At 36.5% G+C, this 72,089-nt stretch overlaps 4 protein-coding genes and 1 pseudogene across 4 annotated transcripts; 1 reads left to right on the plus strand and 4 right to left on the minus strand.

Annotated features, from left to right (window-relative positions):
• Positions 1-5,163: 5,163 nt before the first annotated feature.
• LOC129641554 (olfactory receptor 6C3-like) lies at positions 5,164-6,108 on the minus strand. Its single transcript, XM_055566236.1, has one exon. It carries the CDS (start codon positions 6,106-6,108, stop codon positions 5,164-5,166), a length of 945 nt encoding a protein of 314 aa, XP_055422211.1.
• A 23,270-nt stretch (positions 6,109-29,378) lies between these two features.
• LOC129641555 (olfactory receptor 6C1-like) lies at positions 29,379-30,341 on the plus strand. Its single transcript, XM_055566237.1, has one exon. The coding sequence runs from the start codon at positions 29,403-29,405 to the stop codon at positions 30,339-30,341; it is 939 nt and encodes a 312-aa protein (XP_055422212.1). The 5' UTR covers positions 29,379-29,402.
• A 5,497-nt stretch (positions 30,342-35,838) lies between these two features.
• Positions 35,839-36,783, minus strand: LOC129641556 (olfactory receptor 6C3-like). The gene has a single exon (XM_055566238.1). The coding sequence runs from the start codon at positions 36,781-36,783 to the stop codon at positions 35,839-35,841; it is 945 nt and encodes a 314-aa protein (XP_055422213.1).
• Positions 36,784-44,651: 7,868 nt separating this feature from the next.
• LOC129646140 (olfactory receptor 6C1-like) lies at positions 44,652-45,754 on the minus strand (annotated as a pseudogene).
• Positions 45,755-50,985: 5,231 nt separating this feature from the next.
• Positions 50,986-51,921, minus strand: LOC129641557 (olfactory receptor 6C3-like). The gene has a single exon (XM_055566239.1). The coding sequence runs from the start codon at positions 51,919-51,921 to the stop codon at positions 50,986-50,988; it is 936 nt and encodes a 311-aa protein (XP_055422214.1).
• Between the last annotated feature and the right edge of the window lie 20,168 nt (positions 51,922-72,089).

Consider the following 72,089-nt stretch of genomic DNA (forward strand, 5'->3'; position numbering starts at 1 on the left):
TTTCTTGGGCTCCAAAATCATTGCAGATGGTGACTGCAGGCATGAAACTAAAAGACATTTGCAACGTGGAAGAAAAGCTATGACCAAACTAGACAGTATATTAAAAAGACATTACTTTGTCAACACAGATGCATCTAATTAAAGCTACAGTTTTGTTCAGTAGTCATGTATGGATGTGAGAGTTGGTCCATAAAGAATACTGAGCACCAAGAATTGATACTCTTGAACTGTGGTGTTGGAGAAGACTCTTGAGAGTCTCCTGGGCTGCAATGAGATCAAACCAGTCAATCCCAAAGAAAATCAATCCTGAATATTCATTGGAAGGGCTAATTCTGACACTGAAGCTCCAATACTTTGGCCACCTGATGCAAAGAACTGACTAACTGGAAAAGACCCTGATGCTGGGAAAGAGTGAAGGCAGGAGGAGAAGGTAACGACAGAGGATGAGATGGTTGGATGGCATCACTGACTCAATGCACATGAGTTTTAGCAAGCTCCAGGGGTTGCTGATAGATCGGGAAGCCTGGCATGTTGCAGTCCATGGGGTCACAGAGTTGAACTTGAGTGAATGACTGAACTGAACTACCAAACATAGTATATACATTTTTTGCCATTAAAATTCTCATCATTCTCTCATGCAGTGCCTTTCCTTCAGGCTCATCATTCCACTCAACCTTGGAACTAACCTCATTTCCCTCTTTGAAATGTTTTTTAATTCCATGTTTTCATGATATTTCTTAGAAAATTAAGGACAGACAGTAAAAGGCAGAGCAGCAGCACCTAAGAGAGACCTGTGTTTTGATTTAAAGAGGAAACACTCTTTCTAGAAATTCAGGAAATATTAGATCATGCTGAATAATATTTTTCAATTTTTTTAATTGTTGGATAATTGCTTTGCAATGTTGTGTTGGTTTCTGCCATAAGTTAACATGAGTCTGTTATAAGCATACATATGTCCCCTCCTTTTTGACTTCACTCCCACCTCCTATCCCAGCCCACATCTCTAGGTTGTCATAGAGGCTGGGATTAAGCTCACCGTGCTGTACCACAACTTCTCATTGGCTATCTGTTTTACATATTTTAATGAGTTTCAATGCTAGTCTCTCAATTTGCCCCACCCTCTCCCAACCCCCACTCCGCTATGTACACAGGTCTGTTCTCTACATCTGTGTCTCTAACTGTTGCCCTGAAAGTAGGTTCATCAGTACCATTTTTCTAGATTTCATATATATGTGTTAATATACAATATTTGTTTTTCTCTTTCTTATTTACTTCACTCTATAACAGGCTCTAGGTTTATCTACCTCATTATATTTGATTCCAGTTTGTTCTTTTATATGGATGCTTGGCTTGTTATGAACCAGTTTATAACCCAGCTTATGGTTGTCCATGTGTGCTCAGTCATGGCCAATTCTTTGCGACACTATGGACTATAGCCTGACAGCCTCCTCTGTCCATGTGCTTACCACAACTTCTTTATCCATTCACCTGTCAATGGACATCAAGGTTGTTCCCATGTCCTGGCTATTGTGAATAGTGCTGCAGTGAACACTGGGGTACCTGTGTCTTAGAATTGTGATTTTCTGAATATATGCCCAGTAGTGAGATTGCCGGGTCATATGGAATTTTATTCCTATTTTTTAAAGAAATCACCCTATTATTCTTCATAGTAGCCCTATAAATTCACATTCCCACCAACTGTGCAAGAGGATTCCCATTTCTTCACATCTTCTCCAGCATTTGTTTGATGATGGCCATCTTGACCGATGTGAGGTTTTACCTCATTGTAATTTTGACAAGTGAAGTTGAGTATTTTTTCATGTGTTTATTAGCCATCTTTATCTCTTTGGAAAAATAGCCATCTATTTAGGTCTTCTGCCTATTGTATTAATGACTTGTTCTTTTGTTATTGAACAACTTGAGTTGCTTGTATATTTTAGAGATTAATCCTTTGTCAGTTGCTTCATTTGCAAATATTTTCTCCCATTCTGAAGGTTGTCTTGTCATCTTGTTTATGATTTCCTTGCTGCGCAAAGGCTTTTAAGTTTAATTAGGTCCTACTTGTTTTTATTTCCAACATAAGGAGGTGGAGGTCTTTAATCAGTTTTGAGTTTATCTTTGTGAATGGTGTTAGGAAGTGTTCTAATTTTATTCTTTTACACATAGCTGTCCAGTTTTCCCTGCACCACTTATTGAAGAGGCTGTCTTTCCTCTGTTGCATATTCTTGCCTCCTTTGTCGGAGATAAAGTGCTCAAAAGTGCTTGGGTTTATCTCTGGGCTTTCTATTTTTTTACATTGATTCTTTTTTTTTATTTTATTTATTTAATTTTTTTTTCAAGCAAAATATTTATATGGGGAGGGAGGAGGGTTCAGGATGGGGAACACATGTATGCCTGTGGCAGATTCATGTTGATATATGGCAAAACCAATACAATATTGTAAAGTAAAAAAATAAAATTAAATTAAAAAATATATTTTTTTAACTTTACAATATTGTATTGGTTTTGCCATACATCAACATGAATCTGCCACGGATTCTTGCAATTCAATAATTGGTATGTCTCTCCATCTGTTTATGTCATCTTTGACTTCTTTCATCAATGTCTTATAGTTTTCTTTATACAGCTTTTTGTGCATTTATTCCTAGATATTTTATTGTTAATGTTGCCTTGGTGAATGGAGTTGATTCTTTATTTTCTCTTTCAGATTTTTGCTGCTAGTGTATTGGAATTCAATGGATTTCTGTGTATTGGTTTTGTATCCTGGAACCTTACTAAATTAGCCGATTAATCTAGTCATTTTCTAATAGTATTTTTAGGGTTTTCTTTGTAGAGTATCATGCTGTCTCCAATGAAACTTTTACTTCTTCTTTTCCAATCTGTATCTCTTTCCTTTCTTGTTCTTCTCTATTGCCAATTAAAATTAACTCCAATTTTACCTTTTCATCATGTCTGTGAAATAAGAACAGTCATATGAAACATTTCCAGAAGAAAAGATAAGGTAAAAATGTCTTCAAGAGAAAATCAATAACAGTTACCTCAAAAAGTTGTTTAAGAAAAACTTTGATGAACCTAGACAGTGTATTAAAAAGCAGAAACATTACTTTGCCAACAATGATCCATATAGTCAAAGCTATGGGTTTTCAGTAATCATGTAGGGATGTGAGAGTTGGACAATAAAAAAGGCTGAGCACACAAGAATTGATGCTTTTAGACTATGCTGCTAGAGAATATTCTGGAGAGTCCTTTGGACTGCGAGATCAAACCAGTCAGTCCTACAGGAAATCAACTCTAAATATTCATTGGAAGGACTGATGCTGAAGCTGAAGAGCCAATATTTTGGCCAGCTTATGTGAAGAGCACACTCACTGGAAAAGACCCTAATGCTGGGAAAAATTGAGGCCAGGATGGGAAGGGCGCAACAGAGGATGAGATGGTTGGATGGCATTACTAGATCATGAACATGAGTTTGAGCAAACTCAGGGACCTAGTGAAGGATAGGGGAGCCTCGTGTACTGCAGTCCATGAGAGAACAAAGAGTTGGATACGAATGAGTGGCTGAAAATGAAATAAAGTTGTTCACAAGATTCAATGAGCCAATATAAAGAAAATAATTAGAATAGGCCTGGAATATAGTAATTGTTGAAAAAATATTAACTCTACCCTTCTCTTTCTTCTTTCTCCTCATTATTATAAAAGTATTATAATAGTATAAAGAGTTCAAATATACTTCAGTTTCTAAACTTTAAAAATATTTAAGTAGATATTTATACTCTATTCCAACCCTCTAGTGAGTGCCATTGTTTGATTTCATGAAAATTTCCAAATAGAATAACAATTTCCTAATGATATCATTAAAGGAGTATGTCAAGGTTTTGATTTCATGAAAATTTCCAAATAGAATAACAATTTCCTAATGATATCATTAAAGGAGTATGTCAAAGTTGTATATTGCCACCCTGCTTATTTAACTTATATGCAGAGTACATCATGAGAAACGTCGGACTGGAGGAAACACAAGCTGGAATCAGGATTGCCGGGAGAAATATAAAAAACCTCAGATATGCAGATGACACCACCCTTATGGCAGAAAGTAAAGAGGAGCTAAAAAGCCTCTTGATGACAGTGAAAGTGGAGAGTGAAAAAGTTGGCTTAAAGCTCAACATTCAGAAAATGAAGATCATGGCATCCGGTCCCATCACTTCATGGGAAATAGATGGGGAAACAGTGGAAACACTGTCAGACTTTTTTGGGGGGGCTCCAAAATCACTGCAGATGGTGACTGCAGCCATGAAATTAAAAGAAAATTACTCCTTGGAAGCAAAGTTATGACAAACCTAGATAGCATATTCAAAAGCAGAGACATTACTTTGCCAAAAAAGGTCTGTCTAGTCAAGGCTATGGTTTTTCCTCTGGTCATGTATGGATGTGAGAGTTGGACTGTGAAGAAGGCTAAGCACCAAAGAATTGATGCTTTTGAACTGTGGTGTTGGAGAAGACTCTTGAGAGTCCCTTGAACTGCAAGGAGATCCAACCAGTCCATTCTGAAGATCAGCCCTGGGATTTCTTTGGAAGGAATGATGTTAAACTGAAACTCCAGTACTTTGGCCACCTCATGCGAAGAGTTGACTCATTGGAAAAGACTCTGATGCTGGGAGGGATTTGGGGCAGGAGAAGAAGGGGATGACAGAGGATGAGATAGCTGGATGGCATCACTGACTCGATGGACGTCAGTCTGAGTGAACTCTGGGAGTTGGTGATAGACAGGGAGGCCTGGCGTGCTGCGATTCATGGGGTCGCAAAGAGTCAGTAACGACTGAGCAACTCAACTGAACTGAACTGAATGACATCATTTCTATTACATGGTAAAATGAAAATTTAAGAAATCCACATCAATTCTGACATTCTTTTCATCAAAGTAAATGGCCTATAAAATTGTAACAACAACCTGTGTCCTTTACTTCATCCAAATATATTTGAATAGAAAATTTATAGAAAATTCTGAAGCAATATTCAACTTTATACAGTTAATTAGGCTCCGTGTGGGGAATTTTTTAACATTGGAACAGATGAAAAGGACTCATACAACTGTACTGAAAGAGTCTCGGCAGATTATGAGTAATAGAAAGCATTGACAAGAACTTTACTCTTTTAATGATGTAATCACTTGCATTTACTGGAGAAAAAGATAACCTTTTGGATGGTCTCCTTGAAGGCTTGTTTCACTTGCTGATTCCTCAGTGAATATATAAATGGATTCATCATAGGAGGAACAGAAGCATTCAGAATAGATGCTCCTTTGTTCAAGGATGCCTTTTCCTTTGCTGATGGGTTGGTATACATGAATATACAGCTTCCATAAGAGATGGAAATGACAATGATGTGAGAGGAGCATGTAGAAAATGCCTTTTTTCTCTGACTGGCAGAAGGCAGTCTCAGAATTGTCTTGATGATGAACATGTAAGATAGAATTATTAATGCCAAAGTAAAAAGCAGAATCTCTATTGCAGAGTAAAAACCAATCACTTCAAGGAGCCATGTGTCTGAGCAGGATAGTTTCAATAGGGGGAAATAGTCACAAGCAAAGTGATCAATGATATTAGAACCACAGTAATCTAACTGGAGAAAAAGAATAACAGGTGGGAAGATGTTTAAGAACCCTGCCAGCCAAGCACAAAAGACAAGCAATACACAGACTCTGTTGTTCATGATGGTTGTGTAATGCAGGGGTTTGCAGATAGCTACATAGCGATCATAGGACATGGCAGTTAGAAGATAAAATTCAGTGATACCCAAGAAAATGAAGAAAAACAGCTGAGTTGTACAATTGTTGTATGAAATTGCTTTGTCCCTGGTGATAATTGTGCCCAGAAATCTAGGAATACAGACAGTTGTAAAGGAGATTTCTAATATAGAGAAGTTCCTGAGGAAAAAATACATAGGTGTCTGTAGATGGGAGTCCACCAAGGTGAGAATGATGATGGTCAAATTTCCAGTGACACTTAATATATATGTGATGATTAAAAAGAGAAAAATCACAATCTGAAGTTCTGGGTCATCTGATAGCCCCAGAAGAATGAATTCTGTGGGTCTTGTGTGGTTTTTCATTGCTGATCCTTTCCCCCCATCAAACAGAAAATGGATGTGTTTCCTATAAGAAATAAAAGATCAAATACATTTGAGGATAGAATACAAAATTTTTAAAGTATCCTTCATGATGATAATGAATGAAATTTAAAATTCACCTACAGAACTCTCTCCAATTTCTATTCAACTTTTCATTCTAGTGAGGAATATTATCTGAAGTTCAAAATCATTATTTCTTCTTCAAAAATACATTATCATAGACTATGGATAAAATAAAACTCTTATGATAACACAAATAGGGTTATTTTTTCTAATAATTTTTAATTTGTTCAAGGTATTTTAAAAATATTTAGCTTCCTTTGTAAAAACAACAAAAATATTTAAATTGATTCCCCTCCTTTCCTCATTATTATATAAACCAGTATAGTTTGCAGATAACCTAAATAGAGTTTGAAAGCATACAGACTTTATGTATGCCTACTTTCACATTTTATATTTTGTATAACTGAGGCCCACTTTGTTTAGGTGAGTTTCACTAGTTTAAATGACTAGTGAACGTAGGAAACTGTAGGAAATTCCTTTTTTTTTAATTTTTTATTCATTTATTTATTTTTTCTAATTCATTTTATTTTTTTGACCATTTATCATTTCTTTATTATTATTAGAGATGTGAATACCAGACAATCTAACCTGCCTCCTGAGAAACCTATATGCAGGTCAAGAAGCAGCAGTTAGGACTGGTCCCAGAACAATGGACTGTTTCAAAATTGGGAAAGGAGTACTTCAAGGCTGTATATTATCACCTTGCATGTTTGTGTGTGTGTGCTAGTTGCTCAGTCGTGTCTGACTTTTTACAACCCCATGGACTGTACCCACAGTCCATGTGGATCACAACAAACTGTGGAAAATTCTTAAAGACATGGGAATACCAGACCACCTGACCTGCTTCCTGAGAAATCTGTATGCAGGTCAAGAAGCAACAATTAGAACTGTACTTGGAACAAAAGAATGGTTTTAAATCAGGGAAGGAGTAGCACAAGGCTGCCTATTGTCACCCTGCTTATTTAACTTATATGCAGAGTACATCATGCAAAATGCTGAGCTGGATGAAACAAAAGCTGGAATCAAGATTGTGGGTAGAAATACCAATAACCTCAGATATGCAGATGACACCACCCTTATGGCAGAAAGCGAAGAAGAACTAAAGAGCTTCTTGACGAAAGTGAAAGAGGAGGAGAGTGAAAAAGTTGGCTGAAAACACACCATTCAGAAAACTAAGATCATGGCAACCAATCCCTTCACTCCATGGCAAATAGATGGGGAAACAGTGGAAACAGTGACAGACTTTATTTGGGCGGGGGTGGGGGGGGGCTCTAAAATCACTGCAGATGGTGACTGTAGTCATGAAATTAAAAGACGCTTGCTTCTTGGAAGAAAAGCTATGACCAACCTCGAGAGCATTTTAAAAAGCAGAGACATTATTTTGCCAACAAAAGTCCATCTAGTCAAAGCTTTGTTTTTTCTAGTAATCATGTGTGGTTGTGAGAGTTGGACTATAAAGAAAGCCGAGTGCCGAAAAATTAATGCTTTTGAACTGTGGTGTTGAAGAATACTCCTGAGAGCCCCTTGGGCTACAAGAAGATCAAACCAGTCAATCCTAAATGAAATCAGTTCTGAATATTCATTGGAAGAGCTGACTCACTGGGAAAAAAAAAAAAAAAAAAGCCCTGATGCTGGGAAAGATTGAGGGCTGAGGTGAAGGGGACAAAAGAAGATGAGACACCTTCATGACATCATAGATTTGGTGGACTTGAGCTTGAGCAAACTCCAGGAAATAGTGAGGGACAGGGAAGACTGGCATGCTGCAGTTCATGGGGTTGGAAAGAGTCAGACACAACTAAGCACCGAGCAACAATAACACAGCATAGTAATATCTCACTTTAGAATATAGGTAGATACCCATGGGAGTATTTTGGTGGCACTCTCTCCTAATTTACTTTCATAAAGGTTTGGTTGATGCAATGCCTTATTTTTTTCCTTCTCTGATAAAAATCCAAAGCACAAGAAAGTGTAACTTCTGTTACCAAATTAAATAATTGCTCATACTCAGTTTAGTTCATACAATGCACACTTATTTTCTTTTGTTTTACAAGTTTGCATTAGCAAATGAATAAGTAGATGGACAAAACCTTTACTGGGAAGCAGATATTCCTTTAAATAAGGAATGTCATTTTTATAGTTTTATTTCTATAAATGAAAACCATTTAACTTAGGATAAACTAATGAACAACTCACTATGCTGCTTCTTTAGGACTCCATGAATAGCATTCTTGTTAGTAAACCACCATTTACTCTTCAATAAAAAAAATTTCCTAAATTCACAAACCCATGTGCAAATACTACTCTAAAACACATGAATGAGATGTAATAATATGCATTAATCTGAATAATAACAAATTGTACTTGCTTCCTGGTTTTTCTTGATGATTTAGTCTCAAATTTTATGGTCTGATCACTTCAATAATTATATAATTTCAGAGTTGGTGAGCTGAGTTAGCAATTTATTTGGTTTCAATTGTACTCTCAAAACAAAAATGGTGACTTAACTGTGTCATTGCTCTCAAGGATTATATTCTCACGGTGGTTTGACTGGTAATATTTGACCCACAGTATCCTTCATTCCTGATATTGCAAAATTGGGGCACATTTCATTATACTGTGACTCATAATCGATTCTTGTCTCTTATCCAAGCTCTGTGTACAAACTCAGTTGCACTTGGGTGGACTAGTTAAATATTTCTTACACCTTTTCACATAATAAAAGCACTACTTATTAAAACATTTTCTTTATATTAATGCACAGACTTTAAATGACTATTTTGTAATTCTCTGATTATTTATCCATGCAATTTAAATAATATTTTCCTTAGGCTTCAGACACTGTTATATTTTCCTATAAATGCTGCTTTGAGAAAAAGAGATTTAGAAATTTCTTCTCCATGTATGTCATACACAGGGAATTGGATTTACCTTGTCTTTCCTGTTTTCTCAGGGTAATTTGTTAAGTAAACAGAGGGCTGATGAGGCATTATTAAAAGACACAGGTGAATCAGTTTTGTGAGGATTAATAAGAAAGTGCTTACGTTTCCCTAATAGCTCAGTGGTAAAGCATCCACTTGCCAATGCTAGAGATGCGGCTGTGATCCCTGAAGTGGGAAGATTCCTCAAGCCATGGAGCAACTAAGACAGTTTGTCACAAAATCTGAGCCTATGCTCTAGAGCTCAGGAACTGCAATTACCGAGTCAACATGCTGCAACTATTGAAGCCCTTACCACCTACAGCCTGTGCTCCACATGAAGAGAAGCCACCGCAATGAGAAGCTCATACACCATAAGTAGAGAGTAGCCCCCAACTGTCTCAACTAGAGAAAGCCAGTGCAGCCAAAAATAAATAAGTAAAATTATTTTAAAAAAGAAAGTGTCAAAAACCAAAATGATTGAGCTAAATGAGGTAACTTCATAAAAAACATATCATATTGAGTGTGCAAAAATTTGATTTAGATTTAGAAACTGACAAACTCAACAAATCAGCCCCTCAACTTCACCTCTGAGAGGCAGTTGTTAAACATTTACTATTCTCTGATTCAGAACATCTGTCTGTCATGTGGTGGATACTCAATAAATATTTATGAATGAATAAATATTTGAAATAATTTTGGTGTATAATCAATCTCCAGTACTCAATAAAATCTTAAAAACTGTTAAATAATTTAAGAAACAAAATATGAAAAGAATCACTATTCGATAAAAAAATGTTAGTTGCTCAGTCGTGTCTGACTCTTTGAAACCCCATGGACTCTAACCCACCAGGCTCCTCTGTCCATGGAATTCTCCAGGCAAGAATCCTGGAGTGGGTTGCCAGTCCCTTCAGATACAAAGGCAAAGTCTCTTACTGGGGCAGATTTCAAGAACCTGTGCACAATTGGGTCCCATGATGTGGTCCAGACTGGCTCCAGCACACCACTGCTGGGAGTGAACCAGTTCATCTACAAAGTGGACAAAGATCCCTACTTTCATGGGGTGAGGGATGGGAGAGAATGTAGACAATATGCATGAATGTAATAATAGTAAGTGTTTTGAAAAGGAAGAGAAAACTGAAATGCCTTGAAAGTGGGGAGCTAGTATAATTTAAACAGTGTCAGTGGGGTAGATTTTATTGAGGTGATACTTGGTCAGAGATCTGAAGGAGGGATGGGTGCTAACTATGTGATTATCTGAGAGAGTGAGACTTTCCAGTTTAAGAAACATTTATGGTAAATACTATAAGGTCCTAGAAGGAAAATCATGTTAATTGCAAAAAATGATTTGGGTTATTTTGTTTTCTCATTTCTGATATTTTTCAATTTTCGTTGAACTAGTTTCCTGGATAGAATCTCCAGCAGAGTATTGAATAAAGCAGTTATAGTGGTCCTTCACATCTTATAACTGATTTTACCAAGAATACAGCTACTATGTAAAACATTAAAAATGATATGTATTGTAAACTTTAAATTATGAATATTTTCAAGTATACACTAGGATAGAGAACTGGAGAAATAGTTTCAAGTACAGATCAAGCAGATTCAATAAATATGAAGGCTATTTTATATTGCTTTATTTGTTTTTTGAAAAGCTTTGAAAGAGTTTGTTGTATTTTAAACTAGAACTTATATAGCAAACTTTTCTTACCTGTATATTTTCAGTATGAATTCCTAATATGTGTATCTTAATCCTGATGCAGTTTCCAAGCTAGCTAAATTAGCAAAATGTCTTTGGTATCATTTATCACCTTGCACACACTTGCACATGTTCATGCTCACTTGCTCAGTTGTGTCTGATTCTTTGTGGCCCCACGGACTCTAGCCCACCAGGCTCCTCTGCTAATGGGATGTCCCAGGCAAAAACACAGGAGAAGGTTGCTATTTCCTCCTCTAGGAGATCTTCTTGACCCAGGGACTGAACCCATATCTCCTGAGTCTTCTGCCTTGGCAGGAGGATTCTTTGCCACTGAGCCACTGGGAACATACTCCTAGATACCCAATTGTCTCAAAACATCATTTTTCGTTGACTTGTTCAAATTGGAGCCAGACAAGGAGCATGTAGCATATCTAGTTGTGATGATCTAGTCAGGTTACTTATGCTACTGAAATAATGTTCTATTCTATTTTACTAAGAGACTTTAAAAAATCATGAATGCTCACTTCATTTTATCATCGCATATATGATTTTCATTTCAACTTTTGTTTTTCATTTTTAGTCTTTGGATGAGGCAAATTCCACAAGTAGATTCTCTAGAGATAAATTATCTTTGGGATAAGGCCACATGTAACATGAAATACTAGTTTTGATCCTTTCTTTTAGTACATTATCTCCTTATTTATGAGTCAAATGCTGGTGACTTTCTCACTTAATCTTTTGATATCAAAAACAATATAAATGTCCAAAAATGAGTTAGAAATGTTTGTCTCATCTTTTCTTCTATAAATATTTTATAAGATATCCTCATTCACCTTAACAATAAATAAATAAATAAATGACATTTGCTGATAAATTTGAAAATCTTACATCTTTTATTGAATTTTTAAATTTTAGTCAAATTAACTTATATTAAATAAGAAATACTAGCCAATGTTTATGGAAAAACTGTTGTTCATGGGTCACAGTTGGCCCACCACCTATTTGTGTTAAAAGTTTAATTGGGCACACCTGAGCCCTTTCATTCACATATGGTTTATAGTTGTATTTGTATGACAGAGGGGAAGAACTGAGTAATTTCATCAGAGATGCTATGGTCTGCAAATTCTAAATTATTAATATAGTGCCATTTAGGCACAAATTGTGTTGACTTCTGATACTGATAATTAAAGTGTTTTCACTGATTGAAAACTTTATAATAACCACTAAAGAGTTTGTGTAGAGTTAGAGAGCCACATTATTTGATATCAGCATAAACTCCTTCATATCTTTTGTAATAAAATTTACAGTTCTTTTAATTCCTGGAACTATAACTTGCCAGTTTATGGTATATTTTTATTCAGGTATCAAAAACCCACATCATCAACCAATTCTAAACTTCAATATTTTCAAATATTTCCAATTAACTATAGAAATTATTAATTCAACAAGAAGGTAGGAGATAGTAGCTCCATGACTCTTTCCAAACTGGAAAACTCTTTAGTAATGTTTAATGTTGTTTTCTTTTTGTTTTTCAGCAATTATGGATCTAAACTTTCAACTGAGTACAGCGTATGCATATCACAACTAATTTGGCTCAATGAATTACAATTACAGTCTTTCTAGAAAAAAGGTTAGAAAATGTAAGATGAGTTTGGGTAACATTCAGTATTATTTAAAATTTCATCTTCATGGAAAAGCAAAAAAAAAAAAAAAAAGCAGTGCCAGAGTTGCATAATCTTGGATAATCATCTTCTAAATTCTAATCCTTATAATGCTTAAAGCAGAGTGAACATACAAATTTTTTTTTAATTTTATTTTATTTTTAAACTTTACATAACTGTATTAGTTTTGCCAAATATCAAAATGAATCCGCCACAGGTATACATGTGTTCCCCATCCTGAACCCTCCTCCCTCCTCCCTCCCCATTCCATCCCTCTGGGTCGTCCCAGTGCACCAGCCCCAAGCATCCAGTATCGTGCATCGAACCTGGACTGGCAACTCATTTCATAAAGAAAATTTCAAATTTATATACAGTAAAATTTTGCTAATGTCAGCATCTTTATCCCTATTAATTAAGATTGTCATTTAATTAGGTAATTGAATGCTTTATATTTGTATGATATTAACTCAAAATAACCACTAATATAAGAAAGTTGTAAAAACTGTCAACTATTGAATAATTAAAAAAACAGCTTAATTTCAAGCATTAAATTAAATATAAAACTGATTATAGCAAATGTAGTCATATATGGTTTCCAACAATGTTTAATTCTTCAGGTTTTTATTAGAAATTGTTATGTGTTACTTAAAGTGTTTCCCAAAAGAGGGAAAATTTCACAGTTTTCTTGAAAGTATATATTAATAATTGTTCTCAGATTGGTAAATTATATGGCAGAGAAGATTTTAAGTTGGGTAATAAAAGATTTTTGATTTCTCGAGAAACTATAATTTCATTAATCTTGCTGTTTTTTACATAATTCCAAAGTAGGCCATTGTATGGAGAGAATAATATATGTAATACTCTAATAAGATGGTCAGATTATGCTCATGGTCTTGTATAGTAAATTAAAAATAGTGTTTAGCATGATTTACTGTTTCCTGAATTTCTAGAAAGAAATATCTCTTGTGCATTCTTGCTCTGCCTCTTTCTGTCTGAATTCAATTTCCCAAAAAAATATTGTGGAAGAAATGGAATTTTAAAAGTCCATTTCTTCCACAATATTTTTTTGGGAGGGAGGAGGGAGGAGGGTTCAGGATGGGGAACACATGTATACCTGTGGCGGATTCATTTTGATATTTGGCAAAACTAATACAATTATGTAAAGTTTAAAAATAAAATAAAATTTAAAAAATAAAAATAAAAGTTTCAAAGAAGGAAATGGCAGTTTCATAGTTACAGAGTGGAACACATGTGTGCAGCTGCACAGTCATGCCAGGTCTTTGTGACAGCGTGAGCTGTAGCCCATAGGATCCTCTGTTCATAGAATTTTCCAGGTAAGAATACTGGAGTGTGCTTCCATTTCCTACTCCAAAGTGTCTTCCCTACCCAGGGATCAAACCTGTTTCTCTTGAGTCTCCTGCATTGGCAGGTGGACTCTTTACCCCTGGCACCACCCAGGAAGCACAGAATGAAAAGCTGAGTCCAAAGGAAGGTAAGTGAATGAGAGAAGGATGAGAATTTGAATAGAAAAAAAAATGTATACAATATGCTTGCAAAGCTGCTGTCAATGAAATTATGAGTAATGAAAAATAACTCTGGAGACAATATTAAAATTATAGATTTTGAAAAGTTCTGAGTTTAATTTAATTGCATTTCATTATGCCTCTAATTTATGAAATATAACTTTTATTTTTTCATATCTTTGAGAAAAGTACATTCTTCCTTGCCATGTCCATGAAGGCTCTCTTGACTTGCTGATTCCTAGGATATAGATGAATAGGTTTAGCATGGGGGCATTGAGATATTTTGCACAGCTACTCCCATGCTCAAAGACCGCTGTCCTTCGCTGATGGATTCATGTACATGAAAATGCAGCTGGTATAAGAGATGGAGATGGCAATCATGTGGGAAGAACACGTGGAGAGGCCTTTGACCTATGAGTGGTAGAAGGGATCGTGAAAATTGTTCTAATGACATATGTATCAGTTCAGTTCAGTTCAGTTGCTCAGTCGTGTCTGGCTCTTTGTGACTCCATGAACCGCTGCACTCCAGGCCTCCCTGTCCATCACCAACTCCCGGAGTTCACCCAAACCCATGTCCATCAAGTCGGTGATGCCATCCAACCATCTCATCCTCTGTTGTCCCCTTCTCCTTCTGCCCTCAATCTTTCCCAACATCAGGGTCTTTTCAAATGAGTCAGCTCTTCACATCAGGTCGCCAAAGTATTGGAGTTTCAGCCTCAGCATCAGTCCTTTCAATGAATACCTAGGACTGATCTCCTTTAGGATGGACTGGTTGAATCTCCTTGCAGTCCAAGGGACTCTTAAGAGTCTTCTGCAACACCACAGTTGAAAAGCATCAATTCTTCTGTGCTCAGCTTTCTTTATAGTCCAACTCTCACATCCATACATGACCATTGGAAAAACCATACCCTTGACTAGGCAGTCCTTTGTTGGCAAAGTAATGTCTCTGCTTTTTAATATGCTGTCTAGATTGGTCATAACTTTCTTTCCAAGGAGTAAGTTTCTGGAAGGAAACTTACTGATGGATTTTAATTTCATGGCTGCACTCACCATTTGCAGTGATTTTGGAATCATGGCTGCAATCACCAACTGCAGTGATTTTGGAGTCATGGCTGCAATCACCATCTGCAGTGATTTTGGAGTCAAGAAAAATAAAGTCAGCCGGTGTTTCCACTGTTTCCCCATCTATTTGCCATGAACTGATGGGACCAGATGTCGTGATGTTACTTTTCTGAGTGTTGAGCTGTAATCCAACATTTTCACTCTCTTCTTTCACTTTTCATCAAGAGGATCTTTAGCTCTTCTTCACTTTCTGCTATAAGGGTGATGTCCTCTGCATAACTGAGGATATTGATATTTCTACCAGCAATCTTGATTCCAGCTTGTGTTTCTTCCAGCCGAGCGTTTCTCATGATGTACTCTGCATATAAGTTAAATAAACAGGGTGACAATATACAGCCTTGATGTACTCCTTTTCCTATTTGGAACCAGTCTGTTGTTCCATGTCCGGTTCTAACTGTTGCTTCCTGACCTGCATACAAATTTCTCAAGAGGCAGATCAGGTGTTCTGGTATTCACATCTCTTTCAGAATTTTCCACAGTTTATTGTGATCCACACAGTCAAAGGCTTTGGCATAGTCAAAAAAGCAGAAATAGATGTTTTTCTGGAACTCTCTTGCTTTTTCCATGATCCAGTGGATGTTGGCAATATGATCTGTGGTTCCTCTGCCTTTTCTAAAACCAGCTTAAACATCAGGAAGTTCACGGTTCACATATTGCTGAAGCCTGGCTTGGAGAATTTTGAGCATTACTTTACTAGCGTGAGAGATGAGTGCAATTGTGCGGTAGTTTGAGCATTCTTTGGCATTGCCTTTCTTTGGCATTGGAATGAAAACTGACCTTTTCCAGTCCTGTGGCCACTGCTGAGTTTTCCAAATTTCCTGGCATATTGAATGCAGCACTTTCACAGCATCATCTTTCAGGATTTGGAATAGCTCAACTGGAATTCCATCACCTCCACTAGCTTTGTTCGTAGTGATGCTTTCTAAGGCCCACTTGACTTCACATTCCAGGATGTCTGGCTCTAGGTCAGTGATCACACTATTGTGATTATCTGGGTCATGAAGATCTTTTTTGTACAGTTCTTCTGTGTATTCTTGCCATCTCTTCTTAATATCTTCTGCTTCTGTTAGGTCCATACCATTTATGTCCTTTATCGAGCCCATCTTTTGCATGAAATGTTCCTTTGGTATCTCTGATTTTCCTGAAGATATCCCTAGTCTTTCCCATTCTGTGGTTTTCCTCTATCTCTTTGCACTGATTGCTGAAGAAGGCTTTCTTATCTCTTCTTGCTTTTCTTTGGAACTCTGCATTCAGATGCTTATATCTTTCCTTTTCTCCTTTGCTTTTCACTTCTCTTCTTTTCACAGCTATTTGTAAGGCCTCCCCAGACAGCCATTTTGCTTTTTTGCTTTTCTTTTCCATGGGGATGGTCTTGATCCCTGTCTCCTGTACAATGTCACTAACCTCATTCCATAGTTCATCAGGCACTCTATCTATCAGATCTAGACCCTTAAATCTATTTCTCACTTCCACTGTATAATCATAAGGGATTTGATTTAGGTCATACCTGAATGGTCTAGTGGTTTTCCCTACTTTCTTCAATTTCAGTCTGAATTTGGCAATAAGGAGTTCATGGTCTGAGCCACAGTCAGCTCCTGGTCTTGTTTTTGCTGACTGTATAGAGCTTCTCTATCTTTGGCTGCAAAGAATACAATCAATCTGATTTTGGTGTTGACCATCTGGTGATGTCCATGTGTAGCATCTTCTCGTGTTGTTGGAAGAGGGTGTTTGTTATGACCAGTGCATTTTCTTGGCAAAACTCTATTAGTCTTTGCCCTGCTCATTCTGTATTCCAAGGCCAAATTTGCCTGTTACTCCAGGTGTTTCTTGACTTCCTACTTTTGCATTCCAGTCCCCTATAAAGTCATCAGTGAAATGCAAATTAAAATGAGACAAAGCACTATGTGTTCTAAGTCACTTCAGTTATGTCCACTCTTTGCAACCATGGACTATTGCCCGCCAGGTTCCTCTGTCCATGATTTTCCAAGCAAAAATACTGGAGTGGTTTGCCATTTCTTTTTCCAGAGGATCTTCTCGACCTAGAAATTGAACCCATGTGTTCTGCTTGGCAGGTGGATTCTTTACCACTGAGTCATCTGGGAAACACTTTCAAGTTATGATATCCTCTAACTAATACATCACAGAAAAATGTATTTATATGATTATTTCTTAAAAAATGCAATTATTTGAATAAATTGGACAAAGCAAAGAATTGGTTTAATGTATAGTCACTGAATAATACAACTTATTGTGTGAAAATTTCCTAATATCTCCTGCTCGATTTAGAATGAGTGCTAGTAAATAAAACAGGACTCAAACGTTTTAAGGTACAATGCAAAGAAAATAATCAAAAGAAAATAACATTGGCATGAATATAGAGAATGTTTTAGAATTGTATTCATGTTAATGATATTGATCACAATGAATTAAATCTTTCATCTTTTCTGTTTAATACACTTTGCACCTAAATATATTTATAAGAAGGAAAAAGGAGAAAAAGAGACAGATAAATGAACCACACAGTGATCACAGAGTTTGTCCTCCTAGGCCTTTCTGATGATCCTGACCTTCAGATTGTGATTTTCCTCTTTTTATTTATCACATATGTATTGTTACTGGAAACCTATTATCACCCTAACCTGGGTGGACTCCCATCTCCAGAGACCAGTGTATTTCTTCCTCCGAAACTTCTCTTTCTTAGAAATCTCCTTTACTACTGTGTGTATCCCTAGATTTATGGGGGCAATTATCACTAGGGACAAGACTATTTCTTACAGTTGTGCAGCCTAACTATTTTTCTCTATTTTCATGGGGGTGACTGAATTTCACATTCTAACCTCCACGTCCTATGACCACTACGTTGCCATCTGCAAGCCCATGCATTACACAACCATTGTGAGCAGGAAATTCTGCAGCGGGCTTGTGCTCTGTGCTTGCCTGGGCAGGTTTCTGACCATCTTCCAATGCCTTATGCTTTTCCTCCATCTGGATTACTGTACTTCCAATAGAAGCATAGTAATAACTTTTTGATCACTTTTTGTGTGACTGTTTTCCCCTTTTACAATTGTCTTGTTCACATTGATCATTTTGTGTGTGACTGTTTCCCCCTTCTGCAATTGTCTTGTTCAGACACATGACTTCTAGAGGTAAAGGGATTTTTACTTTGCTTTTGTTAGTTTGCTATTCACCTTGGCATTAGTGATTTTGTCCTGTTGCTGCTGCTGCTGTGTCACTTCAGTCGTGTCCAACTCTGTGTGACCCCAGAGACGGCAGCCCACCAGTCTCCCCCGTCCCTGGGATTCTCCAGGCAAGAACACTGGAGTGGGTTGCCATTTCCTTCTCCAATGCATGAAAGTGAAAAGTAAAAGTGAAGTTGCTCAGTTGTGTCCGACTCGTAGCGACCCCATGGATTGCAGCCTACGAGGCTCCTCCGTCCATGGGATTTTCCAGGCAAGAGTACTATTAGGGTCCAATTCCTTTCAATTTATTACAGGAGAATTAATGCTGTTGTTCATAATTCCTTTACCAAATCTAGAAAAAAGAAACTTCGGTGCTCAAGCAGATAAACAGCCCACCCAGGCAAAGGACTATTTTAAAAAGAGATGCCAGATCTATAAAGACACAAGATATCCTCCTGAAGTCTGTGTGCAATTTGAAGCTCTGATACTTGTAGAAGTATAAATGCTAACACATTATTAGGACTTTAGAGAATTTCATCTGCTAGTCAGAGAAAAAAGGTCTTCTCTACTTGTTCCTCTCACGTGATTGTCATTTCCATCTCCTATGGAAGCTGTATATTAATGTATGCTAATCCCTTGGCCAAAGAAATGGTATAATTAATAAATGGAGTAGCTATTCTTAGTACCTGTGTGACCCCACGTTGAACTCCTACATCTACACTCTTGAGAGACCAGCCAGTAAAAGAAGCCTTCAAAGACATTGTCTATAAAGCAATGTTTCCTGCCAATAAGTGAGATTTTGGTAAAAAATGAAGGCCACTTTAAATAGAAATTAGATTAAGTCCTGAAATTCCTAAATATCTGTATAGCTATGCTTGCTGTTTATAGTCTCTTAACAGGCCACATAATAGTTAATATAATAATTTCCCAAGGTTTCTTTCACTTCAATGCCGAAGTTTCTCCAGTGCATTGTTATTGGCATTTAAAATTATAGAAAATGTTATTTCTTATGCAGAATTTACTGGAAATGAAACTTATTTCTTTAAGACATAGCATGATGTGAATAGTTTTAATTCTATTAATCAGTTCCTGAAAGGATCCTATAATGCTGCATCGTACTTCAAATGTAGAGTTTCAAAATGAGTGTGTAATTTCCGGTGTATTTTCAGGCTGAACACTGACAATTTCCTCTGGTTTAAGAATTTATATATTAACAATGATAAGGCACTAAAGAGATAAAAATCCAAAGAGATAAAATGTACTTTAAATGTAGAGCTTTTTATTTTGTAAAGTTCAGTAGCTATTTTCAAGGTAAATATTTACCAAATTATGTGCTAGTCACAGAATTCATATATTCTCTATCACTTTTGAAAAATGTTTATATTCAAATAATTCAGAGTAAATGCAATAAAACTAAACCACTACCACTTTCCTGAACTTAGTGATCATATTTATGACAATTGTTTTTCATTCCTGGTGAAGTGTTCACAAACCTCCAATTTTTAGGGTCTACTTTTTGAAATTAATTTTATTTGATTGGGTTATTTTCTCTTTCTTCATGTCCCTTGTAAATTGGTTGTTATCTACACATTTGACAAAACAGTCACCTCTCCCTGAGGATGGATTTGTTTAGGGGAAATCATAATCATTCGGTCCATCTAGAGTTTCTAGGAGCCTCTCAGATCTTTTCTAAGGATGTGATCTCCTCAGATTTGTGTTTGGAGATTCCTTGGTAAACTGAGTGAGGGTGGGAAACATTTCTACTTTGATTCCATTGTGTCCCTGTTTTTGCATAGTATCTAAAGATAGCAGGTCTGCAAAAAATATTTGTGGAATGAATAACAGAATGAATAACAGTGATTCAGTCAATAGATTATTTTTGTCACTTCTAATATTAGATTAAAAGGAATCTGAATTACAAAATCTTATAAAATTCCTAGATTTTATGCTTTCTTTAATTCCTGGGACCCAGTTTAACAATTGGATACAAAGGGACACTTGGATAATAGATCCTTCTCAACAACCTGTCCCAGAACACGTGTATACCTGTGGCGGATTCGTGTTGATATATGGCAAAACCAATACAACATTGTAAAGTTAAAAAATAAAATAAAATATAAAAAAAATAATCTAAGAAGATTCTTGGAAAAGACTGACAATTTTAATGAATATTTTTTCAAAGTTTCTCATGTCTCTTTATGGGAATTCATTTAGCACCATCTTCTAGATCATTCTTATTTTATTGTTCTCAATTTCATGTTTTGAATAATTCATTTTATACTTAATAGATTTGGGAGCTACTTAATGGAGACATTTTATTATATAAGAAAGGAAATTGTAATGTTTACATATGAGATTCATTCATCTTAGTATTTTAGCCAGCTAGGAAAAAAATGCTTTTCAGAGAAATACTGATTTAGGAAATTCAGGAAACCACTTCCATAACTTTTGCACATTTAGATATCTTCACATAGATACTATACAAAATATTGCATATGCCTCTGGCCTATTTCTCATGTTTTTCTATCCCTATGGACATTGTCTGGCAAGTTTTCTGTTTCGGTAGTGGTACAAATGTTGATAACATGTTTATAATCCTCAGTGTATTTTCCTCTTCACCCTGGTTGGTACATTTGATTCACTGGAGTATTTCCAATGAGCCTTGGGCATATGTAGTGGATAAAGCAACACTTGTTTCATGCAGGTTAAATTCCACATGAAAATCATGTCCATAAAGGACCACATTAACTCCATATCTGCTTCCCTTCACTATTTTTTCTCTCATGGTTAAATGGAAAATGCATCCAAATATTTTCTATAGTAACTATAGAAATAAAATAATTTCAAATATATTGAGAAAGAATAACTCTCTAGAAGTGCTGCATTGCTTAAACAAAAACGGAAACAGTTTCCAATATATTATTTGTAATTTCAACTGGCTGATGTGATGCATTGTATGACAAGGAGAGGTAAGATTGCGGAGTAAAAGGCAATGAATCTTTTCTAAGCACTGATTTATTAGTTCTTAGCTCAGCTTTTTATCAGGTTCAGATGAATAATTGGAGTTGCCATTTCTTTCTGATGTATATCAAGGATTATGAAAAATGAACATGTTTACATTTCCTGATTATCATAGGAATATATTTTTTCATTAGTTTTCAGAAAATTATTCTCTGAGTTTGGTCTTCCTTACTGAATAAAGGTTTGCAAAGTAACACAAGCTTCTGTTTCAGACAAAAAGAGTTTAGAATTCTAATTTGACCATTAACTAGCTGTATGATTTTGTTCATAGTATTTAACCTCTTAGTGTCAGTTTCTCCAAACTTAACATAGTGTTATTATAATGAGTAAATGAGATAAGTACATCAACTGCAGCATTGTCCCTTAAATGAGGTTCTGCATAAATAGTTACTATTGTTTTATAGTGACACCATCTTTCTCAAATGTGATAACTGATTTTATTTTTAGGAATAACAAAGAGAACAATATTTATGTGAGTAAAAGCTTTAAAAATTGTATATAATTTAATTTTACTTGTAAATTAAATAAGCCCTCACAACAACTCAATGAAGCATTGTCCAAATTTTCACAGTGGGGGAAGGGGGTAAGCACAGAATCCAAACCAAAAATTCAGGGAGGGTTATATTTTTAACAAATTTTCCTTGGAATGCAAAGCCCCAATAATCTCACACATTATAAATTAACTCCTGATCAGTTCAGTTGCTCAATCATGTCCGATTCTTTGGGACCCCACGGACTACAGCATGCTAAGCTTCCTGTCCATCACCAACTCAGGGAGCTTGCTCAAACTCATCTCCATTGAGTTGGTGATGTCATCCAACGATTTCATCCTGTTTTACCCTTCTCTTCCTATCTGCAATCTTTCAAAGCATCAGGATCTTTCCCAATGAGTCAGTTATTCATATGAGGTGGCCAAAGTACTGGAGCTTCAGCTTCAGTATCAGTCCTTTCAATGAATATTCAGGACTGATTTCATTTAGGATGGACTGGTTGGATCTCCTTGCAGTCCAAGACACTCAACAGTCTTCCCCACATCACGGTTCAAAAGCATCAATTCTTCGGTGCTCAGCTTTCTTTATAGTCCAATTCTCACATTTGTACATAACTATGAAAAACCATAGCTTTGACTAGACAGACCTTTGTTGGGAAAATAATGTCTCTGCTTTTTAATATGCCATTTAGGATGGTCATAGCTTTTCTTCCAAGGAGTAAGCATCTTTTAATTTCATGGTTGCAATCACCATCTGCAGTGATTTCTGAGCCCCCCAAAATAAAGTCTGTCACTGTTTCCATTGTTTCTCCATCTATTTGCTATGAAGTGATGGGACCGGATGCCTTGATCTTTGCTCTTTTGAGTATTGAGTTTTAAGCCAGCTTTTTCACTCTCCTCTTTCACTTTCATCAAGAAGCTTGTTAGTTCCTCTTCACTTTCTGCCATAAGGGTGGTGTCATCTGCATATCTGAGGTTATTGATATTTCTCCTGGCAATCCTGATTCCAGTTTGTGCTTCATTCAGCCCAGCATTTTGGATGATGCAATCTGCATATAAATTAAATAAGCAGTGACAGTGTACAGCCTTGATGTACTCCTTTTCCTGTTTGGAACCAGTCTGTTGTTCCATGTCTGGTTCTAACTGTTGCTACTTGAACTGCATGTATTTCTCAGGGGGCAGGTAAGGTGGTCTGGTATTCCCATCTCTTGAAGAATTTTCCACACTTTATTGTGATCTACACAGTCAAAAGCTTTGGCATAGTCAATAAAGCAGAAGTAGATGTTTTTCTGGGACTCTCTTGCTTTTTTTCAATGATCCAGCGGATGTTGGCAATTTGATCTCTGGTTCCTCTGCCTTCTCTAAATCCACCTTGAACATCTGGAAGTTCATGGTTCATGTACTGTTGAAGCCTAACTTGGAGGATTTTGTGCATTACTTTGCTAGCACGTGAGATGAGGGCAATTGTGTGGTAGTTTGAGCATTCTTTGGCATTGCCTTTCTTTGGGATTTAATGAAAACTGACCATTTCCAGTCCTGTGGCCACTGCTGAGTTTTCCAAATTTGCTAGCATATTGAGTGCAGCACTTTCACAGTGTCATCTTTTAGAATTTGAAAGAGTTCAACTGGAATTCCATCACCTCCACTAGCTTTGTTCATAGTGATGCTTTCTGAGGCTAACCTGACTTCAGGCTGCAGGATATCTGGCTCTAGGTGAGTGATCACACCATTGTGGTTATCTGGGTCATTAAGATCTTTTTTTTGTATAGTTCTTTTGTGTATTCTTGCCAGCTCTTCTTAATATCTTCTGCTTCTGTTAGATCCATACCATTTCTGTCCTTTATTGTGACCATCTTTGCATGAAATGTTCCTTTGGTATCTCTAATTTTCTTGAAGATAGCTCTAGTCTTTCCCATTATATTGTTTTCCTCAACTTATTGGATTTATCACTGAGGAAGGCTTTCTTATCTCTCCCTGCTATTCTCTGGAACTCTGCATTCAAATGGGTATATCTTTCCTTATCTCCTTTGCCTTTTGCTTCTGTTCTTTTCTCAGCTATTTGTATGCCTCCTCAGACAACCATTTTGCCTTTTGAATTTCTTTTTCTTGGAGATGGTCTTGATCACTGCCTCCTGTAGAATATCATGAACCTCCATCCATAGTTCTTCAGTCATTCTGCCTATCAGATCTAATCCTTTGAATCTATATGTCACTTCCATTGTATAATTGTAAGGAAGTTGATTTAGGTCGTAACTGAATGGTCTAGTGATATCCCCCACTTTCTTCAATTTAAGTCTGAATTTGGCAATAAGGAGTTCATGACCTGAGCCACAGTCAGCTCCCAGTCTTATTTTTGCGGACTGTATAGAGCTTCTCCATCTTTGGCTGCAAAGAATATAATCAATCTGATTTTAGTATTGACCATCTGGTGATGTCCATGTGTAGAAACTTCTCTTGTCTTGTTGAAAGAGGTTGTTTGCTATGACCCTTGCGTTCTTTTGGCCAAACTCTGTTATCCTTTTCCTGCTTCATTTTGTACTCCAAGTCTAAATTCGCCTATTAGTTTAGGTATCTCTTGACTTCCTACTTTTCCATTCCAATCCCCTATGATGAAAAGGACATCTTTTGAGGGCATTCTTTCTAGAAGGTCTTGTAGGTCTTCACAGAACTGTTCAACTTTAGATTCTTCTGCTTTAGTGATTGGGGCATAGGCTTGGATTACTGTGATATTGAATAGCTTCTCTGGAAAGAACAGAGATCATTCTGTTGTTTTTGAGATTTCACCCAAGTACTCCATTTTAGATTCCTTTGTTGACTATAAGGGCTACTTCATTTTTCCTAAGGGATTCTTTCCCACTATAGTAGATACAATGGTCATCTGAATTAAATTTGCCCATTCCAATACATTTTAGTTCACTGATTCTTAAAATGATATTCACTCTTGCCATCTTCTGTTTGAACACTTCTAATTTACCTTGATTCAAGGACCTAATATTCCAGATTCCTATGCAATATTGTTCTTTACAGCATCAGACTTTACTTCCATCACCAGTCACATCCACAATTGGGTGTTGTTTTCACTTTGGCTCCTCTCATTCTTTCTGGAGTTATTTCTCCACTGATCTCCAGTAGCACATTGGGCCCCTACCGAGCTGGTGAGTTCCTTTCAGTGGCCTATCTTTTTGCCTTTTCATACTGTTCATGGGGTTCTCAAGGCAAGAGTACTGAAGTGGTTTGCCATTCCCTTCTCCAGTGGACAACGTTTTGTCAGAATTCTCCAACGTGACCAGTCCATCTTGGGTGGCCCTGCTCGGCATGGTTCATAGTTTCTTTGAGTTAGACAAGGCTGTGGTCCATGTGATCACTTTGATTAATTTTCTGTGATTGTGGTTATCATTCGGTCTGCTCTCTGACAGATAAGGGTAAGGATAATTCCTGATGCCATTTTATTATAAGTATGTATATTGCTTTTTAAGCTAATTTTTATCTTCAAGTATATATATAGTTTTCAAACTGAGACAATCAGGAGAGAAATAAAAACAGCTCTGATTAATAATCTGAAAATAATCTTAATTTATTCTTCTCAGTTTCTGTTTTTTTTTTTTTTTTCTTCATGCAATTGTGATGAAGGTCTTCCACAATATTTGATGTCATGGTAAACACAGTCAGGAGAGAAATTAATCATTAAAAAAAAAATTAGAGCTGTTATAAAACCAAACTATTTTCCAACATATCAAGTGAAGTGAAGTGAAGTGAAAGTCCCTCAGTCCTGTTCAACTCTTTGCGACCCCATGGATTGTAGCCCACCAGGCTCCTCTGTCCATGGAATTCTCCAAGCAAGAATATTGGCATGGATTGCCATTTCCTTCTCCAGGGGATCTTCTAGACCCAAGGATTGATCCCAGGTCTCCCGCATTGCAGGCAGATTTCTTACCATCTGAGCCACCAGGATCTGTTCTCTTCTATGACACAATAGCCTAGTTTATAAACCTAACACCAAAAAAAATGATTAACAAGTGAAAGGACAAGAGGATAATTGGAAAACTGCACAGTAAATCTGAAGCTGTAAGTTGCCTTGAGGATATATGTATTCACAGCATTACTTGTGATTTCCTAGAAATCTTAATGTTAAGAAGAGAAAATACAATACACATAGAGAATGCTGGAAGCTAATTTATGTTTCCAATTATATTGTGGAATTTACGGATTGTCCCACCCACTTCTCACAATTTGCATAAAATAAGAAAAATAATCTGTTTTTAATAGATACATCAATACTATTGCTTCTTTTAAATTGGAGAATTTGGGGAATGCTAGTGTTCTTTTTGCAAGAAGTCATCCTTACAATCTACTAAGGAATGACAGAGGTGTCCTGAAAACCATTTCCGTTATTTTGCTCAAAGCAATGTCAAGCTTTTGCCTTTTTTGTTTTCTTCTTTATTGGATATAGTTGTTTTACAATATTATGTTATAAGTAATATCAATTGTGCATAAACTAGATAACTAATGAAGCAGACTATATAGCACAAAGAACTCTATGCAACAATAGCATGTGGTTTTCTCAATGGCTCAGTGGGTAAAGAATCTGCCTGCAATGCAGGAGACACAGATTCAATCCCTGGGTCAGGAAGATTGCCTGGAGGAGGAAATGACAACCCGCTCCTGTATTTCTTGCCTGAAAAAATTTCATGGACAGAGGAGCCTGGCAGGCTACAGTCCAAAGGACCACAAAGAGTTGGATGCAACTGAGATGAGCAATAGTGAGCAATGATCAATAGTGTATATGGGCCAATCTCAATTATCCCCGCTTCCTCCAGCAAGCAATAGTTTATTGAATATGTTAATTTTCACTTTAAATGAACCACAAGCCTGATTCAGCAATGAAATATTTAAGACATTAGAATTTAAAAAGAAAGGGACAGAAAAGAATATGAAGCTTGTTATCCTAAATTCTAAGGGAATAGCAGGGAAAATGTGGAAAAGTCCTAAGGAAGGAAAGTCTGAAATGATGTCTTATAGACTTGGATATATTCTTCATTGCTTTACCAAAAACATCCCAGGAATGGCTGACCCTTCACATTCCAGAAATGGTTTACTGATCTGAATTATACACAGCTGTTAATTACAGACAATTGTTGTTAATTGAGAACAAGGACTTTTACATTTGCCTTAGAAAGTATCTATAAAATACTTGAGTTACCATGAATTTGTCTACAGAAAACGTAAAGCCTGTTGTTTTTGTAAGTGCTCTTAACATTGTTTTCCTCTGGTCCTTGAGGATTAACAAAAGGATATATTCATTTTCTCCTAAACACCACATGATTTCCCAGTAGAATTGGCCACCATTCATCTCAGTTGGAATTTTCCCTGAATCGACAGTAGCTATATTTTTCCTATACAGGAAAGTGAGTGAAAAGAGGGCTCAGGCTTATAAAAGAGATAAACACTGAGAACTTTCACAATATTATCATGCAGCCTAGACAGTATATTAAAAAAACAAACAAACAAACAAACAAAAAAAAACAGAGACATTGCTTAGCCGACAAAGGTCAATCTAGTCAAAGTTACGATCTTTCCAGTAGTCATGTGTGGATATAAGAGTTGGACCATAAAGAAAGCTGAGCACTGAAGAATTAATGCTTTTGAACTGCGGTGTTGGAAAAGACTCCTGAGAGTCCCTTGGACTGCAAGGAGATCAAACCAATCAATTGCAAAGGAAATCAGTCCTGAATATTAATTGGAAAGACTGATGCTGAAACTGAAGCTCCGATTATTTGGACATTTAATGCAAAGAACTGGCAAATTGGAAAAGACCCTGGTGCTGGGAAAGATTGAAGGCAGGAGGAGAAGGGGACAACAAAGGATGATATGGTTGGATGGCATCACTGACTTGATAGACGTAGGTTTGGATGGACTCTGGGAGTTGGTGATGGACAGGAAAGCCTGGAGTGTTGCAGTCCATGGGGTCACAAATAGTCAGACAAGACTGAGAGACGAAACTGAGTAATGATGCCATACATACTAAAAAGGGCTTCCCTGGTGGCTCAAATGCAATGCAGGAGACCCTAGTTTGATCCCTTAGTCAAAAAATCCCCTGGAGAAGGGAATGGCTACCAATTCCAGTATTCTTGCCTGGAGAATCCTATGAATATAAGAGCCTGACCTATGGGATATAGTCCATAGGTTTGCAAAGAGCTGGACAACTGAGTGACTAAGCATGCACATACAACAAATCAATAAACTTATATCTTTAAATTAAATATTCTATTGCATAAAGATCTCTCCTGATACTGGAATTAACTTTACCACTCAATTTGAATTCATAGCATGAGTGATATTGAAAAGAACTGGATCAATTTATTGAGGGAATTCTTTGTTTTTTTTTTTAAGTAAATGGATTGTTATTATTATTATTGCTAAACAGGAAGACAAAATAGAAGGCTTTCATTGCTATTTAATGAATTATACCAAAATACTGACAGAGTATAGATTAACTAAGTGAACATGAATGTATAAAAAAGGAAAATATAAAAATACAACATAGACTAGAAAGCAGAATACACACACATATAGAGAATAATAATAACATTTAGATGGGAGAAATTTTGAAGAAAAAATGTTCTCTGAAAGATATTGCTTTATGTTTGGTATTAGATATTCATACAATTTGGTCTCCTTAGCCAATGACACAGATCCAGTCTATGAAAAATCCACTCTGCCTCCTCTGTACTCTGGACTCTACAGAAGTTCCCTAACTTTTTGTGACCAGGGATCAATTTAGTAGATGACAATTTTTCCATGGACCTGGGTACGGGGTAGTTACAGGATGGCTCAAGCTCATTATGTGTATTTTGCACTGTATATCTATTATTATTTCATCCTCATCATATCAGATCATCAGGAATTAGATTGCAGAGTTCAGAAACCCCTGCTCCAATGCTTGAGGAGGTCACAACAATGAGTCCATTAGATGTGATTCAGATAAGGACTTGAAAGTTAGGAAAGTGAATGTGAGTCAGAGTGAGAACTTAGAAGTCTTTCGTATTGTTGAAGATTTAACTCCAGTGATGTTCATTTGGGAGACAGTACCATTCGAGCAATCTTTTTCCTGACATTTTTGGATTTTCTATATTAACTAGCAAATACTAATACAAGAAATCAGATAAAAGATTAGGAAGTAATACAGTTTTACTGAGTTTGAAGAAAAGACGAGGAGCTTCCCAATGGGAAAGAAATCATTTAGGGAAGGATTTAATAGAGTCAACAAGTAGCATTTCTAGTCCAGTATTTCATACACTTAGAAAAGCCTAGGTTAAAATTCCTACTCCTATTACTTAGAGTATGTGATTAGGATAAAATGAAAACTATATATTTTTAACCTCATACAGATAAATAAAATAGGGATTTCAAAAGAAATAGTCTATGATAAATACACACACTAGCATGTAGTAAAAAAAAAAAAAAGTCTTAAAAAATAAATTCTGCCAAGTTAAATTAATATGACATAGCCCTTCCAGAAATAAATTCCAGTTCTATCCATGGATACTTCCCTTTTCTTTGAGCTTCTTTGTGTTTTACTCTGTAGGTTATTGAAAAGAAGATAATGAGAAATTACACAGAAATAAGAGAGTTTATCCTCCTGGGACTGTCAGATGACCCACAAGTTCAGGTTGTGATCTTTGTCTTTCTGCTCATCACCTACATGCTCAGCATCACTGGGAACCTGACCATTATCATCCTGACCCTGCTGGATGCCCACCTCCAGACCCCCATGTATTTCTTCCTCAGGAGTTTCTCTATATTAGAGGTGTCATTCACAACTGTCACTATACCAAAGTTCCTGACCACCATCATTACAGGAGATAAAACTATCCCTTTTAATGATTGTATGGCTCAGTTATTTTTTTTCATTCTCTTGGGAGTCACTGAGTTTTACCTTCTGGCTGCCATGTCCTATGACCGCTACATTGCCATCTGCAAACCGCTGCATTACATGACCATCATGAATCATAAAGTCTGCGCCCTGCTTGTCTTGGCTTCTTGGCTGGCTTCATTCTTAATTATATTCCCATCACTCATGCTGTTCATACAGCTTGATTACTGTAAGTCCAATGCTATCGATCATTTTACTTGTGATTATTTCCCCTTATTACACCTTTCATGTTCAAACACTAAATTACTAGAGATGATGGGCTTTTCCTCTGCTGTGTTTACCCTAATGTTCACTTTGACATTAATAATTCTTTCCTATACGTATATCATCAGAACAATTTTGAGGATCCCTTCTACCACTCAGAAGACAAAGGCCTTTTCCACCTGTTCTTCCCACATGATTGTCATCTCCATCTCTTATGGCAGCTGCATTTTCATGTATATGAATCCATCAGCAAAGGACAGGGTGTCTTTGAGCAAGGGAGTGGCTGTGCTAAACACCTCAGTAGCCCCCATGCTGAACCCCTTTATTTATACCCTAAGGAATCTACAAGTCAAGCAAGCCTTCATGGACATGGCCAGGAAGATTCTACTTTTCTCAAGGAAATGAAAAAATGAAAGTCCTGCTTTATAAATTAGAGGCATAACAAAGAGCAATCAAATAAAAATCAGGGCTTTTCAAAATCTATTAATTTTCACATAATTTCCCTAGAAGTGCTTTTCACTGCTCATACTTTTATTGCCAGCATCTTACCAAAGATAGTATATACATTATTCCCATTCTAATTCCCATCATTCTCTCCTGTATTTCCCTTCCTTTGGGCTTATCATTCCACTCTGTAGCCTTGGACTGACTTAATTTCCCTTTTTGAAATATTTTTTAAGACCTTGTTTTCACAATATTTCTTAGAAAATTAAGGGCAGACAGAAAGAGGCAGAGAAGCAGCACATGAGAGAGAACTGTGTTTTGATTTCACCAAGAAACATTCTTTCTAGAAATTTAGGGAATATTAAATTATTTTAAGCACCATTTTTTCAATTTTTTTAATTGGAGGATAATTGTTTAACAATGTTGTCTTGGTTTCTGCCATGCATTAACATGATTCAGTCATAAGTATCCATATGTTTCCTCCTTCTTGACTTCACTTTTACCTCCTACCCCAGCCTGCCCCTCTACATTGTCACAGAGCCCTGGGTTAAGTTCCCTGTGTTATACAGCAACCTCTCATTGCTACCTATTTTACATATGTAATGTATAAGTTTCAATGCTATTCTCTCAATTCATCCCGCCTTCTCAACCCACACTGCCACTATGCTCACAAGTCTGTTTTCTATGTCTGTGTCTCTATTGCTGCCCTGGAAATAGGTTCACCAGTACCATTTTCCTAGATTCCATATTGAACATCAAAATTTTAGCATCAGCAAACTAAAATGGACTGGAATGGGTGAGTTTAACTCAGATGACCATTGTATCTACTACTATGGTCAAGAATCCCTTAAAATAAATGAAGTAGCCCTCATAGTCAGCAAAAGAGTCCAAAATTCAGTACTTGGATGCAATATCAAAAATGACAGAATGATCTCTGTTCATTTCCAAGGCAAGCCATTCAATATCAGAGTAATTCACGTCTATGCCCCAACCAGTAATGCTGAAAAAGCTGAAGTTGAACAGTTCTATAACTTCTAGAACTAACATCCAAAAAAGATGTCCTTTTCATCATAGGGGACTGGAATGGAAAAGTAGGAAGTCATGAAATACCTGGAGTAATAGGCAAATTTGGCCTTAGAGTACAGAATAGTGCAGGGCAAAGGCTAATAGAGTTGCAAAGAAAACACACTGGTCATAAGAAACACCCTATTCCAACAACACAACAGAAGACTCTACACATAGATGTTAGCAGATGGTCAATACCGAAATCAGATTGATTATATTCTATGCAGCCAAAAATGAAGAAGTTCTATACAGTCAGCAAAAACAAGACCAGGAGCTGACTGTAGCTCAGATCATGAACTCCTTATTGACAAATTCAGACTTAAATTAAAGAAATTAGGGAAAATCACTAGACCATTCAGATATGACCTAAATCAAATCCCTTGCAATTATACAGTGAAAGTGACAAATAGATTCAAAGGATTAGATCTAATAGACAGAATGACTGAAGAACTATGGACAGAGACTCATGACATTCTACAGGAGGCAGTGATCAAGACAATCTCCAAGAAAAAGAAATGCAAAAAGGCAAAATGGTTGTCTGAGGAGGCCTTACAAACAGCTGAGAAAAGTAGAGATGCAAAATGCAAAGGAAAAAAGGAAAGATATACCCATTTGAATGCAGAGTTACAAAGAATAGTAAAGAACAAAAAGAAAGCCTCCCTCAGTGATCAATGCAAAGAAGTTGAGGAAAACACTAGAATGGGAAAGACTAAAAATCTCTTCCAGAAATTAAAGATACCAAGGGAACATTTCTTGCAAAGATGGGGACAATAAAGTACAGAAATGGTATAGATCTAAAAGAAACAGAAGATAATAAGAAGAGGTGGCAAGAATACACAAAAGAACTGTACACAAAAGATCTTTATGACCCAGATAATCACGATGGTGTGATCATTCACCTGGAGCCAGACATCCTGGAATGCAAAGTCAAGTGGGCCTTAGGAAGCATCACTATGAACAAAGCTAGTGGAGGTGATGGAATTCCAGTTGAGCTCTTTCAAATCCTAAAAGATGATGCTATGAAAGCACTCCACTCAATATGCCAGCAAATTTGGAAAACTCAGCAGTGGCCACAGGATTGGAAATGGTCAGTTTTCATTCCAATCCCAAAGAATGCTCAAACTACCACACAATTGTACTCATCTCACATGCTCAAAATCCTCCTAGTCAAGCTTCAACAGTACATGAACCATGAACTTCCAGATGTTCAAGGTGGATTTAGAGAAGGCAGAGGAACCAGAGATCAAATTGCCAACATCCACTGGATCATGGAAAAAACAAGAGAGTCCCAGAAAAACATCTACTTCTGCTTTATTGACTATGCCAAAGCTTTTGACTGTGTACATCACAACAAACTGTGGAAAATTCTTAAAGAAATGGGAATACAGGACCACCTGATCTGCCTTTTGAGAAATTTGTATGCGGGTCAGGAAGCAACAGTTAGAACCAGACATGGAACAGCAGTCTGGTTCCAAATAGGGAAAGGAGTATGTCAAGGATGTATATTGTCACCCTGCTTATTTAACTTATATGTAGAGTACATCATGAGAAACTCTGGGCTGGATAAATCACAAGCTGGAATCAAGATTGCCAGGAGATGTATCAATAACCTCAGATATGCAGATGACACCACCCGTATGGCAGAAAGCAAAGAGGAACTAAAGAGCCTCTTGATGAAAGTGAAAGAGGAGAGTGAAAATGTTGGCTTAAATGTCCACATTTAGAAAAATAAGATCATGGCATCCAGTCCCATCACTTCATGGCAAGTAGATGCAGAAACAATGGAAACAGTGATGGATATAATTTTGGTGGGCTCCAAAATCACTGCAGATGGTGACCGCAACCATGAAATTAAAAGACACTTATTCCTTGGAAGAAAAGTTATGACCAAACTACACAGCATATTAAAAAGCAGAGACATTACTTTGTCAACAAATGTCTATTTAGTCAAAGCTATGGTTTTTCCAGTAGTCATGTATGGATGTGAGAGTTGGAGTATAAAGAAAACTGAGTGCCAAAAAATTGATGCCTTTGAACTGTGGTGTTGAAGAAGACTCTTGAGAGTCCCTTGGACTACAAGGAGATCCAACCAGTCCATCCTAAAGGAAATCAATCTTGAATATTCATTGGAAGAACTCATGCTGAAGCTGAAACTGCAATACTTTGGTCATCTGATACAAAGAACTGACTCATATGAAAAGACCCTCATGCTGGGAAAGATTGAAGGCAGGAGGAGAAGCAGATGACTGAGAATGCGATGGTTGGATGGCATCACCGACTTAATGTTCATTGAGATGGTGATGGGCAGGGAGGCCTGGTGTGGTGCAGTCAATGGGGTCCCAAAGTGTTAGATATGACTGAGTGTTTGAACTGAATGGATATGTATGCATTAATATACAACATTTGTTGTTCTCTTTCTGACTTACTTCACTCTGTATAATAGGCTCTAGATTCATGTACCTCACTACAACTGACTTGAATTTGTTCCTTTATGTGGATGCTTGGTTTATGAACCAGTTTATAACCCAGCGTATGGTTGTGCATGTGTGCTCTGTAGAGGCCAAATCTTTGTGACCCTTTGACAACCTTCTCTGTGCATGTGCTTAACACAACTTCTTTATCCATTTGTCTGTCAAGGGACATCAAGGTTGCTTCCATGTCCTGGTTATTGTGAATTGTGCTGCAATGAACATTAGGATACATGAGTTTTTTAGAACTGTGATTTTGAAACATTGATTCTTCCAATCCGAGAATTGGTATATCTCTCCATGTGTTTATGTCATCTTTGATTTCTTTCATCAGTGTCTTATTGCTTCCTCTATACAGCTCTTTTGTGCATTTATTCCTAGATATTTTGTTCTTTTTGTTCCCTTGGTGAATGTGGTTGATTCCTTAATTTCTCTTTTGGATTTTTATTGCTGGTGTATAGGAATTCAAGGGATTTCTGTGTATTGATTTTGTATTCTGCGACCTTACTAAACTCACTGATTAACTCTAGTCATTTTCTGATAGTATTTTTAGGATTTTCTTTGTACAATATCATGCTGTCTCCAATGAAAGTTTTACTTCTTCTTTTCCAATCTGGATCCCTTTTCTTTCTTATCCTTCTCTATTGCCAATTAAATTTAATTTCAGATTTTACCTTTTCATCATGGCTGTGAAATAAGAATAATCATATAAAACATTTCCAAATGAAAAACAAGGTAAACATTTCTTCCAGAGAAAAACATTTACAGTTACCTCAGAAAGTTGTTTAAGAAAAGCTATGATGAACCTAGATAGTATATTAAAAAGCAGAGATATAACTTTGCAAACAAAGATCCATATAGTGAAAGCTATTTTTTTCTAGTAGTTATGTATGAGTGTGAGAGTTTGACCATAAATAAGGTTGAGCACCCAAGAATTGATGCTTTTAGACTGCACTGCTAGAGAAGACTCTAGAGTGTCCTTTGGACTGCAAGATCAAACCAGTCAATCCTACAGGAAATCAACTCTGAATATTCATTGGAAGGACTGATGCTGAAGTTCAAGCTCCAAAACTTTGGCCACCTGATTCAGAGAGCCAACTCACTGGAAAAAACCATAGTGCTGGGAAAAATTGAGGGCAGGAGGAGAAGGGGGCAACAGAGGATGAGATGGTTGGATGGCATCGCCAGATCATTGACATCAGTTTGAGCAAACTCAGGAAGACAGTGAAGGACAGGGAAGCCTAGTGTGCTGCAGTCCATGGGAACACAGAGTCAGACATGAATGAGTGACCGAACAATGACCTAAAGTTGTTGGAAAGATTCAATGAGCCAATATAAAGAGAATAATTAGAATAGGTCTGTAATATAGTAATTGCTGACAAAAATTAATCTCAACTTTCCTCTTCTCTTTCTTATTATCATAAAAGTATTATTAATAGTAAAAAGAGTTCAATATACTTGAATTTCTAATCTTTTAAAAATATTTGAATAGATATTTATACTGTATTTCCAGCACTCTATTGATTGCCACTGTTTGATTTCCTGAAAATTCCAAATAGAATAAAATTTCCTAAAAATGTCATTTCTATTACCTGCTAAAATGAAAATTTCAGAAGTCCACATCAACCCTCACACTCTTTTCATCAAACTAAATGCCTGTGCATCTTCAAAAATAAAGTTTCTACTCAAAATTTTAACATTTACCTGTGTTTTTTTTTTTTTACTTCATTCAAGTATATTTGAATAAAAAAAATTACAGAATATTCTGAAACAATAGTCAGCTTTAACCAGTTTATTGGTTTGGGTGTGGGGAGATTTGAATGTGGAAATAAATGAAAAGGAATCATACAACTGTAATGAAAGAGTTGGACAGATTATGAGTAATAGAAAGTATTAATGAGAACTTTATTTTTCTAATGATACAATCACTTGCATTTACTGGAGAAAAAGATAACCTTTTGGATGGTCTCCTTGAAGGCTTGCTTCACTTGCTGGTTCCTCAATGAATATATATATGGATTCATCATAGGAGGAATAGAAGTATTTATAATAGCAACTCCTTTGTTAAAGGATGCCTTTTCTTTTGCTGATGGGTTGGCATACATGAATATACAGCTTCCATAAGAGATGGAAATGACAATGATGTGAGAGGAGCATGTAGAAAATGCCTTTTTTCTCTGACTGGCAGAAGGCAGTCTCAGAATTGTCTTGATGATGAACATGTAGGATAGAATTATTAATGCCAAAGTAAAAAGCAGAATCTCTATTGCAGAGTAAAAACCAATCACTTCAAGGAGCCATGTGTCTGAGCAGGATAGTTGCAAGAGAGGGAAATAGTCACAAGTAAAGTGATCAATGATATTAGAACCACAGTAATCTAACTGGAGAAAAAGAATAACAGGTGGGAAGATGTTTAAGAACCCTGCCAGCCAAGCACAAAAGACAAGCAATACACAGACTCTGTTGTTCATGATGGTTGTGTAATGCAGGGGTTTGCAGATAGCTACATAGCGATCATAGGACATGGCAGTTAGAAGATAAAATTCAGTGATACCCAAGAAAATGAAGAAAAACAGCTGAGCTGTACAATCATTGTATGAAATCATTTTGTTCCTGGTGATAATTGTGCCCAGAAATCTAGGAATACAGACAGTTGTAAAGGAGATTTCTAATATAGAGAAGTTCCTGAGGAAAAAATACATAGGTGTCTGTAGATGGGAGTCCACCAAAGTGAGAATGATGATGGTCAAATTTCCAGTGACACTTAATATATATGTGATGATTAAAAAGATAAAAATCACAATCTGAAGCTCTGGGTCATCTGATAGCCCCAGAAGAATGAATTCTGTGGGTCTTGTGTGGTTTTTCATTGTTGATCCTTTCCCCCCATTCAAAAAGAAAATGGATGTGTCTCCTATAAGAAATAAAAAATCAAAATACATTTGAGGATAGAATATAAAGCTTTTAAAGTACCCTTCATGATGATAATGAATGAAATTTAAAAACATGTTCACCTACAGAACTCTCTCCAATTTCCATTCAACTTTTAATTCTAGTAAGGAATATTAACTGAAGCTCAATATTATTTTTTCTTCAAAAATACATTAATATAGACTATGGATAAAATAAAACTCATATGATAACACTTATATAAGGCTTTTTTCTCTAATAATTTTTAGTTGTTTCAAGTTATTCTTTTAAATATTTAGCTTCCTTTGTAAAACATATAGAAATATTTTAATGATTTTTCTGCTTTCCTCAGTATTATAAAAACAAGTATAGTTTGCATTTTAATCTAAATAGAGAGTTTAAAAGCATACACAGTTTATGTATGCCTACTTCCACATTTTATTTTTTGCATAACTGAGGCCCACTTTGTTTAAGTGACTTTCACTAGTTTAAAGGACTAGTCAACATAGTAAAACAGTGAAAAATTCTTCAAGAGATGGGAATACCAGACAATCTAACCTGCCTCCTGAGAAATGTATATGCAGGACAAGAAGCAACAGTAAGGACTGGACATGGAACAATGGATTGTTTCAAAACTGGGAAAGGAGTACTTCAAGGCTGTATATTATCACATGCTGGTTAGTGTGTATGTATTTTAGTTGCTCAGTCGTGTCTGACTCTTTGCAACCACGTGGATTGTAACCCACCAGGCTCATCTGTCCATGGGATTTTCTAAGCAAGAATACTGGAGTGGGTTGCCATTTTCTTCTCCAGAGAATCCAGAGGATCTTCCCAACCCAGGGATCAAACCTGCATCTCCAGCATTGCAGACAAACTTTATCATCTAAGCCAGCAGGGAAGATTATCACCCTGCTTATTTAACTTACATGCAGAATGCATCATGCGAAATGCCAGGCTGGATGAATCACAGGCTGGAATAAAGATTGCTGGGAGAAATATCAATTTCCTCCATTATGCAGATAATACCACATTAATGGCAGAAAGTGAAGAGGAATAAATAGTCTCTTGATGAAGGTGAAAGAGGGCAGTGAAAAACCTGGCTTAAAACTCAACATTCAAAAAACTAAGACCATGACATCTGGTCCCATCACTTCATGGCAAGTAGAAGGGGAAAAAATGGAAACTGGCAGATTTTCTTTTCTTGGGTTCTAAAAGCACTGCAGATGGTATCTGCAGCCATGAGATTAAAAGGTGCTTGCTCCTTGGAAGAAAAGCTATTATGAACCTAGACTGTATTAAAAAGCAGAAACATCACTTTGTGGGCAAAGGTCCAAGCAGTCAAAGCTGTGGTTTTCCAGTAGTCATGTACGGATGTGAGAGTTGGACCATAAAGAAGGCTTAGAGCCAAAGAATCGATTTCTTTGAACTGTGGTGTTAGAGAAAACTCTTCAGTCCCGGATAGCAGGGAGATGAAATCAGTCAATCCTAAAGGAAATTAACCCTGAATATTCACTGGAAATACTGATGCTGAAACTGAAGCTCTAATAATTTGGCCACCTGATGGGAAGAGCTGACTCACTTTAAAAGACCCTGATGCAGGGAAAGATTGAGAGCTGAGGAGAAGGCGAAAACAGAAGATGAGATACCTTCATAGCATCATCGACTCAGCGAACATGAGTTTGAGCAAACTCCGGGAGACAGTGAAGAATAGCGAACACTGGCATGCTGCAGTTCATGGGTCACAAAGAGTCAGACACGACTAACCACCTGAGCAACAACCACACAACATAGTAATATCTCACATTAGAATACGGGTGTTTACCCATGGGAATATTTTGTTGGCACTCTCTCCCAAATTACCTTTTTAAGACTTTGGTTAATGCAATCCCTTCTTCCTTTCCTTATAAAAGACTAAAAGCACAAGAAAGGGTAACTTCTGCTACCAAAAGAAATAATTGCCTAGACACAATTTAGTTCATACAATGCACACTTGTTTTCTTTTGTTTTACAATTTTACTTTATCAAAAGAATAAGTAGATGGTCAAAACCTTTAATGGGAAGCAGCTATTCCTTTAAATAGGGGATGTCATTTTTATAGTTTTATTCCTATAAGAGAAAACCATTCAACTTAAGAAAAATTAATGAACAACTCAAGACTTACTGCTATGCTGCTTATTTAGGACTCCATGAATAGTTTTCTTGTTAGTAGCCACCATTTAATCTTTAATAACAAAAATTTCCTAAATTCACAAACCCATATACAAATAATACTTTAAAACACATAATTGAGATGTAATAATATGCATTAACCTAAATAATAACAAATTTTACTTACTTCCTGGTTTTTCTTGATGATTTAGTCTCAAATTTTATGGTCTGTCACTTCAATGATTGTATAATTTCAGAGTTGATGAAGTGAGTTAGCAAGTTATTTGGTTTCTATAGTACTCTGCAAACAAATATGGTGACTTAACTCTGCAATGGCTCTCAAGGATTATATTCTCATTGTGGTTCAACTGGTAATATTTGACCACAACAGCCTTCATTCCTGATACTGCAAAATTTGGGGCACATTTCACCACATAACTGCTATTTGTCTCTTATACAATCTCTGTGTAAAACACTCGGTTGCACTGGGTGGGTTAATAAAACACTTCTTATATTTGCCCTTTTTCATATAATTAAAACACTACTTAATAAAACATTTCTTTGTATTAATGCACAGATTTTAAATGATTATTTTCTAATTCTGTGATTATATATCCATGCAATTTGAGTAATATTTTTCTTAGGCTTCAGAGACTATTATATTTTCCTACAAATGCTGCTTTGAGAAAAAGAGATTTAGAAATTTCTTCTCCATGTAAGTCATACATATGGAATTGGATTTATCTTGTCTTTCCTGTTTTCTCAGGGGATTGTGTTAAGTAAACAGAGGGCTGATGACGCATTATTAAAAGACACAGGTGAATCGGTTTTGTAAGTGAATAAGAAAATGTTTGGGCTTCCCTGGTGGTTCAGTGGTAAAGAATCCACTTGCCAATGCTGGAGACATGGGTTCGATCCCTGATGTGGGAAGGTCCCACATGCCATGGAGCAACTAAGACAGTGTGCCACAAATATTGAGTCTGTGCTCTAGAGCCTAGAAACCACAATTACTGAGTACATATACTGCAACTACTGAAACCCCTGCCACCTACAGCCTTTGCTCCACATGGAGAGAAGCCACAGCAATGAGGATCTCACACAACATGAGTAGAAGTAGCCCCCACCTGTCTCAACTAGAGAAAGCTGGTGCAGCCAAAAATAAATGAATAAGTAAAATTATTTTAAAAAAGAAATTGTCAAAAACCAAAATGACTGAGGTAAATTAGGCAACTTCAAAAACAACACATGATATTGAGTCTGCAAAATTCTGATTTAGTTTTGACTCTTTATTATTGTAATTAAAGAGTCCACACTTTTTCCCCAGAAATTCTGGACTTTTCCTCAGGACAGTTACTGTGATTATTTCCTTTGAATTTTGACTTTGCACCATAGAAATTGGCAAACATGACAAAACAGTCCCTCACCTGAGAGACAGTTGTTAAACATTTACTATTCTCTCATTTAGAACATCTGTCTGTCAGTCATGTGGTGGATACTCAATGAATATTTCTGAATGAATAAATACATTGAAATAATTTTGGTGTATAATCAATCTCCGGTACTCAATAAAATCTTAAAAAACTGATTGTTAAAGAATTTGAGAAACAAAATATGAAAAGAATCACTATTTGGGTAAAAAAATGTTAGTCACTCAGTTGTGTCCTACTCTTTGCAATCCCACGGACTGTGGCCCACCAGGCTCTTCTGTCCATTGAATTCTCCAGGCAAGAATCCTGGAGTGGGTTGCCAGGCCCTTTAAATATAAAGGCAAATCTCTCACTGTGGCAGATTTCAAGCTACCAGTGCACAGCTGGGTCCTGTGATGTGGTCCAGACAGGCTCCAGTACACCACTGTTGGGAGTGAACCAGTTCATCTACAAAGTGGACAAAGATCCCTGCTTTCATGGGGTGAGGGATGTGAGAGAATGTAGACAGTAAGCATGAATGGAATTAATTAGTAAACTATATAGTATTTCATATGCTAATAATTATTTTGAAATAGAAAACTGAAATGCCTTGGAAGTGTGGGGGGGGGCTAGTATAATTTTAAATAGTGTCAAAGGGGTAGATTTTATTGAGGTGATATTAGGACAGAGATCTGAAGAAGGGATGGGTGATAACCATGTGATTATCTGGGAGAGAATACTTTCCATTTTAAGAAGCATGTAGTGTAAATACAATAAGGTCCTAGAAGGAAAATCATGTTACTTGAAAATAATGATTTGGGTTATTTATTTTGTTTTCTCATTTCTGATATTTTTCAATTTTGTTGAAATAGTTTCCTGGATAGAATCTCCAGGAGAGTAGTGAATAAAAACAGTTATAGTGGTCCTTCACATCTTATAACTGATTTTACCAAGACTACAGCTACTATCTAAAACATTAAAAATGATGTTTGCTGTAAACTTTAAATTTTGAATATTTTCAAGTACACACTAGGATAGAGAACTGGAGAAATAGTTTCAAGTACAGATCAAGCAGATTCAATAAATATGAAGGCTATTTTATATTGCTTTACTTGTGTTTTGAAAAACTTTTAAATATTTTGTTGTATTTTAAACCAGAACTTAGCAAAATGTCTTTGGTATCATTTATCACATTGCACATGCTTGTGCTTCTTCATGCTCACTTGCTCAGTTGTACTTGACTCTTTGAGACCCCATGGACTCTAGCCCACCAGGCTCCTCTGTTCATGGGATTTCCCAGGCAAGAACACTGGAGGAGGTTGCTGTTTCCTCTTTGAGGGGATCTTCCTAACCCAGAGACTGAACCCATGTCTCCTGAGTCTTATGCATTGGCAGGAGGATTCTTTACCACTGAGCCACTGGGAACATACTCCTAGATACCCAGTTGTTTCAAAACATCATTTTTTGTTGACTTGTTTAAACTGGAGCCAGACAAGGAGCATGTAGCATATCTAGTTGTGATGATCTAGTCAGGTTACTTATGCTACTGAAATAATGTTCTATTCTATTTTACTAAGAGACTTTAAAAAATCATAAATGGACATTGAATTTTATCAGAGGATATGTGATTTTCTTTTTCAATTTTTGTTTTCATTTTTACTTTTAATGAGGCAAATTTCACAAATAAATTTCCTAAAGATAAATTTTCTTTGAGATAAGACCACATATAAAACAAAATACTAATTTGATAATTTATTTGAGTGCATTATCTCCTTATTTATGAGTCAAATTGCTGGTGACTTTATTTCACACTTAATCTTTTGATATCATGAACATTATAAATGTCCAAAAATGAATATGAAATGTTTGCCTCATCTTTTTTCTGAAAATACTTTGTAAGATTGTGCTCATTTACTTTCTTAACAATAAATTAAAAAATAAATAATTTTTCTGTTAAATTTAAAATACTTATATCTTTATTGAATTTTCAAATTTTAGTCAAATTACTTTATATTAAATAAGAAATAATATACTAGCCAATGTTTATGGAAAAGTCTAAAACAGCAGTGTGCAAACTGTGGTCCATGGGCAACAGTTGGTCCACACCCTCTTTGTGCTAAAAGTTTAATTGGACACACCTGAGCACTTTCATTCACACATTGTTTATAGCTTCACTTGTATTACAGAGGGGGAAGAGTTGAGTAATTTCATCAGGGACGCTATGGTCTGCAAATTCCAAATTATTAATATAGTGCCCTTTAGACACAAATTCTGTTGACTTCTGATACTGATAATTAAAATGCTTGTACTGATTGAAATCTTTATAATAACCACTAAAGAGTTTGTGTAGAATTATATGAACAGTCACATTATTTGATATCAGCATAAATGCCTTCATATCTTTTGTAATAATTTTACAGTTCTTTTAATTCTTAGAAATACAGCTAGCTAATTTATGGTAGATATCAAGAACCCACATCATCAATCAATTCTAAGCTTCAATATTTTCAAATACTTCCAATTAACTGTAGAAATTATTGTTTCAACAAGAAGGTAGGAAATAGTAGCTGCATGACTGTTTCCAAACTGGAAAACTCTTTAGTATTGTTTATTTTATTTTTTTTTTTTTGCATCCATGTGTCTGTCTTTTTATTTTTATTTTTTTCATTTTTATGGTTAATATTAATTGTTTAAAGTTGTTTTCTTTTTCAGCAAAGTATGGCTCTAAATCTCTCAACTGAGTACAGTATCTGCATATCAGGAAGAATTTGGCTCAATGAATTACAATTACAGTCTTTCCAGAAAAATCATTAGAAAATATAAGATGAGTTTGTGTAACATTCATATTATTTGAAATTTTGGCTTCATGGAAAAGCAAAAAAAAAAAAAAAATTACTTTAGTACCAGAGACCAAGATCTTGGATAATCATCTTCTAAATTCTAATCAATACATTTTCAAATGCAATGCTGCATTATAATGCTTAAAACAGAGTAAACATACAAATTTTTAACAAAAAAAAAGCTAAAATTTATATACAGTAAAATTTTGCCTATGTTAGCATCTTTATCCCTATTGAATGTCATTTAATTAGATAATTGAATGAATTATATGTGTACAGTATTAACTCAAAATAACCATTAATATGAGAAAGTTGTAAAAAGTGTCAGCTATTGATTATTAAAAAAAACAGCTTGACATCAAGCATTAATTTAAATATACAACTGACTATAGCAAATCTAGTCGTATATAGTTTCCAATAGTATCTAATTCTTCAGAGTTTTATTAGAAATTGTTATGTCATATGTGTTAAAGAGTTCCTAAAAAGAGGGATAATTTCACAGTTTTCTTGAAAGTATATATTCATAATTGTTCTCAAATTAATAAATTATATGGCAAAGATTTTAAGATGGCTTATGAAAAAAGTTTTTTGATTTCTTAAGAAACTATAATTACATTAATTTTTTAGTTGTACTATTTTTTATGCCATTACTAAGTAGGCCATAGTATGGAGAGAATAATATATGTAATACTCTAATAAGATGGTCAGATTATGCTCATGATCTTCTATAGTAAATTAAAAATAGTGTTTAGCATGGTTTACTGTTTCCTGAATTTCTAGAAAGAAATATCTCTTGTGCATTCTTGCTCTGCCTCTTTCTGTCTGAATTTAATTTCCCAAAAAATATTGTGGAAGAAATGGAATTTTAAAAGTTTCAAAGAAGGAAATGGCAGTTTCATAGTTATAGGGTGTAACACATGCGTGCAGTTGCACAATCATGCCAGATCTTTGTGACATCATGGACCATAGCCCATCAGGAACCCCTGTTCATAGAATTTTCCAGGCAAGAATACTGGAGTGTTCTGCCATTTCTTACTCCATAGGATCTTTCCCACCTGAAGATCGAATATGTGTCTCTTGTGTCTCCTGCATTGGAAGGTGGATTCTTTACCCCTGATGACAACTGGGAAGCACAGAATGAAAAGCTGAGCCCAAAAGTAGGGAAGTACATGAGAGAAGGATGGGAATATGAATAGAAAAAAAAAATGTATACAGTATGCTTGCAAATCTGCTGTCAATGAAAGTATGAGTAATGAAAAATAACTCCATGGAGACAATATGAATATTAATAGATTTGAAAAGCTTTGAGTTTTATTTAATTGCATTTCATTATGCCTCTAATTTATGCCTCTAATAAATAGGACTTTTATTTTTTCATTTCCTTGAGAAAAGTACATTCTTCCTTGCCATATCCATGAAGGCTTGCTTAACTTGCTAATTCCTTAAAGTATAGATAAATGGGTTTAGCATGGGGGCTACAGAGGTATTTAGCACAGCTAGTCCCTTGCTCAAAGAGACCCTGTCCTTTGCTGATGGATTCATGTACATGAAAATGCAGCTGCCAAAAGAGATAGAGATGGAGATCATGTGGGGCAAACACGTGGAAAAGGCCTTTGTCCTCTGAGTGGTAGAAGGTATCCTCAAAATTGTTCTGATGATATATGTGTAGGACAGAATTATTAATGCCAAAGTGAATATCAGAGTAAACACAACACAAGAAAACACCATTATCTATAGGAATTTGGTGTCTGGACAAGAAAGTTATAAAAGGGGGAAAAATTACATGCATAATGTTCAATAGCATTGGACTTGCAATAATTAAGCTGTAGGGAGAAAATGAGTAATGGAAATGTGATAAAGAATGAAGCCAGCCAAGAAGTCAAGACAAGCAGTGTGCAGACTCTATGGTTCATGATGGTCATGTAATGCAGCAGTTTTCAGATGGCAATGTAATGGTAATAGGACATGGTAGCCAGAAGATAAAACTCAGTGACTCCCAAGAGAATGAAAAAAGAAAAATAACTGAGCCATACAGTCATTAAGAGAAATGGTTTTATCCCCTATAATAATGGTGGCCAGAAACCTGGATATAGTGACAGTTGTGAATGACACTTCTAATATGGAGAAATTCTGAGGAAGAAACACATGGGGGTCTGGAGGTGGACATCCAGCAGGGTCAGGATGATAATTTAGGTCAGGTTCCCAGTGATGCTGAGCATGTAGGTGATGAGCAGAAAGACAAAGATCACAACCTGAACTTGTGGGTCATCGGACAGTCCCAGGAGGATAAACTCTCTTATTTCCATGTAGTTTCTCACTTTTTTCTTCTTCTGAGTAACTTTCTGGAGAAAACAGAAACAAAAGAGCTGGAAGAAAAGAGAATTATTCATGGACTACACTGGAATTTATTTCTGAGAGTGTTATGCCATTCTGATCTAACTTGGGAGATCTTTGAAACAACAATAAAATAGATAACTCTCTTTAAAAGAATTTCTTACATCAACATGAATCCGCAACGGGTATACACGCGTTCCCATTCCTGAACCCTCCCACCTCCCTCCCTGTACCATCCCTCTGGGGGTACAACCATCCAAATATAATATTGTAAAGTAATTTACCTTCAATTAAAATAAATAAATTTATTAAAAAAATAAAAGAATTTCTAACTATATGCCACTGTGTGTGTTTTCCATAGAATTCTTTTAAAATCTCCATTTTACTTATAGGAACTAGGCTAAAAATACTTTAAAATGTTTTGTTTGGACACTCCCATGGACAGGGGACTCTAGAGTAGAGCGTGGCAACCCACTCCAGTATTCTTGCCTGGAGAATCCCCATGATGGGCTACAGTCCATGGAGTCAAAAACAGTAGGATATGACTGAAGTGACTAAGCACATGGACAGAGGAGCCCGTCAGGCTATAGTCCACAGGGTCACAAGGAGTCAGCCACATCTGAGCACACATGCACAGCCATATGCTGGATTATAAACTGATTCATAACAAGCCAAGAATTCATAAAAAGGAACAAGTTCCAGTCAGTTGTGAGGTGGATGAATCTAGAGTCTATAATACAGAGTGAAGTAAGTCAGAAAGAGAAAACCAAATATCCTATATTAATGCATACATATGAAATCTAGAAAAACAGTACTGATTAATCTTTTTACAGAGAAGAAATGGAGATGAAGACATAGAGAATGGAATTGTGACAAAGCAAGGGAAGTAGAGGCTAGGAAAAATTGAGAAAGTGGTATATAATAGATAACTAGTGGGGAGTTGCTATATAACACAGGGAGCCCAGCCTGGCACTCTGTGACAACCTAACAGGGTGGGATGGAGCAGGGAAAAAGACGCTCAAGAGAAAGAAGATATGCATATAATTCTGACTGATTCACATTGCTGTATGACAGAAACCACTACAACATTGTAAAGTAATTATCCTTCAATTAAAAAAAAAGTCAAAGAATTGAAAACATTCTGACCACAGAAGTGTTTATTTAAAAACCAGTATCAGTCCCAAGTTACAAGGCTTTCAGAGAAAATATTCCAAATGAGTACAGGTAGCCTGATTAGAGTTTCTGGGTGTCTGATAAGAATCAATTTTCACTCTTTCTGTTGGTTACATGTGTGCACATTTTTTTTTTCATAATTAGGTGTGTTACACATGTATTTTATGTGTACCTTTCTTCATGGCACACAAATTCAATAAAAACTGAAAGACAATACTGCTGAGGCAATCCTAAAAAGAAGGCGAGGAAATCAGGATAATTATTCTACCAGATAAAGCCACCATAACTAAGACTGTATCAGTTGTACAGGGATAGGCAAATAGTCAGTAGGACTGAAACATCTCAGTACATCCTGTTAAGAGATGTTTGATGTCAGCTTGATAAGGAAATGGCAACCCACTCCAGTATTCTTGCCTGGAGAATCCCAGGGACAGAGAAGCCTGGTGGGCTGCCGTCATGTGGTCGCACAGAGTTGGACACGACTGAAGCGACTTAGCTTATATTATCAATGATGTTAGTATTTCTTACTGGTTGGCTAGTTTCTCTACTATAAAGTTCTCCACTGTAAAGGTACTTTCCCCTCTGTAATTAACAATGGCTATGCAGTGATATTCTGTGCAATGCAGGAATATTTTGAGATTGTATAAATATCATATTCCTTAACAAACTCTTATCTATTACAATAATTCAGTATTAGTTGTTCTCTAATCTAGATAGTGGAAATATATAATAAAGTACCATTAATATTAACACAATGTTTATTTTTCTAAATCTATCAGTTCTTTTACATCTATTAGTTGGGATTTTACCATAAAGAACAACACTCTTTTCTCTAATCCTATTAACAATTTATTAATTTACTTTGAAGTGTTTTCTACTTAATGTGTTATTATCTATTTATATAATTATTTATTTCAGTGCTCAAATGTCCTGATATAGAGTGCTCCTTCTAAGTGAGTTCTTTGTTGACATGCCGCTACACTTTCTGTAACAATAAGATACTCTAGCTCATCATATCCTTCAAATATTTAGTCCTGAAATCAACCATTTCTCCAGTTCTCAGAAACTATTTTTAGCAAGAAATGATGCTTAGAACCATGCATCTGGATGCTTTGTGGGGTTTTGCTATTGAGCTATCATTACTCCTTGGAACGTTCATGAAATGGAGAAAGGAAATACATAAAAAAATAATAGCATCACACTGACAATTTTATTCTAATCCAATAACAGAATTTTTCAACTTCTCTTATATAACATTGGATCTTTCTCTGCCATGAGAAACTAGGCTCCAATGTAAATCTGTTAGCCTATCAATTATTCAGTTTAAAACTGAATAGTTTCTGAATTGTTACACTATTATAAAAACAAATATACTAAATAAAGTTCAATTTTTCTCTGCAGTTCCCATCCTACTGATGGTGAATTGTCAAAATATTTGAAAAAATTATCTTTGAATTTGAAAGGTAAAATTGAAAAATTACTTTTATTAGTTTTTTGCTCTTCTCCCTACATGGTTAGCAATGTGTTTTAACATTATGCTCAGTGGTGTGTGTTTAATTTTAGTGTTTTCCCTGCTTAATTTTATCTTTGGATTATGTGAACAATAAGAATATTTCAAATATTCTTTTTGCAATTAGGTATACTCAGAAATGTGTCTGTCATTTTTTTTCTCCATTTATCTCTATTTTCTTACCTGAGTACATGTTTTTGTTATAGAAGCTTGAGGTCATATCTTAATATTTGTGTGGTTAGTCCTCTCCTATCACTCTTGTTTCTCAAGATTTCCTAATTATCGTGTTTGCTTTTCCATATGAAATTTAATAGTATGCCCTTTTTGCATGGGCCAAATGATCAAGAAATTCCCATGTTACTTGAGCAATCAATGACAAATGGAATCCTTTAAGTCTTCGTCACAAGTAAACATTCACACCACAAACTGTGATTATGAAACAACCTTTTACAGGTAAACATGCTCCTTTGGGACAATACTCCCTGGCTTTCTACTGGGTCCTAGTAGAGACTAAAGGCCCAAACACAGGACCTCAATTCACCATTAGATTTGAGCTTTCCATAATGAACTGAGTATTATTGGACCTTCTGATTGATAAACCAGGTCATTTACAACAGTCTATCATTAAAGGGAGAGAGTACTTGGGAGATCACACTTGAACAGGTCCAGAAGGCAAAAGTAAAATTTATGAAGAGATGATTTAGACTTCTTTAAAATAAATTTCTGGTGGATTACATCCTCTTCTTCTACCCATATTTATACCCTTATTGGGAAAACCTAATAACTAGCTGACAAATACATAAAAATATGTACCTGGTTTCGGATGTTCTACAGAATATGCTAATATCCTCTCAAAAGTAAATGATTGATAGGCACAAAATATGCCATAAAAGTAATGTATTATATATATATATATTTAATATATATATTTTAAATGCTGATAATGCTGACATTAAAGAAGAAAAGTGTGCTTCAGATAGAGAGGAATTGGTGGTTTCTCATGATAAACAATTATGTCCCAGAAGATATAACGATCCCAAATTTGGGTCTTCATAAATATACAGTGTTAATATTTTTAAAAATAAAAGCATGTTGATGTATGGCAAAACCAATACAATATTGTAAAGTAATTAGCCTCCAATTAAAATAAATACATTTATATTAAAAATAAAAAAATAAATAAAAACATGGCATGACTATGAACAGAAAGAAACTGCTCCACAGTTGTTTTGGAAATTTTAAGTAACTCAGTAATGGTGTAAAGAGTAAGAGTACAGATTTAAATCATGTGATTAATGAACTTGTATATACTAGCTGACTCAAATAGAACAATGCATTCAACTACCATTACATATAATTCTCAGGTGTATGAGAAATGTTTACAAAAAACTCTGATCATATACTACACTATAAATTGAGATTCAAATAATTTAGAAGGATGTAACTTAATTAATACATGTTTTATGACAATATAAGAGGATTCTTTGGAAAATTTTATGTCCAGAAGACCCACCTGTAGCAGACTGAGGCCAGTGCAACTCAGTGACTCTCCCTCACTGAAGGGAAAAAGAATAGTGTGGAGCATGTATCCGGCATCTGGGCTTTTCAGGGACTGGGGAAACACTAGTGTCTGTGTAGTTTTTATTGGGGCCTCTATGGGACCTGACATACTATAAATGCCTAAGGGCTACTGAAGTCAAAAAAGGGCTGGGTGATGTGCTGTCACTTCAAGGAGCTGAGTTACAGCAAACAGAAACAGAGGGAGCAAGAGACTATGGGCTCCATGCAAAAAAAAAAAAAAAATAGATAAAATCTTCTAGTTAGGAATCTTCACACACAAATCTGAAAAGATGCAGCCTCAGAAAATACTTAAAAGACCCCTCAGAATCTCTAGGTGGACTGAATGGTGATGGATTCCCCTGTAAAGGTGGTTGTTTTGTCAAATGTGTAGATAACAACACAGTTAAAAGGAGCATAAAACATACAGAAAAGTACCCCAATCAACCAGACAAAATAAATCTCAAAACATAGACCCTAAAAAAAATGGAGGTAAGTAAATATCTGACAAAAAATTTAGAATAACTGTCATAAATGCGATCAATGAGCTCAAGAAAGTGGAAGTGTTTTAGTTTTACTTGATTTTTTGAATTTTTAAATATCAGCATTTTTTTTTAAATGATACAGAACAAGGAAATTCTATAATTAATACATAATATCTTGATAAATATTTATCTTGAAAATATGCACTTAATTTCACAAAGTATAAAGAACTACATTTAAAGTGCAATGCACTACTCTATATGATATTTTTGGAATGAATTTACTGTATTATAATATATAACAGGTAGATTCTTTAATGTTAAGAAATTATCAGTGCTCATTGTGAAAATAAATAAGATATTACACACTAATTTTGAAACTTTGCATTTAAAGTACAATGTGATATCATATGCTCATTTTAGGGACTGATATTTACAGGATTAAAACTGTTTTTAACTTCATGTTCTAAAGTATGTCTTAAAGAAATACAATTCTATTCTAGAATATGCTATAGGACATTTAACTTTTACTATACTTTAAATGTCAATAAACAATGACTGGAGAAATGGAAGAAATAGACTGAAAAAGTATATATTAGCAGTCATGTGGCCTGGTAAAAGGATATAAACTGCAAGCAGAGTTATACAGATATTTAGGAATTTAAAAATTTAACCTAATTGTTCTTTAAAGTGTTTTTGACCCCCCAAAAAATCATTTATTAGCACAAAACACTGCTTTATAGACCATGTCTTTGAAGGCTTGTTTTACTTGCTGGTTTCTCAAGGTGTAGATGAAGGGGTTCAGCATGGGGGCCACAGAGGTATTGAGAATAGCTACCCCTTTTGTCAATGATGCCTTTTCTTTGGCCGAGGGATTAGCATACATGAATATACAGCTTCCATAGGAGATGGAAATGACAATCATGTGAGAGGAACAAGTGGAGAAGGCCTTTTTTCTCTGACTGGCAGATGGGATTCTCAAAATAGTCCTGACAATGTACATATAAGACAAAATCACCAATGCCAAAGTGAACAGCAAACTAACCAAAGCAAAGTAAAAACCCATTACTTCTAGGAGCCATGTATCTGAACAAGACAATTGTAAAAGGGGAAAATAGTCACACAAAAAGTGATCAATGACATTGGAAGCACAGTAATCCAGCTGGAGGAGAAGCATAAGGGGTGGGAAAATGGTCAGAAACCCACCGAGCCAAGCGCAGAGCACAAGCAGGCTGCAGAGTTTCCTGCTCATGATGGTTGTGTAACGCAGGGGCTTGCAGATGGCAACATAGCAGTCATAGGACATGGCGGTTAGAATGTAAAATTCAGTCACCCCCATGAAAATAGAGAAAAATAGTTGGGCTGCACAATTGTTGTAAGAAATAGTCTTGTCCCTGGTGATAATTGCCCCCAGAAATCTAGGGATGCACACAGTAGTAAAGGAGATTTCTAAGAAAGAGAAATTTCGGAGAAAGAAGTACATTGGTGTCTGGAGATGGGAGTCCACCCAGGTTAGGGTGATGATGGTCAGGTTTCCAGTGACACTTAATACATATGTGATTAATAAAAAGAGGAAAATCACAATGTGAAGCTCAGGATCATCAGAAAGGCCTAGAAGGACAAACTCTGTGATCACGGTGTGGTTCATTTCTCTCTCTCTTCTTTTAAATATATTTAAGTGAAAAGTTGGAGAAGGCAATGACAACCCACTTCAGTACTCTTGCCTGGAAAATCCCATGGGCGGCAGAGCCTGGCAGGCTGCAGTCCATGGGGTCGCTAGGAGTCGGACACAACTGACCGACTTCACTTTCATTTTTCACTTTCATGCATTGGAGAAGGAAATGGCAACCAACTCCAGTGTTCTTGCCTAGACAATCCCAGTGACCGGGGAGCCTGGTGGGCTGCGGTCTGTGGGGTTGCACAGAGTCAGACACGACTGAAGCGACTTAGCAGCAGCAGCAGGTGAAAAGTGTATTAAAAGGGAAGAGATGAAAGATATAATTTATTATGATCAATGTCATCATCATTAATACAATTCTAAAACATTATCTCTAATTCATGCTGATGTCATTTTTTTAACTTACTTTCATTATATATTAAAACATATACATGATTTGTGCTTTATATAATACTTCTCATTTTAATTAGAAAATCTTCATACTACACTACTATCACACTACTGAGAGATGATAAATGAAATTTATACTCTTTATTTATATGAAATTTATACTCTTTATTTATATGAAATTTATACTCTTTATTTTGTACATTTATTTTATTTTATTTTATTTTATTTTTTTTGCATTTCCACAAATGAAGTATTTTTATTTACTCAGGTTGTAACTAAATGCTTCAGGAAACTATGATATCAATTTCAATGTACTGAAAAATAAATAGTAAACAGTATGTATTTCAGTTTTTTAATGAAGAAATTAGTTAATTTTATTTACTAATAGAAAAAAAGAAGCTCCTAACCTAAAGTATAGCCTGATCATTTACTTTTTATATGAAGAAACACAAATTGGATTTTTTTTTAATATAAAAAGGACAAGATCCACAGAAAGATTACCTCCTCCACCTGTTGGCACTAGAGAAATTTCCCCAGTTACTGGTTGATTTTGGTAGATCTTCATCACCAGTGCAAGCCTGACATCACAACTCAATGTATTTGGCTACTTCTCAGCAACTCAGAAGCAACCCCATCCCAGAGTAAAACTGCTCTCTGGATGTGGCACTTGTACATTTAATGTAACCCCTTGCAATTTTGTTGGAATAATCCTATAAAATATTCATTTTTCTTTTTTCTATTATGTATTTATTAGAGGACCACCACTTAAAAAAACAGAAACGGATGATCTCATTTCCTTCAAAAGATCAAAAATGAAATTTAAAAGACTAAAGTAGTAACCCATTTTTCTTTGTGCAGAACTCATTACTTTATATGATATAAATCAATTAAAGATCTTCTTAGCAAATAAAATAAACTTTAAAGTGTTTAATGATTAAATTATTAATTTTATTTTAATATTAATATTTATGAAGTAATTAACATAACATGAGAATGCTCTATACTTATATATATGTATAATAAAATAGAATAAATAGCTTAATTATGTTATTTAATAGGAAATATATTCACTTAAAGATTTGTCTATAATTCCATTGAAATCATTAATGTTTGGCATCTTCTGTGATTTGCTAAGAATATACATATAAAAACATTTCTATTTTTTTATCTTTTTGTTTTTTTATTTTTATTTTAATATAAATTTATTTATTTTAATTGGAGGCTAATTACTTTACAATATTGTATTGGTTTTGTCATACATCAACATGAATCCACAGGATATGCAGCATTTATCTACTTTTCTTTTTGTATGGAAGCACAAACTGAAAAGTAACCACTTGCCTCAGATCATAGCAGCTCTGTCATCCAGATAGTACCCCAGTGCATTTTCCATTTGAACATCCTTATTTTTCAGCTATTAAGCTTTATAAAAAACATTTTATTCCCTTGAAGTTCTGCCCCACGTTTATCTTTTGCATGAGGCAACTGATCCAAAGGGATATTCCAGAAATGTGTAGGGAAACCTCTCCTATGCATACAAACCTATTCACTTAATTTCCATCTCTGCTAGATATATCATTCTGTTTATTTGTTTTGCTAAAATCATGACAGATCCCTTCTCCTTATTTCTGATATTCACATTTCTGCTGTGAGTAATAAAATGCAAAATCATTGCTTCCCTGCCAGACACTAGCAAATGTCACATTAATCAAATTTCACTAAATTTTCTCTATTTTATGGTGACTCAAGGGAAATAGTTCAGGAAATAAAAACAATGTCAGAAACCTATAGAAGATGTGGAAATACACTATCCTCCTTTTCAATAAAGTTGGTCTAGAAGTTTAAGGGAGCAATATTTAAAGAGAGAACTGCAAGGAATATGACAATATTGGGTATTATGAGCATAGATACTTAAACTAGGATCTGGTATTTCTCTGGCTGCACAAATAGCTCAAATTTTTCACGTCCAGTTGTTTTGACCTATAAAGAAAGTCATACATTGATCTCCTGGGAATTAAGCAAAGTCAAGGCCAAATCTCTGCTAAGGTATAGACCATGAGGGATTTCTGGAAGCCATACTTGGCATTCTCAGTGGCCTCCTAATTCTCCTATATAGTGAATCTCTCTTGAGAATTGCTATGTTCATCTTTGTATCCCATAGAAGACCTCAATGTTGACTTTTATAAAATAACCACTTCCATTAACCACAATTATTTAATATTTCATGAGTAATAGAAATAAATGGGAAATCTTACAAAAATAGAACTTTTAATCTAACATGCCCTTGATAAATAGACAGTGTATGAATAACAGATACTCAAAACAATAAGGATCTAACCAATTAGTTAAAGTGTTTGTTCTGAAGTCAATAATGACTTCATTAGACAATGAAACCTTGGTACTCTACATGATACTAGCAAGGCAGAAGTCACTTAGAATTAAGTGCTTAATAAAACAAGATTGATGAAGCTTGCGTAATGAATAGGAGGCCTGTGCACTGTGCTGGCATCTTCAAAATGCATCTGAGAGCTAAAAGAAAAAGATACATATAACTTTAATATTTCAATCATCTCATAACCAAGGAGATGGCATTACCAATAATAAATCCTGGTCCTATAGTCTCCTTAATTATATAAATGATTTAATTCAAAACTTTTCCTCCTGTCTCATGTGAATATTAGTGTGTTGACTAGGAAATGTTGGGGACAGAGAATTAGTTTGAAGCTTCTATAGATTCAGATGACTCAAAAGCTGAATTTGGAAGCACCACATAGACTCCCTTGCCAAGAGAACGATCCATCTCCCTCTGCTTCATGAAGCTAGCCATGCATTGTTCAGGGACCCTTTTATTATCTCATATGAAGGAGCTATTTTTCTCTTGTGTGCATTTGTCACTCCTAAACTATTTTTAAGCTTATAGCACATATACACGTCTGGAATTATCCAGGATATGATACACATGAAAAAACTAAAAATAGCTTTATATATGAAAATTTTCACAATTTCTTGATATTTTGGCAAACTTTTAAATTTTTTTTAATTGAAGGTTAATTGCTTTACAGAATTTTGTTATTTTCTGTCAAACCTCAACATGAATCAGCCATGTGTACACATATATCCCCTCCCTTTTGAACCACCCTCCCATCTCCCTCTCCATCCCATTCCTTTAGGTTGATACAGAGCCCCTGTTTGAGTTTCCTGAGACATACAGCAAATTCCTGTTGGCTATCCATTTTATATATGGTAATATAAGTTTCCATGTTACTCTTTCCATACATCTCACCCTCTCCTCACCTCCCCCCACGTTCATAAATCTATTCACTATGTCTGTTTCTCCATAGTGGCCCTTGAAGTAAGTTCTTCAGTACCATTTTTCTACATTCCATATATATATATGTTCATTCAGTTCGGTCGCTCAGTTGTGTCCGACTCTTCGAGACCCCATGAATCGCAGCACGCCAGGCCTCCCTGTCCATCACCAACTCTCAGAGTTCACTCAGACTCACGTCCATCGAGTCAGTGATGCCATCCAGCCATCTCAACCTCTGTCGTCCCCTTCTCCTCCTGCCCCCAGTCCCTCCCGGCATCAGAATCTTTTCCAATGAGTCAACTCTTTGCTTGAGATGGCCAAAGTACCGGAGTTTCAGCTTCAGCATCATTGCCTCCAAAGAAATCCCAGGGCTGATCTCCTTCAGAATGGACTGGTTAGATCTCCTTGCAGTCCAAGAGACTCTCAAGAGTCTTTTCCAACACGGCAGTTCAAAAGTATCAATTCTTCAGTGCTCAGCCTTCTTCACAGTCCAAATCTCACATCCATACATGACCAGAGGAAAAACCATAGCTGTGAATAGACTGACATTTGTTGGCAAACTAATGTCTCTGCTTTTGAATATGCTATCTAGGTTGATCATAACTTTCCTTCCAAGGAGTAAGCGTCTTTTAATTTCATGGCTGCAGTCACCATCTGCAGTGATTTTGGAGCCCAAAAAAATAGAGTCTGACACTGTTTCCACTGTTTCCCCATCTATTCCCCATAAAGTGATGGGACCGGATGCCATGATATTAGTTTTCTGAATGTTGAGCTTTAAGCCAACTTTTTCACTCTCCTCTTTCACTTTTTTTTTTCCTTTATTGTATTGGTTTTGCCATATATCAAAATGAATCCGCCACAGGTATACATGTGCTCCCCATCCTGAACCCTCCTCCCTCCTCCCTCCCCATACCATCCCTCTGGGTGGTCCCAGTGCACCAGCCCCAAGCATCCAGTATTGTGCATCGAACCTGGACTGGCAACTCGTTTCATATATGATATTATACATGTTTCAATGTCATTCTCCCAAATCATCTCACCCTCTCCCTCTCCCACAGAGTTCAAAAGATTGTTCTATACATCTGTGTCTCTTTTGCTGTCTCGTATACAGGGTTATTGTTACCATCTTCCTAAATTCCATATATATGCATTAGTATACTATATTGGTGTTTTCTTTCTGGCTTACTTCACTCTGTATAATAGGCTCCAGTTTCATCCACCTCATTAGAACTGATTCAAATGTATTCTTTTTAATGGCTGAGTAATACTCCATTGTGTATGGCTTTCTTATCCATTCATCTGCTGGTAGACATCTAGGTTGCTTCCATGTCCTGACTATTATAAACAGTGCTGCGATGAACATTGGGGTACATGTGTCTCTTTCAATTCTGGTTTCCTCAGTGTGTATGCCCAGCAGTGGGATTGCTGGATCATGAGGCAGTTCTATTTCCAGTTTTTTTAAGGAATCTGCACACTGTTCTTCATAGTGGCTGTACTAGTTTGCATTCCCACCAACAGTATAAGAGGGTTCCCTTTTCTCCACACCCTCTCCAGCATTTATTGCTTGTAGACTTTTGGATTGCAGCCATTCTGACTGGAGTGAAATGGTACCTCATAGGGGTTTTGATTTGCATTTCTCTGATAATGAGTGCTGTTGAGCATCTTTTCATGTGTTTGTTAGCCATCTGTATGTCTTCTTTGGAGAAATGTCTATTTAGTTCTTTGGCCCATTTTTTGATTGGGTCATTTATTTTTCTGGTATTGAGCTGTAGGAGTTGCTTGTATATTTTTGAGATTAGTTGTTTGTCAGTTACTTCATTTGCTATTATTTTCTTCCATTCTGAAGGCTGTCTTTTAATGTTGTTTATAGTTTGCTTTGTTGTGCAGAAGCTTTTAAGGTTAATTAGGTCCCATTTGTTTATTTTTGCTTTTATTTCCAATATTCTGGGAGGTGGGTCATAGAGGATTCTGCTGTGATGTATGTCAGAGAGTGTTTTGCCTATATTCTCCTCTAAGAGTTTTATAATTTCTGGTCTTATGTTTAGATCTTTAATCCATTTTGAGTTTATTTTTGTGTATGGTGTTAGAAAGTGTTCCAGTTTCATTCTTTTCTAAGTGGTTGACCAGTTTTCCCAGCACCACTTGTTAAAGAGATTGTCTTTAATCCATTGTATATTCTTGCCTCCTTTGTCAAAGACAAGGTGTCCATAGGCGCATGGATTTATCTCTAGGCTTTCTATTTTGTCCCATTGATGTATATTTCTGTCTTTGTGCCAGTACCATACTGTCTTGATGACTGTGGCTTGTAGTAGAGCCTGAAGTCAGGCAGGTTGATTCCTCCAGTTCCATTCTTCTTTCTCAAGATTGCTTTGGCTATTCGAGGTTTTTTGTATTTCCATATAAACTGTGAAATTATTTGTTCCAGCTCTGTGAATACCATTGGTAGCTTGATAGGGATTGCATTGAATCTGTAGATTGCTTTGGGTAATATACTCATTTTCACTATATTGATTCTTCCAATCCATGAACATGGTGTATTTCTCCATCTATTAGTGTCCTCTTTGATTTCTTTCACCAGTGTTTTATAGTTTTCTATATATAGGTCTTTAGTTTCTTTAGGTAGATATATTCCTAAGTATTTTATTCTTTTCGTTGCAATGGTGAATGGAATTGTTTCCTTAATTTCTCTTTCTATTTTCTCATTATTTGTGTATAGCAATGCAAGGGATTTCTCTGTGTTGATTTTATATCCTGCAACTTTACTATATTCATTGAATAGCTCTAGTAATTTTATGGTGGAGTCTTTAGGGTTTTCTATATAGAGGATCAGGTCATCTGCAAACAGTTAGAGTTTTACTTCTTCTTTTCCAATTTAGATTCCTTTTGTTTCTTTTTCTGCTCTGATTTCTGTGGCCAAAACTTCCAAAACTATGTTGAATAGTAGTGATGAGAGTGGGCACCCTTGTCTTGTTCCTGACTTTAGAGGAAATGCTTTCAATTTTTCACCATTGAGAATAATGTTTGCTGTGGCTTTGTCATATATAGATTTTATTATGTTGAGGTATGTTCCTTCTATTCCTGCTTTCTGGAGAGTTTTTTATCATAAATGGATGTTGAATTTTGTCAAAGGATTTCTCTGCTTCTATTGAGATAATCATACGGCTTTTATTTTTCAATTTGTTAATATGGCGTATTACACTGATTGAGTTGCGGATATTGAAGAATCCTTGCATCCCTGGGATAAAGCCCACTTGATCATGGTGTATGATCTTTTTAATGTGTTGTTGGATTCTGATTGCTAGAATTTTGTTAAGGATTCTTGCATCTATTTTCATCAGTGATATTGGCCTGTAGTTTTCTTTTTTTGTGGCATCTTTTCAGGTTTTGGTATTAGGGTGATGGTGGCCTCATAGAATGAGTTTGGAAGTTTACCATCTTCTGCAATTTTCTGGAAGAGTTTGAGTAGGATAGGTGTTAGCTCTTCTCTAAATTTTTGGTAGAATTCAGCTGTGAAGCCGTCTGGACCTGGGCTTTTGTTTGCTGGACGATTTCTGATTACAGTTTCAATTTCCATGCTTGTGATGGGTCTGTTAAGATTTTCTATTTCTTCCGGGCCCAGTTTTAGAAAGTTGTACTTTTCTAAGAATTTGTCCATTTCTTCCTCGTTGTCCATTTTATTGGCATATAATTGCTGATTATGATCCTTTATTTCTGTGTTGTCTGTTATGGTCTCTCCCTTTTCCTTTCTAATTTTATTGATTTGATTTTTCTCCCTTTGTTTCTTGATGAGTCTGGCTAATGGTTTGTCAACTTTATTTATCCTTTCAAAGAACCAGCTTTTGGCTTTGTTGCTTTTTGCTATGGTCTCTTTTGTTTCTTTTGCATTTATTTCTGCCCTAATTTTTAAGATTTCTTTCCTTCTACTAGCCCTGGGGTTCTTCATCTCTTCCTTTTCTAGTTGCTTTAGGTGTAGAGTTAGGTTATTTATTTGACTTTATTCTTGTTTTTTGAGGTATGCCTGTATTGCTATGAACTTTCCCCTTAGCACTGCTTTTACAGTGTCCCACAGGTTTTGGGTTGTAGTGTTTTCATTTTCATTCTTTTTTATGCAAATTTTGATTTTTTTTTTTAATTTCGTCTGTGATTTCTTGGTTATTCAGCAGTGTGTTGTTCAGCCTCCGTATGTTGGAACTTTTAATAGTTTTTCTCCTGTAATTGAGATCTAATCTTACTGCATTGTGGTCAGAAAAGATGCTTGGAATGATTTCTATTTTTTTGAATTTACCAAAGCTAGATTTATGGCCCAGGATGTGATCTATCCTGGAGAAGTTTCCGTGTGCGCTTGAGAAAAAGGTGAAATTCATTGTTTGGGGGTGAAATGTCCTATAGATATCAATTAGGTCTAACTGGTCTATTGTATTGTTTAAAGTTTGTGTTTCCTTGTTAATTTTCTGTTTAGTTGATCTATCCATAGGTGTGAGTGGGGTATTAAAGTCTCCCACTATTATTGTGTTATTGTTAATTTCTCCTTTCATACTTGTTGGCATTTGTCTTACATATTGCAGTGCTCCTATGTTGGGTGCATATATATTTATAATTGTTCTATCTTCTTCTTGGATTGATCCTTTGATCATTATGTAGTGACCTTCTTTGTCTCTTTTCACAGCCTTTGTTTTAAAGTCTATTTTATCTGATATGAGTATTGCTACTCCTGCTTTCTTTTGGTCTCTATTTGCATGGAAAATCTTTTTCCAGCCCTTCACTTTCAGTCTGTATGTGTCCCCTGTTTTGAGGTGGGTCTCTTGTAGACAACATATGTAGGGGTCTTGTTTTTGTATCCATTCAGCCAGTCTTTGTCTTTTGGTTGGGGCATTCAACCCATTTAGATTTAAGGTAATTACTGATAAGTATGATCCCGTTGCCATTTACTTTATTGTTTGGGGTTCGAATTATACACCCTTTTTGTGTTTTCTGTCTAGAGAATATCCTTTAGTATTTGTTGGAGAGCTGTTTTGGTGGTGCTGAATTCTCTCAGCTTTTGCTTGTCTGTAAAGCTCTTGATTTCTCTGTCATATTTGAATTAGATCTTTGCTGGGTACAATAATCTGGGCTGTAGGTTATTTTCTGTCATCACTTTAAGTGTGTTTTGCCATTCCCTCCTGGCCTGAAGAGTTTTTATTGAAAGATCAGCTGTTATCCTTATGGGGATTCCCTTGTGTGTTATTTGTTGTTTTCCTCTTGCTGCTTTTAATATTTGTTCTTTGTGTTTGATCTTTGTTAATTTGATTAATATGTGCCTTGGGGTGTTTCGCCTTGGGTTTATCCTGTTTGGGACTCTCTGGGTTTCTTGCACTTGAGTGATTATTTCCTTCCCCATTTTAGGGAAGTTTTCAACTATTATCTCCTCAAGTTTTTTCTCATGGGTTTCTTTTTGTCTTCTTCTTCTGAGTCTCCTATGATTCGAATGTTGTAGCATTTAATATTGTCCTGGAGGTCTCTGAGATTGTCCTCATTTCTTTTAATTCGTTTTTCTTTTTTCCTCTCTGATTCATTTATTTCTACCAGTCTATCTTCTAATTCACTAATCCTATCTTCTGCCTCTGTTATTCTACTATTTGTTTCCTCCACAGTGTTTTTGATCTCATTCATTGCATTATTCATTATATATTGACCTTTTTTTTAATTTCTTCTAGGTCCTTGTTAAACCTTTCTTGCATCTTCTCAATCCTTGTCTCCAGGCTATTTATCTGTGATTCCATTTTGATTTCAAGATCTTGGATCAATTTCACTATCATTATTTGGAATTTTTTATCAGGTAGATTCCCTATCTCTTCCTCTTTTGTTTGGTTTGGTGGGCATTTATCCTGTTCCTTTACCTGCTGGGTATTCCTCTGTCTCTTCATCTTGTTTATATTGCTGAGTTTGGGGTGTCCTTTCTGTATTCTGGCAGTTTGTGGAGTTCTCTTTATTGTGGAGTTTCCTCGTTCTGTTTGGGTTTGTACAGGTGGCTTGTCAAGGTTTCTTGGTTAGGGAAGCTTGTGTCGGTGTTCTGGTAGGTGTAGCTGGATTTCTTCTCTATGGAGTGCAATTAAGTGTCCAGTAATGAGTTATGAGATGTCAATGGTTTTGGAGTAACTTTGGGCAGCCTGTATATTGAAGCTCAGGGCTGTGTTCCTATTTTGCTGGAGAATTTGCATGGTATGTCTTGCCCTGGAACTTGTTGGCCTTTGGGTGGTGCTTGGTTTCAGTGTAGGTATGGAGGTGTTTGATGAGCTCCTGTCAATTAATGTTCCCTGGAGTCAGGAGTTCTCTGGTGTTCTCAGGGTTTGGACTTAAGCCTCCTGCTTCTGGTTTTCAGTCTTATTTTTACAGTAGTCTCAAAACTTCTCCTTCTATACAGCACCATTGATAAACATCTGGGTTAAAGATGAAAAATTTCTCCACCGTGAGGGTCACCCAGAGAGTTTCACATAGTTACATGGAGAAGAGAAGAGGGAGGACGGGGTTAGAGGTGACCCGAATGAGATGAGGTGGAATCAATGGAGGAGAGAGCAAGCTAGCCAGTAATCACTTCCTTATGTGCACTCCACAACTGGACCGCTCAGAGATGTTCACGGGGTTATACACGGAAGAGAAGAAGGAGGAAGGAGACAGAGGTGGCCAGGAGAATAAAAGGGGGGAATGAAAAGGAGAGAGACAGATCCAGCCAGTAATCTGTTCCCTAAGTGTTCTCCACCGTCTGGAACACACAGAAATTCACAGAGTTGGGTAGAGTAGAAAGGGGTTAGGATGGAGACACAGGCGACCTGGTGGAGAAAAAGGAGAGTCCAAATGGGGAGAGAACAGTCAAGCCAGTAATCTTGCTCCCAAGTAAAATATGGGTACTGAAGTTTGGGTTCTTAAAGGTACAAAATTAGTAACAAATACCTAAAAGCAAAAATTAAAAATCTAGAGTAGAGTTTGGAATTTCAAAAATACAATGTTAAAGCAAAGAAAAAGGAAAAGAAAGAGAGAGGAAAAAAAAAAAACAAAGTCACAAAAATTATAAAGAAAATATAGGTACAAAATTGATAACAAATACCAAAAAGAAAAAATTAAAAATCTAGAGCAGAGTTTGGAATTTCAAAAATACAATGTTAAAGAAAAGACAATGAAAAATAAAGAGAAAAAAAACAAACAAAAACAAAGTCACAAAAATTATAAAGAAAATATAGGTACAAAATTGATAACAAATACCAAAAAGCATAAATTAAAAATCTAGAGTGGAGTTTGGAATTTCAGAAATACAGTGTTAAAAAAAAAGAAGAAGAGAAAGGAAGAGAGAAAAAAGAAGTCACAAAAATTATATATAAATAATATATAGGTACAAAATTGATAACAAATACCAAAAAGCTAAAATTAAAAATCTAGAGTAGAGTTTGGAATTTCAAAAATACAGTGTTAAAGAAAAGAAGAAAAAAAGAGGAAAAAAAAAAGAAAGAGAGAGAAAAAGAAAAAAAAAACAAGGTCACAAAAATTATAAATAATATATATATGAAGTTTGCTTTTAAAAAAAATTAGGGGCCTTTTTTTTGCAAAGTAATAGGCTATAAAAGTGAAAATTAAAGGAGTAATAGAGGACTTAAAAATGTTAAAAAAATTAAAAAGAAAGAAAGAATGATTGTAAAAATAGTAAAAATATATCTAGGACTTTCTCTGGTGGTGGTGTGGGTATTGTGGAGTCAGTTCATTTTCGGCTAGTTCCTTGGTCCAGCTTATATTTCTCAAGATCTATAGGCCCCTTTCTATGTAGTCGGTACTAACGACAGGGTTTTAATCTATTGCCTGTCGCTTCCAAGGGGTTCCCTCTGTTATAGCTTCTTCTGTTTGCTGGTCTCTTCAGTGTCTGATTTCCGCCCTGATACAAAGGGGGTGGTGGTGGACACTTTTTTTTTTTTTTTTTTAGGCTCACTTGTTCAGTCGCGCTGTGGGGAGGGAGGGACGCTGCAAACAAATAACACTGGTGTGTGCTCACAGTGCCTTAACCACACTGGGCCTGCCCCCACTCACAGCACATGTAGCCTCCCTGCCCACACTGCTCAGGCTCTAGGTTGCTCCACAGGGAACCGTCTGAGGCTGGCCCTGGGCTGCTTGCACCTCCCAGGTCTAAGCCACTCAGGTCAGGCACTCAGGTCGTCCTGAGAGGCGCAGACTCTGTTGGGCCTGCGTTTTGTGCCCTTCCCAAGTCTGTGCAGCTCAGGTGATGAGGTGTTTGGTGAGTGCAGTTGCTGCAACTTATTGCCTCCCTGCCGCTCAGTTTTCTGGGGGTACAACCGGCACACTTCCTCAGGCGGATGTTGACCGTCCAGAACCCCAAGAAGTCTTAGTTAGCAAAGAAGCCTGCTTACAGTTATGTAGATAATGTCTCTCTGGGGCTGCGATTGCCCCCTTCCGGCTCTGGCTGCCTGTCACTGGAGGGGGATGGTCTGCAGCCGGCTCTCTGTTCAGTCCTTTGTTCTGTGCGCGGGCCTGGCTGTGTCTTAGGTTTGGGCTGGCTTTCCGCGTGGTAGCTATCCCACAGTCTGGTTTGCTAGCTCTAATTAGTTCGCTCAGATAGCGCTCAGGGGATTCAGGCCAGATCCTTACTCTAAGGATGCAGCCCACTCCCCCTTGCCCAGCCCCCACTTGCTAGTGGCGGGTGCAGGCGTCAGCGCTGCTTCTCCACTGGAGGAGTTACCACTGGGCTCGTAATCTGTGGGTTTTAATTGTTTATTTATTTTTCCTCCCTGTTATGTTGCCCTCTGTGCTTCCAAGGCTCGGCACAGACTCGGCAGTGAGATTGTTTCCTGGTGTTTGGAAACTTCTCTCTTTTTAAGACTCCCTTCCCGGGATGGAGCTCTCTGTCCCTCCCTCTTTTGTCTCTTTTTTTTTTTTTTTTGTCTTTTATATTTTTTCCTACCTCCTTTCGAAGACAATGGGTTGCTTTTCTGGGTGCCTGATGTCCTCTGCTGACATTCAGAAGTTGTTTTGTGGAATTTACTTGGCATTTAAATGTTCTTTTGATGAATTTGTGGGAAAGAAAGTGGTCTCCCTGTCCTATTCCTCTGCCATCTTAGCTCCTCCTTTGCCTGCTTCATTCCGTATTCCAAGGCCAAATTTGCCTGTTACTCCAGGTGTTTCTTGACTTCCTACTTTGGCATTCCAGTCCCCTATAATGAAAAGGATATCTTTTTTGGGTGTTAATTCTAAAAGGTCTTGTAGGTCTTCATAGAACCATTCAACTTCATCTTCTTCAGCGTTACTGGTTGGGCCATAGACTTGGATTACTGTGATATTGAATGATTTGCCTTGGAAATGAACAGAAATCATTCTGTCGTTTTTGAGATTGCATCCAAGTACTGCATTTTGGACTGTTTTGTTGACCATGATGGCTACTCCATTTCTTCTGAGGGATTCCTGCCCGCAATAGTAGACATAATGGTCATCTGAGTTAAATTCACCCTTTCCAGTCCATTTGAGTTCGCTGATTCCTCGAATGTCAACATTCACTCTTGCCATCTCTTGTTTGACCACTTCCAATTTGCCTTGATTCGTGGACCTGACATTCCAGGTTCCTATGCAATATTGCCCTTTACAGCATTGGACCTTGCTTCTATCACCAGTCACATCCACAGGTGGGTATTCTTTTTGCTTTGGCTCCATCCCTTCATTCTTTCTGGAGTTATTTCTCCACTGATCTCCAGTAGCATATTGGGCCCCTACTGACCTGGGGGATTCCTCTTTCAGTATCCTATCATTTTGCCCTTTCATACTGTTCATGGGGTTCTCAAGGCAAGAATACTGAAGTGGTTTGCCATTCCCTTCTCCAGTGGACCACATTCTGTCAGATCTCTCCACTATGACTAGCCCATCTTGGGTCTAAGCGCGGCGGCAGCTGCGTCCGGCACACTAAGCGCAGCGGTGGCTGCGACTGGCGTACTAAGCACGGCAGCAGCTGCGACCAGCACACTAAGCACGGCGGTGGATGCGACCGGTGCACTAAGCCCGGCCGAGAGGAGCTACCCCACATCCGAGGTCAGGAGCAGCAGCAGGGAGGACCCCATGCCCGAAGGGCGGCAGCCAAGAGGAGTTACCCCGCATCCAAAGTCAGGGGCAGCAGCCGAGAGTGCCAGGCTGCGACGGCACAGGAACGGCCGAGAAGAGCTACCCAAATCTGAGATCAGGGGCGGCAGCCGGGAGGAGCTACCCCACGTCCGAGGTCAGGGACAGCAGCAGGGAGGACCCCAGGCCTGAAGGGCGGCAGCCAAGAGGAGGTACCCCACATCCGAAGTCAGGGGCAGTGGCCAAGAGTGCCAGGCTGTGACAGCGCAGGAACGGCCGAGAAGAGCTACCCAAGTCCGAGGTCAGGGGCAGCGGCTGGGAGGAGCTACTCCACGCCCCCATGCCCGAGGCCAGGGGCAGTGTCCGGGAGGAGCTACCCAACGCCCAAGGCCAGGGGCGACAGCCGGGAGGACCAACCCCACGTCCAAGGAGCCTTGGCTGCACGGGCGCAGGAGGGCCTAGAGGAGCTATCCCACGTTGAAGGTCAGGAAGGGCGGCGGTGAGGAAATACCCCTCGTCCAAGGTAAGGAACAGCAGCTGCGCTTTGCTGGAGAAGCTGTGAAGAGATACCCCACACCCAAGATAAGAGAAACCCAAGTAAGATGGTAGGTGTTGCAAGAGGGCATCAGAGGGCAGACACACGGAAACCATACATATGTTAGAATATGATATTTATCTTTCTCTTTCTGACTCATATCACTGTGTATAATAGGTTCTAGGTTCATCCACCTCATTGGAACTGACTCATATGCGTTCCTTTTTGTGCCCAAGTAATATTCCATTGTGTATATGTACCACAACTTTATCCATTCATCTGTTAATAGACATCTAGGTTGCTTCCATGTTCTAGCTATTGTAAATAGTGCTGCAATGAACAATGGGACATATATGTCTTTTTCAATTTTGATTTCCTCAGGTTATATGCCTAGGAGTGGGATTGATGGGTCATGTGGTTTTATTCCCAGTTTTTTAAAGTAATCTCCATACCATCTTGCATAGTGGCTGTATCGATTTACATTACCACCAACAGTGCAAGAGCGTTCCCTTTTCTCCACACCCTCTCCAGCATTTATTGTTTGTAGACTTTTTGATGATGATCATTCTAGCCAGTGTCAAGTGATATCTCATTGCAGTTTTGATTTGCATTTTTCTAATAATGAGCAATGTTGAGCATCTTTTCATGTGTTTGTTATCTATGTGTCTTCTTTGGAGAAACGTCTCTTTAGGTATTTTTCCCACTTTTTGATTGGGTTGTTTGCATTGAGTTGTATAAGGTGCTTGTATATTTTGGAAATTAATCCTTTGTCAGTTGTTTCATTTGCTATTATTTTCTCTCATTCTGAGGGTTGTCTTTTCACCTTGCTTATACTTTCCTATAAGAAAATGATGCAAAGAGCTGACTCATTTGAAAAGACCCTGATGTTGGGAAAGATTGAAGGCAGGAGGAGAAGGAGACAACAGAGGATGAGCTGGTTAGATGGCATCACTGGCTCAATGGACATGAGTTTGGGTAAACTCGGGGAGTTGGTGATGGACAGAGAGGCCTGGCATGCTGCGGTTCATGGGGTCACAAAGAGTCAGACACAACTGAGTGAATGAACTGAACTGAACTGATAGTTTCCTTTGATATGCTAAAGCTTTTAAGTTTAATCAGGTCCCACTTGTTTACATTTGTTTTTATTTCTGTTACTCTAGGAGGTGGGTCATAGAGGATCTTGCTCTAATTTATTTCACTGAGTGTTCTGCCTATGTTTCCCTCTAAGAGTTTAATAGCTTCTGGTCTTACATTTAGATCTTTAATCCTTTTTGGGTTTATCTTTGTATGTTGTGTTAGGAAGTGTTCTAATTTCATGCTTTTACATGTAGCTGTCCAGTCTTCCCAGCACCATTTATTGAAGAGGCTGTCCTTGCCCCATTGTATATTCTTGCCTCCTTTGTCAAAAATAAGGTACCCATAGGTGCATGGGTTTATTTCTGGGCTTTCTATCTTGTTCCCTTGGTCTATATTCCTGTTTTTGTGCCAGGACCATACTGTCTTGATGGCTGCAGCTTTGTAGTGTAATCTGAAGTCAGGAACGTTGATTCCTTCATCTCCATTCTTCCTTCTCAAGACTGCTTTGGCTATTCTGGGTCTTTTGTGCTTCCCTATGAATTGTGAAATTTTTGTTCTAGTTCTGTGAAAAATGCCATTGGTAATTTGTTAGGGATCATATTGAATCCATAGATTACATTTGGTAGTATAGTCAATTTCACAATATTGATTCTTCCTACCCAGGAACATGGAATATCTCTCCATCTCTTTATGTCATCTTTGATTTATTTCATTAGTGTCTTGTAATTTTCTGTGTACAGTTCTTTTGTCTCCTTAGGTAAGTTTATTCCTAGATATTTAATTCTTTTTGTTGCAATGGTGAATGGGATTGATTCCTTAATTTCTCTTTCTGAATTTTCATTCTTAGTATATAGAAATTCAAGTGATTTCTGTGTACTGATTTTGTATCCTGCAACTTTGCTGAATTCACTGATTAGCTCTAGTAATTTTCTGATACTATCTTCAGGGTTTTCTATGTACAGTATCATGTCATCTGCAAACAGTGAGAATTTTACTTCTTTTCTGATCTGGATTCCTTTTATTTCTTTTTCTTCACTGATTGCTGTATCTAGGACTTTCCGAACTATGTTGAATAATAATGGTGAAAGTAGACGCCCTTCTCTTGTTCCTGATCCTTTATTAATGATGACAATGAAACCAAGCCAGACAAAATGCAGCAACAGCAGAGGAATGTAGATTATCTTTGGCCTCTGAAATGCTGGGATGCAAAACTCTTCTTATAAACAAGTCCAGCTCCAGAAGATCAATGGCTGGGCTCACCAGACAAATGGAGAACAAGTGGACTGGGTTTGAGGAGTTTTCAAAGAGCAGGTGTAAAGCGTTACAAGGCCTGTTTCTCCCTGGCAGGGCAAAGATGAAGTCACAGGAAGGAACACATTGGAAACAGAAATATGACAGAGCTCTTGTTCTTCAATTCTCCTCCCAGAGGCACCAGAAAGGAGAGACAGCACCAAGGCCTGCTCCTGTGACTTCAGGAGGCCAATGGTTCAGACACACAGGACTCAGGATAATTCCAGCAAAGCTGGGAACCAGCAGAGGAAGTCTGTGAGCTTCAGGGAGACTCACTATGGGTTTAAGCTATTATACAACCATCAGATAATAGAGTGTCTGTCTTTTCCAAGGCCATAAAAATGTTGATGGACAGAATCCCATCTGTTTTATGTTTTCTTTCCTTTTTAAAATTGTTTTTATTGAAATAGAATTGACATATAACATTGAATTAGTCTCAGGTGTACAACATAGTGATTAGATATTTGTATAAATCACAAAATAATCACCAAAATAGGTCTAGTTAACACCCCACCACCACAAATAGTTACAATCATTTTTTTGTGATGAGAACTTTTAAGATCTACTCTCTTAGCAACTTTCAAATACATAACACAGAATTATTATCTATAGTCACCATGCTTTACATGATGTTAGATTATTTTAACTAATTGCTGATTTATTTTACCATAAATATGGAAACTTATGTTTGGATGAATTCCCTGGGCATAGGGAAAAAGAAACACAATTTTATATCATGCTGAATTTACTGAAATGAGTGCACTTATCAAAAATTCTGGATTTTCCATGTCACCTGGGGTAGATGGGAGAAGTACCACTGGATTCTCAGGTGGTTAATACATTTCAACTTCAAATTAACTTATTACAAAAGAAGTTGAAATAGCATAAGTTCATTTATAAAAAAGTAGAGTTTTAAACATATAGATTAAAGAGACAGATTGATTGGAATTTATTCAGCATATTCAAAGCTATTGATTGGGGAAGGAGAGGGTGACATGATATGAGAGCATGACATGAGGAACTCAAAGACAGTACTCTGTGACAACCTAGCAAGGTGGGATAGGGATGGATGTGGGTGGGAGGTTCAAGAAGGAGGTGATATATATATACCTAATGCTGATTCATGTTGATGTATAGCAAAAGACATCACAATATTATAAAATAACTATTCTCTAATTGAAAAACAAAGAAAGTAAAACTATTCATTAACAGAACAAACTTTTTCTCTAAGATGTCCAGAGTTGAAACAAGTATGTCTTTCCAGTGTCTTTTTAACAGAGGAAAAAGGGACATGGGGTTGACAATTAAAGTGGGAGATCTACTATTGAAACATGTTAAACATTTCTCCTAAAGTTGTCCTTTAAGTCTTGGATTCAAGAAACCTTTACACACATTTCCAGCTGAGGTTAAACAAAGTAATACTCTCCTTTGTTTTTTCAGCTCTTATGTCTTAAACACATTCCTTTTTCATGGCATATCTCATGCCATACTTTTTCAATTTTTGTATTTTTATTGGTGATTTTACTGCTTAAAATAGTCCTCAAAGCCCAGTCTTAAGGTGTTGTTTCTTAAGAGCATGTACATTCATATAATCCATTATTGAAAACACTGGTAAAAACCAGATTCTATGAAAAACTTTGAAAGCACGTGAATTGCTATGCTCAGTGCAGATATGTTATTGTTTAACATTGTCCTAAGAAGTATTTGTTTTCGGTACTTGACTGGTTTGCATAGTGTTCTTCAAGAAATTCATGTCCATCTGGAGTCTGAAGCTTTGACCTTATTTGGAAATAGACTCTTTGCATATGTAAGCAAGCTAAGATGAGGACTTATACATTAATTTTCCATGTAGCTTTATTTAGTGACAGGTTGTCCATGATGTGTAATTTTAAATGACACTGTGGTTTACAGATAAACATCAGACAAAAGCTATTGTGACATTATAATTAAACATGAGTGTGTTTTTGTCATGTTAATGAAGTTCTTTTTAATAGTCTTTTTCTTCAGTATATTCTGTGTATTACTTAATCATATACCATGAATAACTTCATTTGTCTCCCAAAGAAACAGTAAAAATAATTTAAAATTCTTTGTTCAGGAATTTCTATTAAGATCATTAAATAATCCCAGGTTTCATTTAATTTAAGCTATACATTATATGGAACTCCTGGATTAAAAAGCAACATAATATAAATCTCAAAAACTTAATGTGAATGGAATATTATAGACAACTTTTCAGATCAAAGCAGTGAGCAAGAAAATGCTGGGAAAGAATACTGCTTATATTGGACAAGAGAAAGGGAATCTGAGATTTCAAAAACAATGTAGAATTCTCACAATTTTTTGTAAGAAGTGAAAATTATGTAGAAAGCTATCTTTGTCACCTCTATATTCTCAGAAAAATGTCAAAAATAATTACTTAATGAATCAATGGTAATGGGTCTAATCATGATCAAATATTTTATGTCAACATTCAATGAAAATATATAAAAACTTAAAAATAAGCCTGACATCTCTTATAGTGTAGAATAATTGATACCTTATAGTGTAGAATAATGGATGCCTTAAACGTCATCATGTTTTCTTTATGATTTGAGAAAAAACAACTTTTTCATGGGGCTTCCTTGGTGGCTCAGTCAGTAAAGAAACCTGGATTTTATCCCTGGGTCAGGAAGATCCACTAGAGAAGAGAATGGCAACCCACTTCAGTATTCTTGCCTGGAGAATTTCAGGGACAAGGAGCCTTCTGAGCTACAGTCCATGGGGTTGCAGAGAGTCAGACACAATTGAGCAGCTAACACTTTCACTTGTTCACAGCCTAGTCTGTTGGCACTTAAGACCTGCTTATCTCTACTGCTTGGTTATTGTTTCTACTCCTTATGAAGTTTTGGATTATTATGAAAATGTATATCTTTCTATATATATTCCTGCTCCAATTTCAGGCCACTCTCACCTAAATATTTTATTTGAAATTATTTACTAGTTTGGACCACTGTTTGGTGGTTGGTGTCTTGAGACCAATCTCCATTGTGCGGTTTGTTTTTTCATCAATTAATCCCCCTGAGTCCATTGTAATAGCGCAGATAAAAGCATGGCTAACTTGAATAATATTACTTCTTCATAAAAAATTGTATCATCTTGCTCACCAAGCTTGAAACGACATTACATCAGCTTTCATTTCAATTATATCAAGTACTAAGATAATACTTCTTTAAGTGACAATAGGTAGGAAATAATCCTGGGCACTGAGATCTTTAGAGACTGGAGACATTTACTTTACTATTTAGAAGTGTGTTGATACATACCCTTTGTGTAAACATTGTAGAGGGGGGTCTTACAGTTATTCTTCATTATTGATATTTTGGTTATTTGGTTACAAATATATGATGACAAAGGGGAAACAGATTGCAAAAGCTTTTGAAAAATCCCAAAGTACTTAGTTGAAGCAAATTAAAG

This window comes from Bubalus kerabau, chromosome 1, assembly GCF_029407905.1.
Source record: "Bubalus kerabau isolate K-KA32 ecotype Philippines breed swamp buffalo chromosome 1, PCC_UOA_SB_1v2, whole genome shotgun sequence".
NCBI classification, from domain to species: Eukaryota; Metazoa; Chordata; class Mammalia; order Artiodactyla; family Bovidae; genus Bubalus; species Bubalus kerabau.

What these genes read in the sequence shown, in the direction of transcription:
- LOC129641554 (XM_055566236.1), bottom strand. Translation starts at nt 6,108, where the DNA reads ATGAAAAACCACACAAGACCCACAGAATTCATTCTTCTGGGGCTATCA.
- LOC129641555 (XM_055566237.1), top strand. Translation starts at nt 29,403, where the DNA reads ATGAGAAATTACACAGAAATAAGAGAGTTTATCCTCCTGGGACTGTCA.
- LOC129641556 (XM_055566238.1), bottom strand. Translation starts at nt 36,783, where the DNA reads ATGAAAAACCACACAAGACCCACAGAATTCATTCTTCTGGGGCTATCA.
- LOC129641557 (XM_055566239.1), bottom strand. Translation starts at nt 51,921, where the DNA reads ATGAACCACACCGTGATCACAGAGTTTGTCCTTCTAGGCCTTTCTGAT.